Source organism: Oryzias latipes, chromosome 9, assembly GCF_002234675.1.
Source record: "Oryzias latipes chromosome 9, ASM223467v1".
Classification (NCBI taxonomy): domain Eukaryota; kingdom Metazoa; phylum Chordata; class Actinopteri; order Beloniformes; family Adrianichthyidae; genus Oryzias; species Oryzias latipes.
Genome location: NC_019867.2, coordinates 2861559 through 2933128, shown reverse-complemented (window position 1 = coordinate 2933128; position 71570 = coordinate 2861559). Strand labels below are relative to the sequence as shown.

Below are 71570 nucleotides of genomic sequence, written 5' to 3'. Positions count from 1 at the left end.
AGTCTGAACCAGAAAAAGCATCAGCTAATCTCACTCATTCTGCAGCAGCATCAAAAATGGCTTATATCCGTCCATGCTGGAACTCACCATCAGTTTCCCTCGAGCTATGACCTCTGCGGTGCTGTTGGAGGTGTCTGACGCTCCGACTGAGAACGCAAAAATGAGCACAAAGGCCCACATTTCCTGATGGTTTTTTATTTCAATGTTCCTTGCGCTTTTCACGTAAGTTATAACACAATGTCCAGATGCTTATTCCACTTGGCACAGGCTGGTTAAGAAGGACAGAACCATTCCAAAAGGGGGGCTTTAACCACTTCACCAGTTGTCTCGCTGTATTTCTCTAAAATATTGTCCAGCCATTCCAAGAACTCATTTATTTTTTACTCTTGCCAGATGCACACACATCAGACACTACATAATACTACATAGTACTACATAATACTACATACACACCTTGTTAGCCCCCCCCGTGGTTAGAGTTTATGGTCTCCTCCATGTCAGGTGTCAGCTAAAGTCCAGAGAATCCACAGAACATCTGCGTTTTTATCAGTTTTCCCAGGCAGTCCAAGCAGTTTTTAGGTGAATGTGAGCACTGAGACTCAGCCACATGCTCCCTGCTGCTGCCCGCAGGCTAAATTCAGACAGAGCTGACCGGACCTTTGCCATATTTTCCATGGATTCACTGCCATTAGCATCTATTAAAGCTCCTAAACCTTTTAACACAGACACAGTAACAACTGTTTTACTCAAAAAAGTTCATGTTTTTTTACAAGAAAGAAAGTGTTTTCCTGAATTTAAAGTTTAATGAGTTTCCGTAATTGGAATATTGTTATAAAATTTTCTTTTTAAAAAGATGCATCCATCTGTAGGCGGAGCTGATGTGTGTTTTTAGTTCTTCCTTTTCACAGTTGCCGATGCGTTTGACCTTTAACCTAATTGTCATCAGGAAACTTGTTTTAAAGGTGATATAAGTTCAGCCTAAAAACATCCTTTTTGTCCCCCTCTTCTTGCCAAAGATTATAATTCCTATCAAACTCACCACTGAATTTTTGAAAATGTATAATACTGTTTTTCACCATTGGCTTGGCTCATGCCTTGAGACTGAAATGACATTCTCCAAACTAATTTGTTAACATCAGAATGTCATTTCTCATGACTTTCATCCATTTTTTTTTATTTAAATACATGTCCTCCATCGTTAGAAAAATGCTACAAGAACATGATAAAAACAGCAAAAAAAACTTGTTTCTATTGAAGTGTCTTTATTGTTCAAATCCCTGTTCACTAGGTCACCACAAGAGGGTGGTCTTGCTTGCATGCAAATGTTTTTGCTGTTTGGTGGTCCCTTCTACCTTCTAGCCCACAGACAGTTCTGTTTCCAACCAAAATAAAGCGTTCCTGCCTCGACTGCTGCAGCTAAAGCGCCTCACTATCTGCATCTTTTCCAGACTTTCTGGAGCTGTGAGTGCTGCGCCGAACGTGTCCTGTTTGGGATTATGTGTCCAAAGGCTGTAAAACAGTCCACCTTTTTAACAGGCTTTCCTCCCCTGGCAGCTGTCATAAATGCGTGGGCGTGTTCTCCTCTTTCTAGGGTTCAGGTCCTGGTTCTCACAATGAGAGAGAGCCACAGCGGGTCGCGTGGGTCTCAACGTGACGAGGAAAACCATATGTGCTGTTGAATCAACCCAGCTTCCAGCGTGTGCTGTCAGCCCAAAAGAGGAAAACAACGTTTTTTGATAATTAGGCAGTTATGAAGCTGAGATGCAGTCTGACATGGCAACTTTTTCCAGCTGGAGTTTTATTAACCCCCCCTCCCTGTAGCTGAAAAAGATCAAACGCTGAAACACCTCACTTATTTCAGGGAGCTTGTTACACTCTTCCTGTTTCTCCAAAGCACCGGATGCTGCCTGCCAGCCAGCGGGACGTTGGTTTGCGAGGCTGTTTTCCTGTCATGTGCTCTGTCATTTTCAGGGTGTTTGTGACCCGTGTCTGCTTCGATTCAGCGTCTACTCGGCTCTTTGCATCTTGTTTACACAAAAGCAGAGGAAGCAGGTCAGAAGGTTCCAGGTAGCTGCAGACTTTTGCTGTGTGTGAGTCTGTCTGGATCCTCCAGGCAGCTGGTGAGGAGGTCTTCCAGCGGCAGCGCTCCAGCCCGCTCATAAAAAAGAGGCAACATTGAAGTGAGTGAGGGTGGTGGCGACCATGTGGAGGACTTAATGAGGGTTTTTGCCCCAGATCAAGGTACAGCACATCCTGGCTCCTCTTATGTTGTAGGTTGGAAAACACAGAAGTACAAAAAAGCAACAAAAGATGGTGCCTCAGGGTTCTGGTTTGGTCCACTGTTGTTTATCACAACATACATGCTGTGTCTTAATTTTTTTGCTGATAACTTAGGCGTTTTTAATAATTTCTATCTCCAAACCTTGGTCTAGTTTTAATTATTGGCTCCAAAGCAAATTACCAAGACACATTTTAATCTTTAATATTTAATATTTAACAGTATTTAACAGAGCCATTGGGTCATTAGACTCTAACCGGTCTTTTATTAGGAATCTTGGGGTTACTTTAGATTGTAGTTTTATATTTGACAAACAAGTTAGTGCAGTAGTCCAGTCCAGCTTTTATCATTTTAGATTAATCAGTAAAGTGAAGCCATATCTCCCCCATGACACCCTGGAAAGGGTTGTTCATGCATTAATCTTCTCTAGACTGGACTACTGTAACTCCCTTTATTCGGGGATGGACCAGTCTCTCCTCCGCCGTCTTCAGCTGGTCCAGAATTCAGCTGCCCGACTACTAACGGTGTGATCACATCACATTAATACGGCACTCTCTGCACTGGCTGCCTGTTTCTTTTAGAACTGATTTTAAAATCTTACTCTTGGTTTTTAAATGTTTACATGGTCTGGCACCTCCTTATCTTTCTGAGCTCCTGCAGAGCCCTCATCCTCGTAGAGCTCTGCGATCTGTAGACCAGATGCTCTTAGTGGTTCAAAGGACTCGACTTGTGACCAAGGGGGACAAAGCGTTTTCAGTGGCTGCTCCTAAACTCTGGAATCGTCTCCCCCTGTCAGTGAGGTCTGCCAGATCCATGAATGATTCTAAATCTCTGCTAAAAACTCATCTTTTTACCTTGGCTTTTAACACCAGAGAGAATGATAATCAGGCAGCTTCTTTACTGTTTTCCCTTATAGATGATTTTATTGTTATCGTTTTATGGTGCGACTTTGAATTTTACCTATGGTTTTAGTGTATTTATACTTGTGCAGCACTATGGATGTCTGACAGATGTTAAATAAATAAAGATTGATTGATTGAATATCACACCAATGTTTATGGACTTTTTTAATCAGTTCTTGCTTCTTTTTGTGTTATTTTGGGCTACACTTTTAGTAGAGTCACACTTTTACATGATGTGTTTTATATAAACTGGGCTGGGCTTCCTTTGATTCTTTGATTTGTACATTGGATAAAAATCCAGTCCTGGACTTGTTCCCTCTTTTCCAATGTTTTTTTTTTTTCAGTTTTTAAACGTCTTTAGTTTTCTCAGCACCTTTTAATCTAGCCACAGGGGTTGCAAGCCAGTAACTTCTGTGCCGGTCCCAAGCCCGGATAAATAGAGAGGGTTGCGTCAGGAAGGGCATCCGGCGTAAAAAAAATTGCCAAAATAACCATGCGAATCATCCACAACACTTTAGACATACCGGATCGGTCGAGGCCCGGGTTAACAACGACCGCCACCGATGCTGTTAACCTACAGGGTGTCGGTGGAAATTTGACTACTGTTGGTGGAAGAAAGAGGGGAGGCAGAAGGGTCCGTGGCCAGAGAGAGAAGGGAAAAGGCAGGAACATAGGTTTGAGAATAGGGACTCTTAACGTTGGCACAATGACAGGGAAAGGCAGAGAGCTGGCAGACATGATGGAGAGAAGGAAGGTAGATGTACTGTGTGTGCAGGAGACAAGGTGGAAGGGCAGCAAGGCACGTAGTATTGGAGAAGGATACAAACTGTTCTATCATGGTGTTGATAGGAAGAGAAACGGGGTAGGAGTGATTCTGAAGGGGGAGTTTGTAAACAGTGTTCTAGAGGTGAAAAGAGTCTCAGACAGGATGATGAGCCTAAAGTTAGAAATTGAAGGGGTGATGGTGAATGTAGTCAGTGGGTATGCGCCACAGGTTGGCTGTGAGTTAGAAGTGAAGGAGAGATTCTGGAGTGAGTTGGATGAGGTCATAGAGAGTTTTCCCAGAGGAGAGAGAGTTGTTATTGGAGCAGACTTTAATGGGCATGTTGGTGAGGGCAACAGAGGTGATGAGGAGGTGATGGGCAGGTTTGGTGTGAAGGAAAGGAATCTGGAGGGACAGATGGTGGTGGACTTTGCGAAGAGGATGGAAATGGCTGTAGTCAACACTTACTTCCAGAAGAGAGAGGAACATAGAGTGACATACAGAAGTGGAGGTAGGAGTACTCAGGTGGACTACATCCTATGTAGACGAGGTCATTTGAGAGAGGTTAATGACTGCAAAGTGGTGGTAGGAGAGAGTGTAGCCAGACAGCACCGCATGGTGGTGTGTAAGATGACTCTGGAGGTCAGGAAGAAGAAGAGAGGGAAAACAGAAAAGAAGACCAAGTGGTGGAAGCTACAGAATGAAGAAACTTGTGAGGAATTTAGGCAGAAGTTGAGGCAGGTCCTGGGTGGTCAGGATGAGCTTCCAGAGGACTGGGAAACTACAGCAGAGATTATCAGGGAAACAGGTAGGAAGGTGCTAGGTGTGTCATCTGGAAAGAGGAAAGACGGTAAAGAGACTTGGTGGTGGAATGAGGAAGTACAGGAATGCGTCCAGAGGAAGAGGTTGGCTAAAAGGAAGTGGGATGTAGAAAGGACTGAGGAAGGTAGACAGGAGTACAAGGAAGCGCAGCGTAAAGTGAAGAGAGAGGTGGCAAAGGCCAAACAGAAAGCTTACGATGAGCTATATGACAGGTTAGACACAAAGGAAGGAGAGAAGGACTTGTACAGGCTAGCCAGACAGAGAGACAGAGATGGGAAGGACGTGCAACAGATAAGGGTGATTAAGGACAGAGATGGAAAGGTGCTAACAACCCAAGAGAGTGTACAGAAAAGATGGAAGGAGTATTTTGAGGAGCTGATGAACGAGGAAAATGACAGGGAAAGAAGGGAGGAAGATGTGGTTGTTGTGGAGCAGGAAGTAGCAGAGATTGGAAAGGATGAGGTTAGGAAGGCTCTGAAAAGGATGAAGAGCGGAAAGGCCGTTGGTCCTGATGACGTACCTGTGGAGGTATGGAAGTGCTTAGGAGAGACAGCAGTGGAATTTCTAACAAGGTTGTTCAATAGGATTTTAGAGAGTGAGAAGATGCCTGAGGAATGGAGGAGAAGCGTTCGGGTCCCAATCTTTAAGAACAAGGGTGACACGCAGAACTGCAGCAACTATAGAGGAATAAAGTTGATGAGCCACACAATGAAGCTGTGGGAAAGAGTAGTGGAAGCCAGGCTTAGGAAGAAGGTGGAGATTTGTGAGCAGCAGTATGGTTTCATGCCCCGTAAGAGCACCACTGATGCCATTTTTGCTTTGAGAATGTTGATGGAAAAGTACAGAGAAGGTCAGAAGGAGCTGCATTGTGTGTTCGTAGATTTAGAGAAGGCGTATGACAGGGTGCCGAGGGAGGAGCTGTGGTACTGTATGAGGTCGTCTGGAGTGGCAGAAAAGTATGTCAGAGTAGTTCAGGACATGTATGAGAGAAGTATGACGGTGGTGAGATGTGCTGTAGGTCAGACAGAGGAGTTCAAGGTGGAGGTGGGACTACACCAAGGATCAGCTTTGAGTCCTTTTTTGTTTGCTATGCTGATGGACAGGCTGACAGACGAGGTAAGACAGGAATCTCCCTGGACAATGATGTTTGCGGATGACATTGTAATTTGCAGTGAGAGTAGAGAGCAGGTGGAGGAACAGCTAGAGAGGTGGAGGTTTGCTCTGGAAAGAAGAGGTATGAAGGTCAGTCGTAGTAAGACAGAATACATGTGTCTGAACGAGAGGGATCAAGGTAGAAGCGTTAGGTTACAGGGGACTGAGGTGAAGAAGGTGCAGGAGTTTAAGTACTTGGGGTCAACAGTTCAGTGTGATGGGGATTGTGGAAAAGAGGTGAAGAGGCGAGTGCAGGCAGGTTGGAGCGGTTGGAGGAAAGTGTCAGGAGTGTTGTGTGACAGAAGAGTGCCAGCAAGACTCAAAGGAAAGGTGTACAAGACAGTGGTGAGACCAGCTCTGCTCTATGGGTTAGAGACGGTAGCAGTGAGACAGAGACAAGAGGCTGAGATGGAGGTAGAGGAGATGAAGATGTTGAGGTTCTCCTTAGGAGTGACCAGGTTAGACAGGATAAGGAACGAGTACATCAGAGGGACGGCTCATGTTGCCTGTGTCAGCGACAAAGTCAGAGAAGCCAGACTGAGATGGTTTGGACATGTTCAGAGGAGGGATAGTGGATATATTGGTAGAAGGATGTTGGAGATGGAGCTGCCTGGCAGGAGGGCAAGAGGACGGCCAAAGAGGAGATACATGGATGTCTTAACAGAGGACATGAAGTTGGCTAACGTTAGGGTAGAAGATGTTCATGATAGAGTGAGGTGGAAAAGGATGATTCGCTGTGGCGACCCCTGATGGGAAAAGCCGAAAGAGAAAGAAGAAGAGTTTTCTCAGCACCTTTGTTTTTTTGTTTTTTTTTTTGCTATACATTTTGCATTTCAAATATTTCCTTTTTGTTCTATTTTAACTTTTTGTTTACTTAATATTTTGTTTTGGGGTTGATGACAAACAGCCCCATTTGCCTTCAGAAGAGTTTTTAGAGAGCTGGGGGGCTGTTACTCATTTTTTGAGCACATTTATCACAGGTCTTTTCTCTCTCTCTCTTTTTTTTTTTTTAGATATTTTTTAAACATTTCTGACAGCAGAAACTCGAACCTTTCAATTAAAATCATAAAAAAATTCACAAAACATCACAGAGATCTAATCAAACAGTGATGAACTGTCGTCATGGAAACAGTCCTCAGCATCCCTGTTTTTCTGAATCTTCTAATCAGGGACTGTTTTGGTTCCATGAAGTTTCTTCCCAGAGAAATATTGCTCTGGATCATTTTTGAGGCATACTTCGTTGGGTGCTGCTGCCGCCGTGCAGCCATGGATACTTGGATACAGCAGAGAGGAGAGGAGTATGTCATGGTACCTCTGTCAGTCTCCTCCCCCTCCCCTCTCTGCTTGGCTCCTGATGCCTCTCAGCTGCTGCCACTTACCTCATCACCCGCCTGCCTTCATAAGGAGCTCCAGGACCAGTATTCATCGCCAGTTCGTTGCCCCTGATGGTGCATAATTTGGTCGTCACGTTTTTGCTTATTGTCCAAAGCCCGCACCTAAAATCTTGTTCTTACCTGTCTCCAGGAATCCACAGCCACGAGTGGTCGCCTGAGCCTGCATCTATCCTGGAACCAGCTCTGTCTGCTTCACGCGGTCAAGCCACGAGCCTCTGCCATTCCACCTCTCCACCACGAGCCCCTACCGAACCTGCTGTTTGTCGGTATCCACGAACGAAGCCACCAGTGACGCCACGAGCCTACAGGAACCGTTCACCCTCGTCGTGGGACCCCTCGGAGTCTGCTGTCCCTCATACTCACCTAATTCTAGACCTGAACATTAAATCCATTTTTTCTAATCACGCCAGCTCTCACCTGTGTCTCCTTCCGGGTTTCAGCGTCTGGGTCTAAATTGTTCTGTAGTTATGACAGAGGAGCTTATATTCTTCACTGCGTTTTGCTGCACTTGCTTTGCTGGTGCTTAAGTGGTTTCCATTGTTTCATTACTGCTTGTGCATTCCGTGCTCTCTTTTTTTTTAGTCAACTTCTAATGTCCTTTTTTTTGTGGCAATTTTAGGGTAAAATAACTGACTGCCCACTAACATATAGTGTGAAAAATAAAAGATTTAAGATTTGTACTGCATTGCCTTTTCCAAAGAAACATTTTGCTGGCTCTCGTATTCAAGTTGATTGAAAAATGTAAAAATAACAAATTATTTAACATATTTGTAGCAAAAGAAAACATTGAATTGATAACACTGCTAAGAAAAGAGTGTTTTGCAACTGTGACGAAGTTGAATGGCTCAAGGAACGCAGCGAGAATTCTCTTGTGCAATCCTATGGGGTCCAGATGACCCGATCCTTACATTGACGTGTTATCCCTGGTGGATAAAGGTGGAGAGGATGTAATCCATGGACACCAATGAAGATCACAAATCATTGATTTGACGATGACCCCACTCCCATTGTTAAAAGTGCCTAGGATAGCACAAGGGGTACAGAAAGTATGTAGTATAAAAATAGCCTCAGGACAGCAGTGGTACCGAGCATGACTTGCTGGTTGCTGCTGCCTACGCAGATGATCCAGTATATTGTCTTTGTCCTTTCAGACCCCAACAGGTGTACAGAAAATCATCACCACCATGAGTCTGGTCATGAACTTTCTCATTTTACTTGCTGCGTTACCGACACTTATATAAACGGAATTGAATAACATTTTCAACCGAACCACAACACATTATAATATACTCTTCACACATAAAAAAGATGCCAAAGTCTTTGAGTTCAGTCAAGAAATTGGTCATTTCTGCTTTTGGTTACTGGTTTTTCGTACTAACCACAATTAGGGTGTTGACCGATTGTTGGCACTTGTTAAGCAATTGTGTCTAACAATCTGGGTTGAGGTGCTGTGAAAACAAACAGTTGCACTGCTGTTCTTGAGCAAACCTTGGTGATCCCTCATCCACTGTTCTGTGTCTGACCCTGACCTCTGACCTCCCTCAATCAAAAAATAATTTCCCCAACGGAGGTTACATACATATCAGATTGCTAAGCCAACAACAGACGCCACACTCTTGTCGTCTTTCATCGCAGGGCAAAGCCACAACTGTGTTTAGCATTCTCTAGAGCCCGTCAGACAGCTCTTTGCCTGCTCTGCGGGTTGGGTCTGGATGATTGCACGGACAGTGAGCTCAGCGTCTGCAGCCATTCAGTGTAGAAGAGGACAAAAGGATCGACGGAAGGGAAAAGGTGTGGAAAAAGGATTTGGATGAAGGTGGGAATAGGTTTGAGGGCGGTACACGGATTTGTACTGATGCATGTCCACTTGCTGGCCACATCAGAGAAGCCAGGGGGCAAACAGACAGCAAGAACTGCTTCCCTCCCTCTAATCTGTGCTTGGATAATCAGAAACACATGGCTCCCCATAATGACTCCAGTGTTGTTCTGCACCAGAACAAGGCTGTGAGGGTCACATATATGGATATTACTGGCGTGCACATGCTAGAACAAAGGCACAGTCACTGAAATCTCTGCGGAAAAAATTCCCTCCGCTGACTTCACATCCACAAACAGAAGGCAGGCATCTTTTTCCCATGAGGAGGGGCCTGTTCCTGCATTCTCCAGTGATTATCTCTGGATCTGATAAGTATTATACTGATCATGCAAAATGGGAAAATGTTTCAGCACGGATAACAGTTTCCTTTAAGTGAGTAGAGGACGAAGAACTAAAGATTCAGTCTGATAAAAAACAAAAGAAAAAAGTCTGCCGCGAGCTATGGCTCCTCAGACTGCACAGATCACCACAACAGCTGGGGTTTGTGACATAAAAACAGAGGCCATCTGCTTTTTGTCCTTAGCTTGGGGAGACACATTGAGTCTTGTGATCGCTTCCTATTTGAATATGTCTCTTTTAGTCGCCTCAGGATGTAGCGAGTGTGAGGAAAAGGGAATAAAAGAGGGAAAGAAAATAGTTTGTGTCAGCCTGCATAATTATGTGAAAGCTGAAACCTCAAGCCACACTATGATGTCTCGAGTCCCACTTTTCCGCACAGATAACTGATGGATGGGAGGGTGCAGGGAAATGAATGGACAGGAAGAAGAAGAAGGGTGACCAAAAAAAAAGCCACAGAGGAAAACAAAAGAAAGGTTTGAAAGAAGAGAAAGAAAGGAGAATCTGGCAGCTCTGCTTTCCATTAGCCATCCAAATCTTCTCCCCTAATGCACTGCTTCAAATTATGCTGACAGAGGCGGAAAATCCAGGGCAATTTGAAGTTCCAGACAACTGTTTGTGCACCCCTCCATGTGAGAAGGGGGGGGGGGATGAAAGTCTGAATGAAGACAAAAGCTGTGGTTTACCAGTCATTTCCACATTAACAAACCTCACGGCGTGAAATCGGTATGTAAACATTTTCCACAAAAGCCTCGTTTGACCTGAGACGGCAAGATGGATCAGCTGGACATGAAGGTAGCTGAGAAGTCACAAATGCAAACTAAAATAAGCAGTAGTTTCCTGCATCTTTCATCTTCCACAGTGAGCTGTGCATCCATGCTCTTCTGACCTAGTTTCTGCCCGTCTCCATTTTGGGAGGTCTTTTTTTTTCCTTGTTGCTCTTAATTTGACCATTAAAAGCAGCTCTTTCTAGCTCAGAGGTAGCGTAAGGAAGCCCTGTGTCTGTTATAATGTCAGTCTCAAATCACAGAGCATGTAGATGCCTCTGGAAATCTATGAACACCCTACTGGCACTGCTCCCCCATCATTCTGGTTGTTAGCTAACCTCAGCTCGCAGTGGTTTGGGTCCAAGAAAAGCCCCAGCTTTATTTCCAGTAAGTGTCATTTCATAGTTCTGCATTTCCACAGGGCTGAGAAACAGCCTTTTTCATGTAAGGAAAACTGCAATTAGACAGTTGTCTTCGCAGACTGAGTGTCGACAGTGATAGAAACAAAAAAAACAAAAAAACGTTGATGTTCCCCTGTTTGTGTCTGATGCAATGAAATGAGTATTTTAGAAAATCCTGCGGCAATAGAAACACTCATGCCAATCTAAAGAAACAAAACATTAAAAACTGAACCTATTGTTACTCTGAAGTTATGTGGGGAAAAAACACGGAAAGGACTTTTTACACACATGTGGTATCTTGCTTTTTTCTGAATTACTGCCTTGAAACTGTCTTACAAGCTTAATCTTTTTTCCTGAATTTACACTGGATTGAAATTCCTAGTTTTAGTAGCTTTTAAGAGCAACACCACTCCACTTTCTTTCAGCTTTGCATTGCAGAAAATATTTGTGTTTTTCCCTCTCACTCATAAATTTCTTTCTTCCTTTCCTTGCAGAGACTGAATGGCTACCAGATGTGCTTTTTTTTTTAAGTATTGGAAACACAGGGACTGGAACAGGTCTTTTGAGCTCAGGGCTTCTGGCTGACTCAAGGGGTCTCAGTTTTAAAACTAGTGCAGTTTCCACAGACATTTTACACACAGGACACCCCAGCTCCAAGTCATGCTTGGACGTGCAGCTGGGACGCCACCGAGCTGAATCCAACAAACTGGTACACTATAGTGCTCAAACATTTTGTCGTAGTAATCTTTATTGTTTTTATGTCTTGCTCACATAAAAACAAGGGATTTTTCTAAACTAAACCCAAAGAGAGACTTAAAACCAAGTATCAAATCAAACTTTATTTATAAAATAGCGCTTCTCATGCATTTGTGCAGCTCGAAGCGCTTTAACATTAAAAATAGAAAACGCAAGTATCAAAGTTTGTCACAGGCTCTTTTCATTCAAGAACAAATGCTTAGAGGCTGTGCAGAGCAGGGACATGCAAAGACCATTTCTGCTCTGCGACTCTCCCAGAACATGTCATGGATGAAAAGCTAGAGAACACATGTTGGTGTACTCAGCTGAGAATCTTCTCCATCTGTCTGTCCTCAGCTTGCACATGGAGACAGTTGTGACAACATTCCTTTGTAGGACGGCAATAAATCTGACTTCGAGATGTGGCATAAAAGATGGGACAGTTTAGAGGACTCCATCATCCAGCACAGGATATAGAAGAGATGGTAAGAAATTCCTGGCACACGGACCATGAGCAGCAGTTTATTGTCTTTTAAAGGCTGGAGAGCCAAACGCAAAAATCAACAAGCTAAATCTATAAACATTAAGCATTGTCAAAGACTCAAATCCAGTCATCAATCCTCCTATGAAGCATTGTCTGGGACTGCGGGAAGAAGGAAAGTGCTTGGAGAAAACATGAAAACTCCACACAGAAAGGACCCAGTTGGGATTCAAAGCAGGATCTTCTCCCTATGAGGCAAGAGTGCTACTAGCAGATGCAATATGTTTATACCAACTGATTCAATGTCTCCTTTATCATTTTTTTTTGCCATTATTTAAGAATCGGTGAGGAATTTAGTCTTAAATTTTGGTAGTAATGTCTATCTTGGACAACTGTAACACACACACTGCAAAAACAGGCTCCTTAGAAATAGGTCAAATATACCTTTAGTCCATTGGCAGTATGGCTTTAGGGTATAGTACGAAAGTGAGAATCAATGGTCTTACCAAGAATTCTTATTTTAGGAAGGAAATTCTCGTCACTAAGCTATGTTCACACTTCCCTCGGCTACATGCATCCAAGCGGCCACTATCAATTGAAGGGCTATGTAAACGTGCACATTTCAGGCATCTATGTTTAACGTTTTTAAGACCGTTTTCGGGCTCTAGGTACAAAACGCAAGGCCATTAAATGAGCATTGGAAGTTAAACCAAGTTGAACTTTAACCTATCTGGGACTCGGATTTGGTGGTGACGCATGGATGGCATCCCTTTCAATTCAAGGAAGTGCCAACCGTATTGAAAATTGATCACAGAGGAGAATTTCATATATTGGAAAAGAGCTGTGAAAGAAAAAGTCTGGAGCAAGTATCACCAGATTTCCACAGCGTCAACATTTTGCACCAATCCTCTCGGAACTGTAGGTGGTGGGCGATAGAAAAAGAAAAGAAGAAGAAACCCCTCCCTGCTTGTTCAGTGTGAACACTATGGGCTAAATATGATCCTGGTGCGGACACAAATGCAGGACGCAGGAAATTCCAACACAAAATGTCTCTTTTATTCTACACTGAACACAGGAAACAAGGCTAGATTGCTCGTGGCACTCAGGAAAGGAACACAAAACAATCTCGCGATAAGTGGAGGAAACACGCTGATTATAAACAGGTGGAAGGATGAGACAATTAAATACAGGTGCACCCATAAAGATGACACGAGATCCAGGTGGGAGAGAAAAAGTGACTGGAAGGAAAAACCTCGGAGATGGGAGGAGCCGGAAACAGAAGGTCACAACAAAACTTGAAACATAACTGACTCCTGACCCTGACTCCAAATACCCCACAAAATGTGGGTTCAAGAATGCGTGAATGCGCACCACGTCACATAGCTTGAGACATATTTTCTCCAATTAAGATTGTTTTTGCTATTTAAAAACTTTCTTGATACGATTAGTTTTTGTGCAAGACAGAAAATAAGACACTTTTATTGAAACATGGACCTTTTTACTTTCTAAGGGATTCAGTTTTTTTAGTGTAAGCAACACTAAATCTACTTTAAAGAGAAGAATTTCAATTGACCTGTAGTATTTCTGTGATTTAATTGGGTTTTAGTGTGTACTATGTGGCATAAGGCAATAACCTCCACATTTAGTTTACAAGACTATCCCCCTATTTAAATAATTTTAAACAAACTAGAAAGTCTGCATTTCCAGAAGAAAATGCAGGGTTGAATGCTGTACTGCTGAATGAAAGCTGATCGGAACATCGGAAAGACATGGGAAGGCTGGGGAAGGGAGCCACAATATCCCTATTGAAAGGTTTGAAACACCAAAAAATGGTGGATGAAACTTTAGTAAAAGAAAAGAAAATGCACGTTTGACTGGTGTTTTCCTGAAGAAAAATGAAACTGATAATAAAAAAAGTTTTAAATTAAGTAATAATGAAAGTTGACCATACATAAAGTTTAAAAAAAAAGCACTATAACAAAAACATTATTTTGGTATAGGCAAATGAAACCTGGTCTTTTTTTGTAAAGGTTTGTGAAATGATATGAAATGGCTGGGATGACCAAAAACAAAAGACGTAAAACAATTTTTTGTAAAGGATGGTGAACCCAGGTCTTAAACTGGCTACCCTGCAACAGCAGCCCCCTTCTTAAACCACTGTACTATTGCTTGGGTGATACAATAAGGACATATAACCTTTATAATGCAAAAACATAAAGAAGGTTTCACAGATTTAGGTGTCAACCAGGGGTCGGGATTCTTTTTGGCTGAGAGAGCCATGAACACCATACATTTTTAAATGTAATTACATGAGAGCCATACAATATGTTTAAGTGAATGTGTGAATTTTATGTAATTTCAACAATTTTAAAGTACAAAATGTCTGTGTATTATTTCTTAATATCATTGTGATGCTGTTGCTATTAATGATAAGTATTTCTTATGCGACTTCTGGTGCTGCATGGTTTTGCTCATGGTCTTGTAATCTGGTTCAGCCGTAATAAAAGCTAAACTCAAAAGACGATTTTAAAATAAAAGCGCAACTCAAAAAGAGACGATTTCAGAACGGCGAGAAAATAAATCAGCACCAGAGAAATATGATTGCACTTTATGTTATAGCTTTTGGTTGCAAATTATGGGTTTTGGTTCTCAATGTATGCATTTTGATTCACAGATTTGGGGTTTTGATTCCTGGTTTTACAGTTTTAATGCCAAATAGTTTAGGCATTAATTTGACACCATACCTACATGGTGAGTTTAAGGTTCATGCAAGCGTTGAGACGTCCACCCGCTAAACGTGATCGTAGGTTAGTCTTAATGTTCTTTAGATGTGAGAAATACTGCTCACGTGCAGACGTAGAGCCAAACATTGTCAGTACAGCAATACTCACACGCTGCAGTGTGTGGTATGTGAATGATGGCTGGCTTGACCGCAGTTCTCTTGTCACCCACATTACTTCAAGAGAGGACCGGGGGCTGCCGAGCGGTAACGCTGTGCAAACACCCAGCCTTTCATCGCGGGGTGGACGCGATCAGCGGCGTGGGGCTTTTTGCAGCGCATTAAGCAGTGGAAAGCTGCCGGCACCGCGCGATCCGCCGCGGATGCGCTGCGAAAAGCCCCGTGCCTCGGATCGCGTGGTACCGGCGGGCATCGCTTCGCACCGCATGATCCTCTCTTGAAATAATGTGGGTCACTATAAAACTGCAGACAAAGTAGCCATCATTCGGATCTGCGGTGTCAAATTAGCCGTCAGTGTGACAGGAAGCGCGATTCAAGTTTTGATGATCAAGTGGTCTGCGTGTCAGCTTTTTCATTTCTTCCCACTGTTGGCTCGCCAGCTCCACTTGTCGCCGGCGACACAGTCACCGCTGTGTGGTGTTATTATAGAGTGTCATCACAAAACGGAAGAAGAAAATAAATGATGGATCTTGTTAACTAAGCAGGTCTTGACATCTCGTTCGTACAACTGGACCGACAGAACACGCTGACACGCTCCGGTGAAACGCTCCGATGAAACGCTTTGTCTACGACCCAGATGTGGTCATCAAAAGAGCCAGTTGGATCGCGAGGGTTCCCGACCCCTGGTCTAAACGGTGATCATTTGTGGGGGGGGAAAAGGTTTAAATTAAGAAATAATCAAAGTTGACCATAAATAAAGTTAAAAAGAAAAGCAAACTAAAAAAATATATATTTTTGTAAAAGCTGATGAGCCGGGTCTTGAACCGGCGAGCTTCTGCAGGGGGGGGGTTCCTATGTATTTCTATGGGGGAAAAAATCCTGGACAACCTGGAATATCTGGAAAAGTACAAGTATTTGAAAGACCAAAAGTAAAATAGGTGAAGAAGTGTAAAATAAGTTAAACACAAGGATTCCCAATGTATTTTAATGGAGCAGTAATTCTGGAAAATCCTGGAATGTCTTTAAAAGTTGAAGGTTTAAAGGTCCAAAAGTAATAGCAGTAATAAGTTGAAAGAATTGAAAATTTTTTAAGTTGGATGGTAGAAAAATTTGAAGTGTCCGAACGGGGGGTCGAACCGGGAACCTCTTGCGCCATAACTTCCCAATGCATTTTAATAGGGCAAAAATTCCCGGAAAAACTGGAATATCTTAAAAAGTACAAGGATTTGAAAAACCAAAAGTCATAGCTGGAATAAGCTGAAGGAGCTGAACATTTTAAAAGTTGAATGGTTAAAATAGGTTAAAAATTGTAGAAGTAGTTAGGTGCCAAAAAACGGCGGAAGATACAGCATACAACCAATAAAGAGAAACAGGAAAACAAAGGGTTGAATGCTTTACAGCATTCAACCAATTAATGTTTCTTTTCAGGATATCAACAAGCAACCATTGAAACTGTGGTTCTATCTTTGGTATAAATGGTAAATGGCTCGTTTTATATAATGTTTTACTACCTTGCTTTAAGGCCCAAAGTGCTTGGTGTTTGGGTGTGCATTCACCCATACACATTCACACTCTGCTGCCTGACAATGGCACCAACCTACAGCCACCATGATAAAGGTGAATAAAAGATTGCATGGTTATGTACATAAAACAAAAGGGCAGGAAGGTTTTTTTTTTTTTCAGAGAAACACCTTTACTGGAATTATCTGGTGTTTTGCATTTGATAAAACAAAACAACCATTAAAAAGAACATTTTAGCTGTCACTATTCAAATTTGATGAGCCTTACTTCTCTCCAAACGTGCATTCCTAGCTTTCCAGTTAAACACAAACAATCTAGAACCAAACATTTTACTTTCTACAGCTTCATCCTCCTTTGTTACCTTGTGGTCCCACTTTTGCTATATCTCTTTTTTTTCAAAATAGGATACAACTGGAGCGCGTGATTAACTTTTTCGAAACAGAGTTTTCACTGTTTTACCCCAAATGAAAGGAGTTCTTGTCCCCCCACCCCCGAAGGCGCCAAATCAACAGTCCCCTGGTTTCTTCAAGGTCTTTGAAGAACTGCTGTGACCGAATGCCTAATGATTCCTGACACAACCAGAAGACTCAGTAGCAGGAAAGGGTCAAATATCAACCCGCATTCAAATGAATCCCTAGAGATTTCAGAATAAGTGCGTGCCTGTGGTGATACTAAGATGCTTTTACACTTTATTGTTGGATGTTACACTGAAATCTGACACCACGGGGATAAAGCCAAAGCAAGGTTATGACCCTATTAGAACCAAACCTAGAATTGAAGGGTTTCTTGTAAATAAAGGCCAGATTTAAAACCTGGTTTAATTTTGGCTATATGTGTTGCTTGTTTATTCCAAAGAAGTAAATTAAGAGAGTTATGCAACAAACAGAAATCAAGGTTGCAATGCAGAACAAAAGACAAAGCGTTTACCTTACAACTGGTGTGGGTTTGCAGCTTTTAAGGCCCTTCTTTGGAAAAAATAAAGCTGAGTGCCAATCAAAACAGGCATGGGCCAGTCAGACAAACACTGTAGCTTCATAATTATACAATATGAAGGGTTTAGGAATAAGCACTCAGTTCAGCAGTGGTATTATGGTATTATTGTACAATCCTTTCTGTATTAGGATTTTTTTTACACAAGGCAACAAAAACAAATAGAAGGAAAAAGAAAGTTACAGATTTTCTCTTCAGCTGAAATGCCATCTAATTACACACTGCATCATGCAGTTAAGTGTTACACAAACAATAACTTTAACAGAGAACAATTACTGAGCCAATGTAAACCAGTTCAATGACATCAAGGAAAACAAACAAAACCCCCAAAAGGTCACATAAGCACAGCTTACAAAGATAATATGAAGTACACAATGTATACAAGTAAAAAGTAGAAAATATAACCGGAGTAATCTGTTGTACCTTTATAAAAAACACAATACAAATATATTTTCCAAATGTAATCTTTTCAGCTCAACAGATGAACAGAAGAATATGCTCTTTTGTACTTCTGCTCTAAGAGAAATCAACTAGTGACTGATTATTTGTTTCCGGATACATTTTTTAAAATTTTTGAATTTGTCGGTTTCACGGATGAGTTCCTACTAGCTGTTGGTTGGCTATTACCATTAACTGATACTGGTAATAGGATAAGGCACATTTAAACATAAGGTGTGCTACTATATATTCTCAATCTCCTCCACACAACAGAACTTATTTGCATCTTTTCATTTAATCATCATTAATCTGCAATCTCTGATTGATGTGATTCCTGCTTGCCAAAATGACTGTGTTTTCCACAATTTATGGCAGCTATGCTGTTACTTATAGCTGTATTTAGCTCATTCACACTGAATATGATTTGGTCAATGTACAAACATGATCAGAGGTCCTGCAGGCATGATTTGTGCATCGGGGCGGTGCGGCGGCATGACATCAGCGAGTTTTGGGGGTTGCGGTGTAATGTGGGCGGGTACAAAAATCTTTGTTAAAGAAACTTTGGTAAACTTCGGTAAAGAAGACTTATCACATCAACCAATCAGGGACCAACATGGAGCAGAATCTGATACTTCTACCCCTGAATTTTCTTTTTTTCCATCAATATAACAACAAAAACATTGTCTAATTTAATTCGTACTTTTCTATTTTTTCCCTCCTCAGATTAATACCCGACTGAAAGTCATCAAACTGAGTCACAGAGAGACAGAAGTACAGATGCAGCTCCTGCAGTAGATGGTTAACCAGTCTCTAAATGATCTCATGAATGCAGACATGGAGACCACAATGCTTTTGTAGAGCTCTTCAAAACAAAAAACAAAAAATAACCCTGATCTGTCAATATCATCCATGGCTTCCTTGAATTTTGTATGAGGTATACAGTCAATGCTCCCATGTAAAACTCTGACAGTAGCTCCTCCCACATGCATCTGTTGCATCAAGTCCATGATGCAACAGATGCATGAGCGCAATTTTAGACAAACGTCTTGCAACAAATTTGACAAATGAATCGCGTTTGGTGTGAACACAGCTTTACGGTCAATCCAAATGTTGGTTTTGTGTTCAAAAGTTTGCATTCTATATTTAGAAAAGAACAAGCAGTTGTTGATGTCCACATCAAACACATTGCATGTTTTAACATAGTAAAAAGGGAAGATGTGAAAGAACAGCAAAAGCACATTCTAAAAATGAGATGGTAGCCAATTTAAATGTATGCAGATGATGAAATGATTTGTACAAACATATTATTTTAAGCTCTTATTCTTCAAGTAGATCTTGATTGTAAACCTCCATTAAGCATTTTGTTGATCTTGTTAATTTAATAACGAACAAAAAAAAAAGTGGCGCCTCATCATCAAAGAACCAGAATCTTTTTTGCATCGTAGTACCTGCAAAGAGCATGCGAAAACAGCATTTTTGTTGTTGTCTGGCACCTACTTTTAGAAGGTCAGTCATGGAATCAATTCACAAATATGAAGATGGGGAATAGAGGTGAATTGGGAAGTGCCATTGTGGCGCTGTTCACACAGCTGTGTTCAGCTAAGCCACATATTGTATTTGGAGGTTATTACATGCTGGTTACAAAAAAGAGACATAAAGGATTCTTGAAATGCAATAAAACGCTGTATAAAGATTATTATGATACACCTCACCAATGTGACACAATTGCACTCTTGGTTCAAGCAAATCTCGACTGGTCCTGTAGTCACAGCTCACCACGATGAATTGGTTACCTAAATGTTTCAGTACTCAAGAAAACAATTCACTGTGTGCAATCCTACTTCACTACCTGCGGGGGCATTATGGCTGTCTTTGGCTGAGGTGTCTTACTTTCAGGTTTTTCCATGGTACCCTCTTTGCCTTTCTTTCTGGGTGGCTTTTTTATGGGAGTCTTCTTTGGTGTAGGATCCAACAGGTCCCCTTGAGAATCCTGCTTTTCTGGACTCGTAGCTTCTGGGGTCCCACAGTTGTTGGTGACCATCTTCTGGAGGCTGGTGGAGGTGGGAAGTAGGGGCTTGGTCGAGCCCTGCTGGCTGAGTCCACCAGAGGCATTCCTCTTGGCTTTCTGAGGAGGTTTTGGCTTCTCTTGGCTTCCTTTTGGGGAGAGTCCGTTGGTCTTTGTCAACCCTGTTCCTTCGTTCCTGTTGATGCTTTGGGTTTTTTCTTTGAGCTGAGCAGCCACCAGAGCAGCTGCTTCAGAGTTCATGTGAGGATGGATTAGCTTTGGACTCTTGGGTGGCTCCTTAAGGTTTTGCTTTGGATTGTCAGCATTCTTCTTTTCAGGAGAGGAGCTGTGGAAGCTGCTTATCTTTTTGAGGGCATTTTGAACAACTCCGTTGATGTGCTCCATGTGACTGGGACTGCTGTACTCATCCCCAGACTTTCTACTTCGTAGAGGTTTGTGTTTGCCGGTGGATCCATTGGCATCTGTCCCTTTCCCTTCCTGTTTTTGCTCTTGGTCTTGACCCTTCTGTTTCTGCTGATCCTCATTCTTGGCTGACCCATCACTGATACTCCTATGTTTCTCCTTTGACAACACAAATAATTTGCTACCCTCTTGCTGCTTTGTCTGGGGAGATCCAGTAGTATTTCCATGTATCCATGACACTTTGGGCTTCGTAGATGGGTCTGGGGGGCGTGGTTTGGGCTTGCCAGGTGAAGGTGGTGGCTTTCCATTACGCTTGGCCTCTGGTGTGGGAGTGCTTTCTCTGTTCTTGCTGCCACTATCCTCCTCCTTTACCTGTTTGGAGGGTCTGGCGATGTGTGAATAGAGAACTGCACACTCAGAACCGCTGTTGGAACCCTCGCTATCAAAAGATTTTAGAAGGGGCTGCTCGGAGGCATCAGGTTTGGTAATGCTTGTTTCTTTCAGGGAGGTGTACTCCCCTTCATCTTCCACATCTGGGTCATCTTTTGCCTCTTCAGTACTTGGGCTGGGACTCTGCTTCTCCTTACCGTCGTATGTAGATTCTGTTGATAATCAGCAGAGATGGAGAGAAGCACACCATTAGTCAAGAAGACCAAGACAATACCATCTGCTAAAAACGGACCGACCACACCAGGACTAAAAAGTGCAGAGAATTAGACCAGATTTTTTTTTTAAATTTAACATCAGAAGAGGAAATAACAAACGCTCTTTAAACTACTGTAACTGTTTGACCGTTTACGCAACTCTGAAGGGGAGAAAAGCAACTTTGGGCCAATATTTACTACTGTAAAGTGTTGCAACTCCTGAAATTCAATAAATTAAATTAATTGAGAAAACAGTCAAAGGGTTAGAGTAATTCAAAGAAAGTTAACTATGGCTCTGGTGTTGAAGGCATAAAAGGGAGAGAACTAATCAAAACAAAATAATGGCAGACTACTGTAATACTGTTTCTGTTTTGAAAATGTGTTTGACCTTTAATCCTTAAACGCATTCTTTTGTCAACTGTGACTCTTTGATCGTTTATGCAATTGACGTAATTCCAAGAATTTTGAAGCGGAGCAAGGCGCCTTAGAGCAGTAATGCAACACTTTACTTTAGCACATCGGCACAAAGCCAATGGGAAAAGTCGCTCTTCTCCGCAAGAGTTACAGGATTTCAAAGATCATGAGCTATTTAGCTGTTGCTGATGACAACTCTGGTGTTAAAGGGTTAAAAACATGAACAGAAATTATTCTTTTACTAGTATTTTTTTAGAAAATAAAAATGGTGAACTGGAATATGTCTAAATACTGTTTTGTTGATCTCGTCAAATAATGTCAGATCCAAACAGGTTTTAATTTAAAAATCAATTTTTCCAAACGTTAAACAAAGTCAAGCAACTTTGATTTGACCAAATATTTGACTTTTACCCTAATTCATGAGCTTAAAAATAATTGTTTCCTCTCAATAGAGACATGATTTTGAACAGAAACGCACAGATGGAAAGCACGTTTTCCACTCATCTGAACTGAGTAAGTCATTGTGTGGATGTGAGCTCAGTGCTGACTGGACTGGTCAATTTCCTGTATAGTTGCTCTCAAAAAAACATGGAACTGGATGGCATATGATTAAAAGCTAAACGTCTTTATAACGAGATTTACAGAAGTTGCATGAGGCCCTGCACGGTCACACCACAGCACTGGACTAGCAGAAACCTTCATTGGTCTTTTTGCTGCGCACATGTGGGTGAAAATCCCCAACACCAAAGATAAATTGCAGATTTCTCTGCATCATTCCAGATAACCAAAGTGTTTATTTATCCGCGTTATGACCAACCTTCGTGAGGAACACAGTAGACCGGCCCCTCGTCTCCACTCTCGAAGGAAGAGAAGGACTCCTGGGACGACGACCAAGAGGAGGGGGAGGGCTGCTCGGCCACAGAGGGGGGCTCGATGAAGCTGCAGTTAAAGGTGTTCTCTGGGTCGTGGTGGGCTACTGAGAACAGAAAGCAAATGCATGAGCCAAAAGGTCATTCAGAGGCTTTTGTACTGCATTACAAAAACAACAGTCTGCTCTCACTCAAAGCCTCAAAGCAGACTTGGTGGTTTAAATGAGTTCTGTGGAATAAAATCTGTTTTATTGGTTATACATGTCAGCAAACCTACATTTGACATTATGGGTTTTAATAGGCGAAAGTTGATATTTTTGTACAGCTCTGTGGTATTTTTCCATTTTGATGGCTGAAGATAAACCTCCAGAGTTGAACGGCTTGGTCTGAGTTTTTGGGAACCACACCAAAAAAACACGAAACCCCTTAAAGTCATAGGCTTATCGTGTACAGTCCACAGCCAGTTTGTCCTAATCCTGCATTTTTGATAGTGGTTTGGAATGGTCCGTTTTTTGTTTTGGCAAAGTGTGCAAGTGATGTTGATACAACCCCACATGGCTGTTTTAGATTCCTCCTATATTCTGGCTGCAGCATCAATTGAAGCAAATTAAGTTTCAGTTTTGTAGAAGTCAGAATTTCCAGGTTTCTAGCCAGAAGTCTCTACTGGAGGGCCGCCCGAGGTTGGATTTCAAACTCAGAAAATTGAAGCGATGCCATCACCACAAACATGAGACCCTAAAAGGCCTGTAGCTTGCATCAACTGCAAAGATACACCACTAATTTTACTGTTTGACAATTCTGCTTTTTTCAATTTATAGTTATTCATACATGTATGTATGTGTTGCTAGGCTATTTGTTTCTATTGATTACTATAGAAATGGTTGCTATGAAGAAACAGCAGAATGAACAGCCAGTCTGTGCTTTTTCCAACTATAAACAAAAAGTTCGTTGTGAAATCAGTACCTGAGAATAACAAAAGCTACAATTCACACTAACTGGGAATGAGTCATTAAGGTGACCACCGGAACAAAACATCGATGCTAAAGGATTTGTTTGACCAAACCTTGCCAGCAACTTTGAGTAACCTTTGGGGGGTTTTAGGCTAATTGAATTGTCTGCATTACCAGTAGATTTTATTTGCTGTAGGACCCGAGGGTCACATTACTGTATAAAGTGTGTAAAGTCGTAGTAACGTGCACTTGTACGGGGGTGACCCTTCTTGCTGTTGTCTGGGCCTGTGGAGGTCATAGACAGACCTGCATCTTAAGGGGACCGCAGATGTGTCTTCCAGTTCCCTTGAGGCTCGCACATCCATATCCAGGGACGTCATGAAAATGGAACGTACCATTGTTGTGCGAGTGGTAAGTGTGTTGTAGAGCATTTGCAAGGCTAATGGAAGTTCAACGCACCTATGACGTACCAATGATCTTGTCATACAGTGTCTTTACACCACAGTCTAGTCATTAGTAAGAGGCAAAATGTCCTTCATCTTAAAAACAAAGTCAAACCTTGTTTTCTTTTAACACATATTTGTCTCTATGGTGCTTTGTAAATAAAAAAAACTGGTTTATGAGGTTTATGCTTCAACTATACCAGTTGACTACTAGTATTTAACAAAAAGTAGGAAACATGCTTCTGTTATAACAGAAGCATGTTTCCTATTTTTAATGAAAAGTCCCAAGAGGGGAAAAATAGTACATAATTAAAGGCTCAGTCTTTGCTCTCAGCCTAAGGCAGAAGAACGCAGAACATGTAACCTATGCAGAGATGTCAGTCATGCCAGTCAGCAATCCAACGCGTGGGCATTTTGTGTTATTACTCATAAGCAAGCAACAACTGGTCTTGACAGCTTTTCACTGGAAACAGAAGGCGACAACATGATCCCACCCGGCATGCAGACCCACAGACTGTCACAGAGCCATCCAGCCGCAGATCTCCATCCAGTAGGACCAAAGAAAAGGAGAAAGCTGAACTACAGGTGAAGAGGCGTTGGCTTCATTGTCTAAGTTATCTCTAGAAACTCAGACTCTAAATCAGGTTTCTTCCTGGAGAGTCTTTGAAACAAACCATGATCCATAACAAAAGCAGCTCATTTCCAGATGCTTATTATTATGGTTTGAAACGTTCAACTTGGTGAAATGATCTTTTCTTTGCCCCTTCAAGTGCTGTTGCAAATACATTTCCAATTCAGAACCAGTTGGTGGCGTATAAATAAACATGAGAAGAAGCAGGTGGCGCTGCTCTTTAAAAGCAGATCCACGAGGGAACATTTGGACTCGGAGGGTACAAGGAATGTCGGACCGACGTGGATACGCAGGGTGTGGAGTAAACACGCTCACAGTGGAATGTTAAACTACAGCAAACAGCTTTAGCTTTGCCAGGAAGGGGAACGGATGACACTGAGCGGGCATGTGGAGGGGCTGCACGGTGGGACTAAAAACTGTGCTGGGTCCCCTTCTTCCCCTGTTGCCCTTAAAGCCCCCATCAGGTCTGCTCTGCCACATCTGTTGCCACTGACCTCAGAGTGGATAAATCATTGCTCTGACACTAGCTTGGTTAAATTTGACCACTTCCTGTTTCCAGCCCCAGCGGGCCCCTCTGGAATGTGTGTGTGCAAAACTGTGCAGCTCCAGGAGTTTCTCACTCCTGTGGGCAGACCACAGAAAGCCAGGCAGCAAAGAGGCAGATATGGCTAATCAGAAGAACAAAAACAATATCAAAAATAGAACTTTTGAGCTTTCAAAGTTGGCTGACACATTGTCTTGTATTGATAGATTTTCACAATAAGAGCTTTACTGTTTATTTATAATTTCAACTTTACAAATAAGTTACACCTGGGCTGTAATCTCTCATGTGATTTACACTTCAGAGGCAAAGAAATCCCACCTCTGATAATGCAAGACTTGACCTGAGATGTATGTTATTTAAAATAACATGGGCTGGCTCATTTACACTCGTGAAAGACAAGCTGTGTAGAAACCATTCTGACACTAAAGGATTGTCTCTGTGAGCATCCCCCTGCTGCTTTTGACCACAGAAGAAACAGAGGCATTAATTCATTAACTGACCTTTAAAAGATTCTAACTTTGACAAAAGCCACTTCATTTATAATGTATTGATCTAAAAATTCATCAATGATTGCAGGTTTTCTTTCAAGGTTTTTTCAAAAACTTTAGTTACTATAAGTCTCACTCTGATCATCTTTGGATCCATTTTCAAGTGGTCCTTTAATTATAGTTATGCTGTTTTTAGCCAAAATAAAAAATGACCTATGTCGTTCAAGGACATAGTTTCTGCAGAGCGGCAGGTGTTCATAAGAAATTCATCTCTGAGTTATGGGCGGGACTGTTGACGCGGAGCAACCCCGCCCCTCTTTCTCCTTCCCCTTCCGTTGCTGAGAGCTCTCTGTTTACACTCTCTCCTGCTAGCTTACAGCCCCTCACATTCCCAACCTAATATTAGGTTGGGGATGTATATAAGAGCTATCCAGCCGTACAGTTTGGATCCAGATTCAGGCTCAGACGAGGAAAACAAAGATGTTCATGGATCTATTTGTCTGCAAGTGAATCCATCAGAACTGAGTGGAGCAGGGAGTTTGTGTCCCTATGTAACAAATATGATCTTTTTCAAAACAGCATTTTTTTGTCTGCTTCTGATTTACAACAGTTTGAGTTAAGAAATACTCCGAAATGCAATTTTAAGCTTAATTTTCTTCAAATATGTCCTCCATCGTCAGAAAATGCTTCAAGCACACGTTAAAAACACCTAAAATGCTTTAATGAAAACATCTTCCACAGACTTTGTGCATAATCACAGTTGATTTTTGTCACATGAGAAAGTTTTTATAGAGATAATAATTCGGGAAAAGAATCAGATTTGTGAGCTTTGACTTTTTTGTGATGCCAATGTGTCCAATTAGCATAACTCCTCTCCTGTAAAGAAAGCAGCTGAGGTCACGGTGTGCTCTGTCACACTCCACATGCAGCAGCAGAACCCAAAGCTTCACCCAAACACTGCAGCCTTTGATAGAGCGTCACTCTCAAACAGACGGGGCCCCCCCAAACAGCCATTTGCTGTCTTTTAATAACCTCCATCTCAAGAAAATGTTTCTTAGGAGGGAAAAAAGGAGGATGGAAAAAGAAACGAGAAGAAAAAAGTTTAGGGTTGTATTAATACGAACACATGGCGTTCGAGAGCGCCAAGTAAAATAATGGTCTGAAAAACTACAACATTCCTTTCAAATGAAACTGCATACTCTCCTGGCAGCCACTCGTCAACTTTGTTTGATCACCTATGGAGCAAACAGAGGTAGAGAGGGAAATGCTCCCATCGATGTAAAACCTGGAACATGCAGGAGGTGAAATCTGCTCCTGAAGGTCAGGAAATTTATGGCTCATTTCTTAATGAGCCTCTTAAATAAACAGCTTCTTTGCTGTATCACATCCAATCTGTCTTTTGGCAGTGCTGCAGTGGGATATGAAGGAGTGAAAAAAAAGAAGTTTGGGGCTTACCCACTACTTTGGGCAGTTTCTGTCGCTTCAGTGGAATACGGGGAAGTTTTGTGCTGATTCTGCTGAATCGTCCACACAGGATCCGTTTGGCTTTTTCGCTGTTGGTAGAGTTTTCTCGGTTAGCTCTGAAAAACGATGACGCTATGGAAATCCAAATGAATCACTGAAAGAAGTATTTACAGACCCCCCCACCCCCTCTTTTTTTTAGGACTGCTTTTTTCACAGCCGTGATGTGACCAGCACTCAAAAAGAAAAAGAGATTTTCTTTTGGTTGTGACACTCACTTGTGGTCGTCTTTAGGTCGACAGAGGCAGCAGCAGCACAGCAGCGCTAGGAGGGCGACCAGTAAAAAGGAGACCAGGGAGCCGGCTGCGATCACACCCATCCGCTGGTTGGGCTCTGCAAGATAAAGAGTGCCATTTTAGCGCCAGCTCATACAAATCTGTCATATCTTCCTATGGAAACTATGGCATTTGAAGAAATAAGGCAAGCTCACATATGGTCTTTGTTAATGTGAAGGCTCCTAAAACAAATCTAGAGCTTTGTGTTGTGCAAACACTCCCAAACGATTTGAAACCACTTACCCTTTTCAATGTAGATTTCCTACAGACAGCTTCCTCCTCCTAACCTTCTCAATATTTAAAAGCACATCATAAGTCATCTGTGATTTATCAGCACACCTCCTTTTCAGAGTGAAATACACCCCAAAGATAATAGCTTCTTTATTGCATAACTGCGGAGAGCATGAGAACCAGAGGAGAAGCAGACTTTGGTTTTTTGCAGAGGAAAGGGGCTGCAGCGCTCAGCTCTTCGTGCTCTCACATAAATCTGAGGCCGTCAGGGTGTGGCTTTCTGGGTTTTTTTTACCCACAACTTTCTAACTTTTGGATGGGGATTGATGTAACGAGTGACCCATCTTGTTTTAGCGTTCTGCAGACTTCCTCCCTGTTTATTAAAAAAAAAGGAAAAGTAATTTTTACTGCCAGGTTCTTCACACAGAGGGACCTCATCATCTGTTTCATTTTGTTTTGTTTTTATCAGTGTAACCACTTGCTTATGTCACATATTTTATATATTTTACTTTTTCACTGTTTAAACGTTTCACTAGTAATGTTTTTGAATTTACTGTACGACGCCTTGCTCAACTGCGATCACACGAAGGCACCTTATGAGTTAAAGCGATTTGATTAAAAAATCTCAGCTATTTTTGAGCACTAATTAAATTGAATTATGAAAAATATTAAAAAGATGCTTTTTTTGAGTCTTTTTCAATCAAAAAATACATGAAGAGATAAAAATCGGAAAAACAAAACTAAGCTTTTTAAAATCACCTCACTTGTTTGGTTAAAAAACAAAGATATTTGTCACAAAGAATTTCACCTTGAGAAGCGCTTGTAAACTGAGAATTCATGTTTCAGTTATTGATGATGTACTGTTGTAAAAACCCTTAATTTAGTTTCCTAAACTGGCATCAAAATGTCAAAGTTTTTCTCCATTTTTACCCTTTAAAAAAAATAAATAAACATTACATATTTCATCTTGTCTTGGATACAATTTCAAAGTTTTGTGTGACTTTCTATAGTTTGTTTTTTCTTATATTCATGTCACAGCTAAACATATAGTCACATCGATCCACTGCTGAATCCTGAACAGAGCTGAAAACGGTCAAATACTGCTAATGCTCAGATCTTCCTGTGTCTCTGACTGAATCTCTTCTCTTACTAAATTGTTCTTTTTTAGAGAATCTAGACACGCTCACAAAACAAGAGGTTGCAAAATATAAAAGTGGAGGAAGTGACTGATATCTGCCATCAGGTTCCAGGAATTAAAAAATGTCAGAGTTATTCAGCCACAGATTTGATGTAGATTCCAGTTTCACGATAAAAAAAGACTAAAGAACAGGCTTAAAGACCCACTCTGATCATCTTGATCCATATTTCCCATTGGCCTTTTAATTGTGATGATGAATTGTTTTACCCAAAATCAAAAAAAAAGTCTGTCATGTTCTAGGACATAGTTTCTGCAGAGCTGCAGGAGTTTATTAGAAATTCACCTGAGTTGTTTGAGGGACTATTGGCACGGAGCAACCCCGGCCCCCTTCCCCTACGTGTTGCTCATGTTCTAAGAACATGTTAAAAACAAACAAAAAATCCACCAAGAAACAGTAAAACAAGCCTTCAAAACCGTATAAAAAATTCAGACTGGATAGAATGAGGCAACAGAATGTTTTAACCAAAATGTACCGCTACATAATTATTGCATAAGTGTTTTTTTGAAGACCAAGAACTGCTTCAGTCACAGAGGACATTTCAGACGGAGGCAGCACCTCCTGTTTCACTGTGATCCAAAGACACTTAATTTACTATTCACAGAGGCTTTACCTACAGAAAAATCCTGCATTGTCCTGAAAGTGGCAGATGTAGTCCTCTGACTTCATTCAGTTGGGTCTTTATAGTTAGACTTAAAGAAGGAAGTTTCATCATTCAAACAATATCAGGAAACTGAAGACTGTCCAGGGCTCCGCTTTGGTGCAGCTATGAACTTCTGTCTGATTATATTTAAAGAGGGTCAGCGAGTGTTCTGATTCTGAGTATTTTTAGGACTGCTGAAGTCTTTGAAGATTGATTGGACCCAAACTGGTGGTTCAAACAAATGTCCGGCTGCACCTTTTGTACCACTGAACTCCAAATGGAAACGGGGATTTAAGAACAGCTTCAAATACATTCTGCTTCTTTTATTCTCGGGTTTGCGTCTCCTTTTTGAACTTCTGCATCATTTCTTTCTCCCCATCGTCTTCCTTCCTTTCTCCTGCTTTGCTATGACTGAACGGGAACCGAGCCAACAAACGCAGCCGTAAAAAAGACACCAGCCTCAGCCTGGAAATACGATCGAGTTTCCCTCTTTCCCACTGAATGGACATACTTGTTGTCACTCAGTGTGTGCAGCCCACTGCTGCATGATTAATGCAGCTCCAGAATGACCGTCGTTCCACATGAACACCTTGATTCACTTTTTTTTTCTCCAAAAGCAGAAAGAGAAAAACAATCGCTTTCAACAGGAGGGGAAGAGAAAAACGAGGGTTTGTCCCAGAAAAAGCCTAAAGGTTGTCTTACGGAGGTAGCAGGCTCCAGACACGGGGTCACAGTTCTTGTGGTGGCACCAGCAGCTCCGGTTGCAGTTGACTCCATACTGACCAGGTGGGCAGGTCATGTTACAGCTTAAGGAAAGATAACAGACAAAATCGCTAGCTGTTTAACGTTTATCCTGGTGTTTCATCACTTTTTCTTTTTTTACCGAGTTGGTAAATTATCTACTTTTTTCTCCCCTTGACACATTGATAGAACAATCAGTCCAAAAATAATTGATAATATATTTAAAAAGTCGTTTTTTGACTTACTAGATGCCATAAAATCCAGGGTCACACAGGCACTCCCCTGTGACAACATGGCAGATGCCGTTGAAACAGTGACTGCAGTTGTTCTCGCAGTTCTCGCCATAAGTGCCGTTGGGGCAACGCACCTCACACCTGTCAAAGACAGGAGGAACTTCATGAGGACACCCAGTTTTAGGCATCTTAGCTTTGAGTGATTTACTAAAGGAACGTCATTCAGATGCACAAAGTCATGAGTTTGTTTAAATTTGATTCTCTGCGGGTCAACTTCTGTTTGTTATTTCCCAATCTTTTTAATCTAAAGCACTTTTTGTCTTTGTTTGAATGAGTTTTTACAGGATTGATGTTATAATCTCAATGTTGGTAGAACTTGCTTACACTCATCAAATGTTGTAAATGTTCTGCACCACTGTGGTTTCAAGAAAGAAGGTGGTAAAGCGCTATACAATACTTGGCATTTACTCCACACTTATTTATGCCTGCATGTTGTTTAGGTGATTACTATACAACCACGTTTTTGGTCTGTGAGTTCACTGAGCGGTCTATGGTCTTGATATTTTATGCGGGTCACCTGTGTGCCCCAAACAGCTTTGCCCATTTTCCCCCTGCAGACAGTCTGTACCCAGCCGTAAGGGCAATTAAGACTAAGGCTAGACACGGTTTTACAGGCTCAGTTCAATGGACTGATAATGCAAACACACCTTCTTGTGTGTTTGGTCTGCTATACTTTGCAGTAGATGGGAGCAACCAAACCCCCTGAAGCACCACACAGTTACAGTTGCTGGTTCTCTTCCGATTACACCTTTAACAGTGAGACCCCTTCAAACTTGTGTTTTTGGATTTTGTTGAAGACTGATTTGTGTATTTTTTTTTTTTTTGTTTTTGTTGCTAAAATGCACATGGCTCATGTTCAGGTCCAGACCATAGCCTGCAGCTGAGGGATGTAGAGTTTGTGGGGCAGTTTTGGTCCATTTGGAAGTTACACCAGATATCTTCTGGAAACGCTTCCAGCGCTCTCCACTCCGCTGAGCTCATCAGTCTGCCCGAGTGCTTTATTTTTTGTTCTAATCCAGGGAATTCTCCTACATGTTCCTCACTAAACTGGGACGAAGCTTTGCATTTTCTCTGTATTAAACCACACCAGGGTTCACTTGCAAGGACGGATTTCGGGTGCCCAAGTTTGCTTGTTTGATAATAGTTCTGATAAACTTTCACAAAATAGAGTTCTTCACAAAAAACCCAAACATTCCTGGTGTTACATAAATTCTTTTAGCAAAAATGATTTTATCAACCAGTTTAGGAGAGACAAACACTACTGGTAAACCTTAAAGGTCTCAAAACCTGTTTGTTTCTTACCTGTCCCCAATCCAGCCGGGGTTGCAGTGAGAGCACTTGCCATAGATGGCGTCGCAGTGATGTCCGTCTTTACACGTGGGACAAACTTCCTGGCAGTTTTCTCCGAAAAAACCTTTGGAGCAGAGCTGATCACACCTGGTTCCATTCCAGCCGCGGTCACAGGTGATGCAGCGACCTTCTGTCACCTTACAGGGCTGCTGGCCTTTGCAGTGGCCACACCTGGCAACAGCCAAGGAGCACAAAAAAAAGGTTTTTAGTCACATTCAAGACAGAATTCAGCAAGAAAATATTCCCATTAATAACCTTTCACAGAGAGAAGCTATAATTCTAAATCAGCATCCCCTTCAGGGGTCATATACACTTTAGAAATAAAAGAAACAGTTGACAACACAGATGGATGACTTTAGTCATGAATTTTACTGAAGAAAAATAAAAATCTACAAAACAAAAATGAAAGACTACACCCTGAGTTTTGTTTTTTCAAAGAAAGTCACAGAAAACTAATCTGCTTCACTTTGCTTTACAGCCAATTCTTATATCTATGTAATCCTTTTTAAGATTACATAGATCCTTTTCTTTGCTTTGGATCAATCAAAAGCAAAATAGAATTTGCTCCTTAACTTTTGAAGGCAGATCTATTTACCCAGCAAGGAAAAATTACTTTTTGTCAATACCCATTGTAAAAACACTTACCGTTATTTCTAATTGCATGTTACTATAGCTATGTAGAAGAGATTATTTCTCATTCTGGGGAATTCTCACATCTCAAAGTTAACAGGAACAAATCTTTATTGAAATATTGAAAATAATATACAATATACTAGTATATGAATAGAAGTGAAACCAACATTAAGAGGTAAAATTGAGAGTTTGTATCTTAAAACATTTTAATAATTAGCAAAAATGAAAAAATAGCTTTTATAAATATCATCATAATTTTAAAATAAACTTTTCAGATACTTTTTAATTGCAAGTTGTTTTTTATATGACCAGGCGGAGAAATTAGGTTGCAAAGAAGACAAAAAGTGCAGGAGAAAGACGCCCCAACACTAGAATGTAATGCAATGATGTCACTCATGGGCGGGTACCTCAACATCAGAAATCTTCCTGCAGCATCTCGCCCATGACAGTCTGAGGAATTTACATTCCTATGATGCAACACGCTACTCTGATGATAATCGAGTCAATCTGCTGCAGCTGGACGTCCTTTCTCTTTCACAAGCTTAACCCCACATCCTCACTGGGTGGTGTCTCTCTATTTCCTGCCCCCCATCCCACTCTGACAAACGTTAGCTCTGACATCGCAGCTTGAAAATGACATGAAATGCAAATTTGTTTCTAATAAATCGCAAAACTTACTTTTACCGCTGTTTAAAGCATGCTTGTTTACTTTTTGTGTGTTTGTAGATGCAGTTGCCAAACGATTCACGGTTCTCTCTGCACTGCCATCTAAAGTGAAGATGGGTTTCTGCTTTCAGCTTTGGTGGCAGAATGAAGAGCAGGGAGGAAGAGGAGGAGGAGGAAGAGGAGGAGGAGGAGGAGAAAACAGCTTCTACTTTACAGACAAACTAAGAAAAACAAAGCCTGGAAACAATCACGATCCACCCACAATACTCACATCAGTACTCTGATCAATCTTCACGCATAGATTTACTCAAAAGGTTGATCAAACAACAAAACTCTAAAAATCTGTGCGCTTGACTCGGCTTCACTCTAACTGGCTGGAGTCCACAAAAGCCTAAAGGAAGCGTGAAAAATGATAGTGTTGGGATTTTCTACAGGGAAATTTGGTGAGGCAGCCAATCAAAATACAGCTCACATCCTTTCCTCCGCAGCTCTGAAGGACAAACAGCAGCAAAGGTCTAAACCATTGACTGTAAATGAGAACTGGTTTCTACTGGGGCCCTGACTGCAAGGGCAAATGTAACTGTTACCCCAACGGCCAGTGTGACGACCTGACGGGCAAATGGTTTCTACTTCCAGCTCCAACCAAATAAAGTCGATTCAGTCGCCTTTTTTTCCTATTACAGACGCCATCATGGTGGAGCCAGACATCGTCAGTTAGCAGTAGTTGGTCCGAGACGGTCAGAGTCAACAATTCCGTGGCAACCACTCTCCAATCAGGAGTGAGCTTCAAGGAAGGCCACAGCCCTACCACTTGAAAGTGGATTACACAAAATCGGGCTGTGCCCAGGAGGAAATATGCATTTCTTCAGGTGGGTGTGCCCTGAAGCACAGACGTTTATATATAAAATCCATGACTTATTGCTTTACCAGGACTTTTTTAAAGTTTTAAAACTGATGGGTGGCCGGCGATTATTGATGACGTCATGGATTGGCAGTGACGTCCGAATTAGAAGAAACACTATTTTTCTATAACTCTCCAGTTGGAGGGCTAAAAGTCGGTGTAGGGTGAAGCTGTTGGGGTAAAAGGGAAAATACGGATTTGACCGAAGCCTATGGGATTTTGGCTTCTTGGAACCAGCGGGTACTTCCTGTTTGGAATACCAGGAAGGAGGGGGTCCCGCAGTCCAGTTCTCATATACAGCCGATGATCTAAACCAAAAGAAACTTCTCTGGAAGAGCGTTATTTTTGTCTTTTACTCGTTTTTACAGTCCTTCATCCAGCTTTTGCCTCCTTTCTGTTGTTATGGTTACCATTAATACTGTACAGACCCCCCCCCACACACACACACCTTTCCAGACTTCTTTTTGGGAACTGTTTTGCGTTATACAGCCAACAGAAGCTGAAGAGTTTAACCAGAATTGCTTTTTTTTATGTAAGCTCATTCTTCTGAGATAATGTAAAGATCAGCTGCTTTACATAAACAAGACTTTAGGGTTATAAGTCACAGTGCGTAGAACATTTTGTTTCCTGCCACAAAACTCCACTATAATACATGTCTCTGGAAAAGTGCATGTTTTCTGTGCTTGTGGAATAGAACAGTTGTTCTCTTCAAGTTTTTTTTTCTTTTCATACCTGTTTTTGCAGCTTTGGCCGTAGAAGCCAGCAGGACACGGCTCCCTGCAGAATTTCCCTCGGTAGCCCGGGCTGCAGGTGCACGAGCCGTCGTTCTGATTGCACTTGCCGTGGACGCACTGACAATACCGCTCGCACCTTTGACCCCACATCCTGTCCCGGCACTGGCAGCGGCCCGTGAACTGGTCGCACGGGGAGCTGTTGCAGTTGCAGGGAGTGGCGCAGTTTCTCCCCATCCATCCGGGGTGGCACAGGCAGCGGCCTGTCATCACATCGCACACAGAGTTGATGCTGCAGTAGCAGTTGTTGGTGCACTGAGGACCCCAGATGCCCGGGTGGCATGTGCATTTTCCCTTCTCCTGGTCGCACTTGCCCTTTTGGCACAGGCATACGTTCTCACAGTTGGCACCCCAGCGGTTGTGGTTGCAGGTACATTTGCCCGTCAGGTCGTCACACTGGCCGTTGGGGTAACAGTTACATTTACCCTTGCAGTCAGGGCCCCAGAACTGGGTTGGGCACTCTGTTAAAAGACAAGGATATATGGATGAGCAAAGAGAAACAACTGATAAAAATAATGTGAGATACACACACAATCTTTAGATAATGTCATTTTTAAAGACTTACTCCAACAAAAAAAATTGTTTTCAGTGTCTTTAACGCAGTCTTGTAGTATTTTCTTGTAATGGCGGACATAAATATATATATATATATATATATATATATATATATATATATATAATTCAAGATTTAAAACTGCAGTTCAGAGTATTTCTTTATTCAAGTCATGATGGATCAGGATCAGACAAACTCGTGGTCTTAAAAAGCTCTCAGTTGTGACACAACAACCTCTCCAACTCTGAATTCTCCACTCATAGAAAAATAGATGCATTAATGTCTTCATTTTTTCCCATCTGTCCTGTTGTCTAGACAGCTCCAATATTGCTAACCATTTTTGTTCCACCTGTAATTTCTACTTGGGACTGTGAGGGGCTGTAAGCTAGCAGCAGAGGTTAAACAGAGGAATAATGGGATATCAGCAGAGGGTTACTTCCGTGCCAATGGCCCCGCCCACAACCCAGACGCAAATTTCTTATGAGCTCCTGCCGCTATGCAGAAAATATGTTCAAAAAAAATAATTGAAAAAAATGATTGATAAAAATATAGTTGGAGTGAGACTTTCTATTGCAGTTTATTTTAAAGCACTGAGTTGTGCTTCACAAAAATCTTTAAACTAGACAAAAACCATTTGATTTAAAAACATCTAAATGTTACATATAGGTTTACATTATTTTGAATGAGTTTAATGTGGCCTTTTTGAGTAAAATCACTACATTTCTGGTTTGGAAATCAGTTTTTACAGTTTTCTCAAGAAGAGAGTTAAAAATCCTGAAATCAGGAGGTCTAAACCAAACATTCTGGATCCTTAACCAAGGAATGTACTTTGAGCTGAAAAGTACAAGAAGTTAAAAGCAAATCAGTTTCTAGTCTGACAGAAATAAAGCAAACTATTGGATCCTGGCAAAGATTTCAACCCTAATTTTAGACTTTCGTGACATTTTTCCAGATTTAAAGTTGCTTCTCAAGTTTTTTCTTTCATTAGGATCTAGAAATACGGAAATTATGATTACATAATTATGATTTTGATATGATTGCACTTGTTCACTTCACAAGTTGGTTCACGTTTAAGGATGTTGTTTTAAAGTTCAGACTAGCATTCATTGTCGGTATTTTAGAAATAAAAATTTAGGTTGGTGTTCGAACAACAAGCGCTACTTTTAGTTTTTATGAGAATGTATTAAGATGGACTAAGTTTTTCCTAAAAAACCTATTCTAATTTTTGTTCACATTTTGTTCTAAAATGAGTCATTTTCATTTCTTACATAGTTTCTTTCTCACTGTAAGAAAAAGTGATTTGGTACATATAGAATAAACTCAATAAATAAAAACATTTTCCTTAGAACTAGGCAAAAAACCTTATTGGGCTGCATAACACTCAACTTTAAGTATTTTATCAAACTGTGGATTTTTAGCTCGTTTTTTCCTTCATAAAGGATTGTTTCTAGATAGTGATATTGTATTTTATTTTTATTTCTTGTTCATTAAAAATGTCTTGTTTCACGACAGATGATCATTTGCCTACAATCTGATGATTTTCTTTATAAAATTAAGAGTCCCTTTTCCTCTTGTTGCCGTTTGGTTGCAACAACAGAAATTCCCACTGAATTTGAGCGCCAGCTGCCAAAAACGGTTTCATTGAGCGATCTAACCCTGATGTGTTTCACTGAGTCTTCCATTGTTAAAGAGGTTCCCATTATCCACAATTCTGTGCACTCACACTGGCTGTTTACTCTTCACAGTGACTCACATGTTTGTGTGCAAACCACCATTCATCCCAATCAGCTGAGGCTGATTTATAAAATAAAAAAGAAGCATTTTTGTGGATATTTACTCATAGGGCTGAGATGACAGGACATTAAAGAGGATTAACAAGAAGACGAGAATTCATGGTGACAGAAATATGAAGAGAAAACACGAATACCACATTTACACAAACCACAAAAGAAGAGTTAAATGTTGAACAGAACCACACAGATTCTTCCTCTGAACTCAGAGAACGTCAGAGCGTTTTTTTTTAATAGATAATCTGTCAGATTTATGACTTTGAGAGAAAAATCCATCTGAGAGATTCTAATCCATGAACACTGGTCTCAACACCCCAAAAGTGCAATCTTAAGAAAGTAAAAAATTGTCAGATTTTCTTTCTTGCAAAAATAAGTTTTTCAATAGTGAAATAATCTTAGTATAATAAAGCCCGTCCCAGTGACTGATTCTTTTTCTTAACATAAGAAGATCTTTTCTCTTTTTTGCCTATTTAAAGGAAACTTTTCTGAATTTTTGACTTATTTCCATAGCGGCCTGTTTTTGCATTGGACAGAGAAAAGGCTGAACTTCATGGCACAAGTGTTGTTGTTCCCGTTTTTAGTTTGCCTCTTTTTGCTGTGAAGAAAATCACTAAAAAGTAGTCACATTTTCTGTCCTACAGCAAGCGATTTCACTTAAAAAATCTTACATTAAGATTTTAAAACCTAGAAAAAAGGAAGTTCCACACAAGCATTCAAAAAGTAAAGATGAAAATAAGATTAAAAAGCTAACTGTTTGATGGAATGACTTCAATTTGAATGTTATACAACCCAATAAGAAGTATTTTTTGCTAGTTCTAAGCCAGAATCCAGAGCCACATGCAGCTCTTTTCCACCTGTTTGGCTCTTTGACATTGAAAATGAATGCGAATAATTTGAATAGATAATTGATAATATTTGGTTCATTTCATTTAGGTAATTATATTTTGTCATTTCTGCTGAACTTGTTTAATTTGTTTTGGTATAGAGCACTTTAATATATGTTTGATGTGAAAAGAGCTGCATAAATAATGATTGATTTTAATTTTGATTAAATTTCTGTTATGTCAGATAACTGAGAAAAATGATGGTTTAATCCCCTGTTAGAATGGTTAATCATTTAGAATAAGCTTAAAGCACATTTTCTTATCTCCTGCCAAACATCAATGTCTAGCTGCTGTTCAGAGATGAAGTTCTCAGTATTGCATTTGTTTGTTTAAATTCTTTCTTTAAGCAACCAATGTTGTCATGTTGACGGTAAAAAGGGAATAAAAAGATGAAGGCACACTGAAGTCATCCTTCTTGCATGTTACGTTGCAAGCAGGACGAGCTTATTTGACACAGGGCGTATTTTATTTTGAAAGGAACTTGTATTTGCTGCTGTCTAAATAAATCATTTTTGTTTTAAATTTAGAAAAATAAAAGACTTTTATAATACATTTATTGTCAATATTTGAAAGCTGCCCTCAATGGTCTCAAAAGCTTTTCTAAAACATTTTCTAAAAGGCAAAGTGAGAAAACATTGAGTGGCTCTTGCTTGGTTTTGGTCAAATTGGCTCTTTTAGTGTTAAAGGGTGCAGACCCCTGTTCTAATCAAATGGTTGATATTTTTTGAGTTTGTATGTACTGGATTGTGTTCATTTTGATTACAGTTTTTTTTAAAAAAGGTGTAAAAAGTGGAAATGACTCATTTTAGAACAAAATGTAGAAAAAAATAGGAAAATCATGTTAGTACAAGTTGGCACATCTTAATAAATCCTTAAATCTACAACTAGCACCTTTTCTTAGAACATAAATCTAAATAGTTGTTTCCAAGATAAGACAATGAATGCTTTTTTTAACCAAAAATTAAAGTGAAATTTGACTTTTTTTAGTCTTAAATCATGTTTTTCTTTTCCCAAGAGGATGAAGCAAAAGGATTTGGACTCATTTTCATAGCAATTTCCTTATTTCTAGACCCTAGCTATTAATGAGACAAACAACTGCTGATTTTGAGAAAAGCTTGGAAAGGTGAAGAAGAAAGAGAAGTTAAAATAACTTTAAAGATGGTAAAATATCTTTAATTTGTCTTCAAATAAAGTTGGAGGTGGTTAACGGCACGGCTCACCAAAACACCCAGACTTTTAATCATTTAGTATTAAAATCAAGAGACTAAATACTTTTACAAAATAGGTGAAAAATGATTCTCACTGGTGTCACAGCTGGCTCCGAAGTAACCATGACGACAGCGACATTCATTCGGTCTGACGCACACCTCGTTCTCTTTGCAGGTGAAGTTGCCCTCACAGAGAGCTGCATTGCATGAAAAAAAAAAGAACCAAAAGAAAGGAAAATGAATCCAAAGTTGTTGCAGAGCGAGCCGTGAGACTCGCTGTGAGAGACGTGGGCGCCGCTTTACGTACGGGTCAGGCATTCGTCCCCCAGCTGCCCCCATCCACTGCAGCACACCAGCCCGGGTGACCTAAAAACAAAAAAAACAAAAGAGTTTAACGGAAAAAAAAGAAGAAAAGAGGCAGTGTGATAAAGTAAGAGGACATATCCCAGAGGTGACATCAATAACTGTCTCAGACCTCGTTTTAGATCCTTTTTTTCTGCCTCCTGTGACTGACGCTAAAGCCTGCAAACTCTGTCTGATGCAAATGTTCTGCACATTTTCATGTCATCATCTCAGCAGAAATAAATCCAGTCTGCAGGAGATAAAGACACTCAAATCCTTTAACCTCTAGATCTGTGCAATTCATCAGCTTCTCCTCCAGCTCCCCCCTGTCTGTGTGGTACAGACAATATTTTGCAGACAGTGTTGGGCCTGACAGGATGCGTCTCTGCTTCCTCACATGCCTGCGACCTCTTCAGGCCCCTTCCACCAAAAAAAGCACACAGAAAAACTTTGAAGATGGCGGTTCGCTTTCAGTGCCGTCATGTGACACCAGCAGCAGGCCGTTTCATCCTGTCACATGTGTTGAAGATCATAAACTGCTTGTTTTCAAAGGAACTGATCCACAATAACTACTTCCTGTGCTCCAAAAGGCGGATTTACACAAAAAAAAAAAGAAAATAAAAACCTAAAATCAACTGTGCTTAGCTTTCATGGCCACACAAAGAATGCATGACCTGAATTGATCGGGGACTTTTATCATTGTTTAAATGAAGAAGATGAAGATTTCACAAACTATATTTGAAATTTCTAAGAGATGTAAACATAATTTTAAGCTGGAATGTATTTTCAGCATCTTTTGATCCATCTTCAAATCGCTAAATGATAAAAAGATGGTGCATAAAATTAAAAAAAGATCAGTTTTACATTAAAAAAAATGTTTTTACAAAAGTGTCAGATCTGTGCATGTTTTGGTACCAAATTAAAACAACTCGGCATCATATCCGGCCAAAAAAATTCTGATTGGGACATCCTTGAAATCCTTTGGCCATGCACGGCCAAATGATGTGGGCGGGACCGTTGTCACCCATCTGTTTGCCCTCTCTCCCTCTAGCTCACAGCCCCTCACACCCCCAACCTAACACTAGCGTTGAAGCAAAACTGGTGAGGAATATCGGAACCATCCAGCCGCACAGATTAGATTCCAGCTCAGACGAGGAAAACAAAGACGTTCATGTCTGCAAGTGGATGCATCGGAATGAATTGTTTTCAAACTACATTTTTCCGTCTGCTACTGATTCACAATGATTTGAATAAAGAAACACTTGGAAATATTTTAAAAAGTTATATGTATCGTCAGAAAATGTTGCAAGAAAACATCAAAAACTGGATTTTCACTGGAGTGGGTCTTTAAATAGAGAAGCTCAAATAGTTAAATTATCAGCTACTTCCTGCTATTCATATGATCAGTAAAAGGAACAAACCCATTATGGGATAACGGAAAAGAAGCAGGCGAGTGTTGAGGGGAAAGGTCACTGTCATGAATGCTGAGTACAGCAGGAGGGGCAAAATGTCAGACTTTTAGAGCAGCTCCAGCCACGATGGCAGCTTCACAGAGAACAACAGCACTGGAATAGTGATTTTAAGAGCAAACAAAAAAGTCAGACTTAATCAAACCAAGCTAAAAAATAATGTAGGTCTTATATTTACTTTTATTTTACAGGGATGTTGTCCAAAAGTCTTTATTTGACTAAAATATTGTTCTGTTTGCTTCTGTTTCTGTAAGAAAACATGCAAATCAGCCCCTAAGTTGGATCAAATCAACCTCTTTTTTCCCCTTTTTACATTTCTAGAGATAAATTCAATAAAAGTTCATTTCAAAACCATTATTTAGAGCGCCCCCTAGAGGGCATAAAGAAAAAGACGCTCCACAGATGTGAGATGCACATCTGCATGGCTGCGGGCTCCTCCTCTTGTTTTGACTGCAGCAGACAGGCTGCGTTATGCAGGGAAAATAGGTCAACACGGATATAGCACAGACTTTATGACTGACATGTGTAAAAAGCAAATGGTTAAAGCTAAAGGTGGTTTTGGAAAACCTAAAACTTCAACTTTGTGAGACTTTGGGCCTGTTTTTCAGTGAAAAAAACTTAATTGTGAATGCCATGTTTCAACAAAACTTTCTTGAGTTATGAAGTAAAAAAACTCAACTGAAGTGTTTAAAGAATAACAAAAGCATTCAAATGTGCAAAAGCGATGCGTTTTCTCTGCAAAGATTCTTACCCAGGCGCTTTGCACACATTCCTGCCTTTAGGATTCAGGTTTTGGCTCAAAACGGAGCAAAAGAACAGACAAACCACCGCGGCAGGAGCAACAGCGTTCTTTACTTCCATTGTAAGAGCAGCAACATCCTCCTAGACGCCGTTTTTACTCCGCATTTCCCTCCTCCAAACCAAAGCAGCAATCCGGAGACTTTTCCTTCAAACTCCTCTTTCTTTTTTACGCGCGTATTCCAGATAAAGTTTGGACTTTTGAAATCCTTCCTTGGGGTGTTTGAGCCGCAGAAATGGATGAGTAATTCCAGCCGCAGCCAAAAAAAATAAATAAATAAAAGTAATAAAAGCCAAACTTCCAAAGGCAGTCTCAGTATTCCTGATGCTCCTGCTGCGCGCTCCTCAATCCAGGAGAAACTCAGAAAGCACGAGGAAACTGCCCAGGACGAATTAGGAGAAACCACGGATCTCCTTCAGCTCCTCTCGTAAAGTTCCCTCATCTTCTCTAAAAAACAAGTAAGCAGCTCCGCTCGGTTCGGCTCAGCTCGGCTTTGTCCCTCTGGATGAGAAGTGGTTAATCCGTAACTCCGGTCCTCTTGCGCTCTCAGGAGTGGCAGGAGGGAAATTCCTGCTTCCTTACTCCAAAGTTGGCTATGTGCGCGCGCGCAGACTGCGCCACCAAACACACACAGGAGGCCGCTCTGCGTCAGTCACACAATTCAACTTTATTGATTTTGTGTTAAGTACAGATAAACCTTATGATTAAAAACTCCTAATTACGTTTAGCCTACGTTAGACTGACTAAAACGTGAATGAAACCAAAATAATCCCAGATTCAGTCTTTTTTTTACCAAAATATAACTTGTTGCAGTGAAGCTATGACTTATTTACAATTATGTTTTTAATAACAGATGATCCAACAATTGTGTCTGAGATAATATGTGGTTCTAGCTTCACCTAAAACAACAGCGCCCCCCTTTGTCCGAAACAGGAAGTAGCCTAAACATATGGAACCAATCTGACGCAAATCTCAAGAATGCAAAACTGTTTAATCCACGATACTTAATGACATCCAGCCTCATCTTATCCACAGGCGGAGGACATTTATTAAGTAATAAGAAACACACACGTGGGATAAGTGGATGAACAGAAAAGTTTATTCAAGCTTTAGATTATTACGAAAATGTGGATTTATACATGCTTATCTTTTGTGTCCTGCAGGTAAAAATAAAGTAAATTAGAACAAAATAAAATGGATAAAGCTCACTGTATAGCTTGAAGTGCTTTATTATTACATCTCTACTGTGATGAAGGGAATTAGACCCGGTGTGAAATGCCACTTTGAACACGGCAAAATTTGCACTTAAAGACCCGTTTCAAGAAAAAATGTCTTATTTTCTGTCTTGCAAGAAAAATAATCTTATGCACAAAGTTTTTCACTAGCACAATCTCAGTCTGAGAAAATATGGTGACGTGATTTTTTTTTCTTAGGATAGTAAATCTTAGTGAGACCAATTCTCTCACCCCCTTGGCAGATTTGCTTTAAAATCTGCTGCTTCATTTTTGATTTCATTTTACAGGGGCCTGTTTTTGCATCAAATTTTATTTAAATAGGAAACTAAAATGATTTTAAATACATGTTTTTTTAACTAAAAACGGCCTTTCAAAGGGTTATTATGCCACGCTATCTAGAATAAAAAGAACGAACCGAAGAAAGAACCTGCGGTTCTAAAAATTACTCAAGCAGAAACAGAATAAAACACTTAAGGTTGGGTTATTTTAACAAGTGCTGGCTGCTGTCATGGTCAGAAGGAAGGAGGTGATGACAACAACAAGACAATATTGTTAGAGAAATGTTGTGATTTCAGAGCAGGCGGTGGGTTTTCCAGGACAAAAGGTCAGTTCAGGTAGATGAGCTCCAGAATCCGGGGCAGACTGAAGTGTGGGGCAAAAACAGGAGATCAGAACGGGGTAACAGGACGGAGCAAAGAAAAACTTAGAGGTGGGCTCAGAACCACTTTAGGTCAGCAGACGGACTGGCAGGAGCAAGGTGGAGGGACCGGTCGTAAATACTGGAGGAGGGATGAGTGGCAGGTGTGTCAGGATGACCCGCCCTCATATTTAGCATCTGTGGAAAAAATAAAAATAAAAGAATAAGACAAACCAAGACAAGAAAAGCTAAACAGACCAGGGACAGATCAGAACATGACAACTGCAAAAAGTTAGTGATTATTTTACAACAAACCCTCTTAGAGAGAGAAACTTTTGTTCAACATTTTACTTGAATCTTTTTAGCGTTTGTCAGCTTTAAACACAGAACAATATTAAGTTTGAAGGAAATCTTTTGTTTTCATGGTTATTCATGGTCAGGTTTGGACATTCATGTGTGAAATTCATGTGTACTGTTGAGCATGAACAAAAACTGCTGCAAGTCTGACTGTACATCCTAACATGTCTTTAATTTATGAATGTAGGACATCGTTAGCATGGCAAATTAAATGTTCACCGTGTATTCAGTATAAAACAATTCCTTTCCCCCCTTATAAATAATATTTCTTTTCAAATTCCGTGTTTTGTCAGTTCCAAGTCCAAACCAAACAGGAGAAGATTTAGCTCCACATTTCCAACTCAAAGCCACAGCTTTTTTCCGCCACATTTGCTTAATTGTATAGTTGCATTATTATTTTAAGCTTACTTTGCATTCCTAAAATTTGAAGCTTTCTTTATATTTTATTTTACTAATAACTACTTTAATATTTTCTTTATTATATAGTTGTGTACTGTGAATTACATGAAATGGGTTAAACTGCTAAACATTCCATGTCCGACTAGTTAAATATTATATTTAAAGTCAAATGAATTATTCCTGAATATGCAGTGAATTAGTGCAAAAGTACTTTACATTTAGATTTCATATTTGTGTCGTGGCTAAATACACGTTTAGAACAAATTGAAGGTTCTTTGGGTCTTTCTGGTCTTGGGACTTTTATTTGTCTTGTTGTTGCTGTTAACTTCCTCTAGATGTCCTCAGTCAGCTTCAGATTGGCTCCACGGAACCAGCTGTTCACTGTTTTCCTCATCCAAAACCACACAATCCTCCCTCTCAGGCTCTATGGCTGGATTCTGAGGGATAAAAATAGGACTTGTTAGGGAATTTTAGGATCTTCTGACAAGAAGAAAAAATAAACAACTCAGTTCAATTTCATTAACTTTCATTTATAATGGAAACAATGGAAAAACAACAAAATTATGAACTTAAATATGTTTGACTTTGATCTTTGAGTGTTTGATTATTAATTGTTTTAATTGTTAAATTTAACCATTTGTATCATAATTCCAGTAGTCAAACATTGGTCTTTTGTTAGGTCTTCTCTTTCTGTGTAACCCTGTCAAGTTTCGATGCATCCTTTTAAAAATCATTAAATAAAAATATTAAAAAGGTCTCTTGAATAATGAAGCCGTGTATTTGTCTTCCTTTTTATTAAAATTAAATTTGACCTGAATCTCGGTGTTGTGTTTTTATTTTTCTAATGTTGTGAACATGAATTGATCGTCATGTTGGGGACGGAAACTTGCTGTCACGCGCTCCAGGTGACGCTGTCATGAAGGTGTGACCTCTTCCTCCTCCTCCTCCTCCTCCACCTTGTTTTGCACCGCCTCGCCCTGCTGGAAGGGCAACCGACCCAACCGACCTGCCGCGGACTTCTCCCCGGCTGACAGGCGCCTTATCCCGGCCTGATGTTCGCTGCCAGAGCCGCGGCGGCGCCGTGGGGCGCGCGCCTGCCCGGCGGCCGCAGACTGCGCTCCTCCGTCCCGCCGTCCCGGAGCGCACAGAGCGGCCCGGCACGGCCCCGTTCTCCCGGGACGGCTGGAAGAACCCGCTCTACCTCCGGGATCTCTGTGGACTTCACCGAGACCAGAGAAGCCTATAAGAGCAAAGAGTCTTTGGAGCTCCTCAGAAGTTTGGTTGTTCTGAAACTCTGTTCCTACGACTTCCTGGTGGAAAAGAATAAAGAAGTAAGTTAACATACACATGTAATAACACTGTAAATACGTCATTATGAGGATCATGGGAGATCAGAGGGTTGCACTGTCCCCCAATGAGCTCAAATTACAACTTTTTCTGTGTTGCATAAGTTTCAGCTGCTGCTGTTGTGTGTACACCATGCAGCTTTCAGACTTGCTGCATCACATGACGCTCAATGCTGCTCTTCCTCTTTTCTGTTGAGATCATGGATCTGGGTGAGACGGTTCTGGGCCAGAAGGCCTTCCACCAGCTCCTGAAAATGACTTTCTACGGCCAGTTTGTTGCCGGGGAGGACCAGAACGCCATCAAGCCCCTGATTGAGAAGAACCTGGCCTTCGGCGTGGGCTCCGTGCTGGACTACAGCGTTGAAGAAGACATCGGAAGCATCAAACATGAGCAGAAAGAGACAAAGTATGGAGCGTCTCGTATCATGAAAGCTGTTGTTTAGGAATCATTGAACCATTCAATTAAATTTTATATATATAGCCCAATATTACAACGATAGTCGTCTCAATGGACTTCATACCGATAATTGTATAAAAAACATGAAACCCTTTAATCCAAATCATAATTTGTGGTCGACGATACGATTCATAATCAATATAATCAATGCATTTCATTTTGGAAAGATTTTCTCATGGCCTTACCCTGGTTTGATTAACAACTTGCCTCAGACAGATCGGTCTGGTTGGATCTATTCATCGATGAATCGTCACCCTTTTTTGTCGAATCCTCTCTAGTGTGTGGTTGGAGAGGTTTCTGATTGGCCGGCTGTCTTGTCACGTGCTCCAGCTGAAGGCAGCAGACATCTGATCTGCTCACTGCTGCAGACTTGGACTCAGAACAGTCATTCTGAAAGCAGTCTCCAAGCAGCAGCGGTATTGTTGCTTGCAGCTGTGGATGCTCATGCCATTCCAGTAATTAGAGCACCTCACCGTCCGATGGCGACGCTCTGGCCGATGCAGGAGTGACTTCAAAGTCAAGCTGCTGCATGAAAGAGAATATTTACATTTTTCCAAAACTGTAATTTAGAGAAAACATGCAGTAGAAAATAAAGCTTTTGGAGGGGTTATCAGCGTGTCCTGACGTCTGCCAGTCATGTCAGATTGTGCCAGAGAGCGTCCTCTCATATTATTTTTATACACTCTCACGCTCTGTAAGCTGATACCCCCCAGCTCTCAGGAACGTTTTCTGCTGACCCGTGTTTTACTTCGACTCCATGTCTTTTTAACACTAGAACGTCCGTAGAGCAGCCATTTGGCTTTTCTACCTGCAATGTCCAGGAGACAGCCAAGTGGCTGGATTAGTTAAAATTTGCCTGCCCAAACTGCAGCCTTCTACATAGTTTGCACATGAACAGTACAGCCAGTAGGCTGTTCTTGTTTGGCACGCAAAAAGGACAAGCCAAGTGGCTAAACAAGTTTTCACTATTTCCCCTCACCTCTGTCACTTCTAGTAAGAGGTCACCACAGTTTGGTTTTTCTTTTTTGGCTGAGATTCATCGTTCATGCACAAGAGACCCTTCTTTACCGACATAATACTGAAATGTTCAAGCAAAGAAATCCTGTGGTCAAAGTGATATCTTCAACCCACTACTTGTCTGCACATACTTGGTACTGCCCCACAATCTCCTTTCTGCATTTGCCACAGGTATACTTGTAGCAATCAACAAAGCACACTCTGGCATTCCTGTTCTTCTACTGACCATTCACCTGACACATTGCCCGTTTCCCTTTGTCTCCAAACTTGGTTGTCCTTTTTCGCCTTCTCAGCTCCCGCATGTACCTGTGCGAGGTTTTTTACTGATTCTGGAAGCTCCCGGCTAATCTTGCCTGGGTTGAAAGACCCCCAAACATTGGAGATTGCAGGAAACCTTTCCACCGCAACTCGTTCCATGCGCGTGCCCTTGTCATCAAAGTGTAAATGCCGCACGATATCTTTGAAGTTGTTTCTGACCATAAGTTTGGAGATCAGTGGATTTCCCATTTTCACCGACCATCTTGCATCTTGTGTTTTGCATGGATGGAAGTTTTATTCCCCCCTCACAAGGAGGATGCAATCAATCCCATTAGTTCAGGGAGGGCCATGAACCAGCTGTCATCTTCTGTCTGACGTCCATGCTGAACAGGACAGTTCCGAATAGTCAGAAGCATGTCCAGAGTGAGGAAACACAGGAAACTCTAAGCGAGTCGACACCGTACTTCTGACCAAAGCAGTTGGCTCTTCCTCAGCAGTGTAACATTCAATTGGGCTGTGATGGAGAGGCCTCCCAACCTTTTCTTCATGCCACATTGTGCCATCTTTGTCCTTTTCTATTGGCACAGTGTGTCTCCCCTCTGTAGTCCTCTCTTTTCTGATAGCAGTAAAATTTCCTCATCTGTGATCTGATTTCTGAGGTCTGAGCAATGAAAACCTTCAGCAATGTAAAGATATACGATGTTTTACCTGTTTAATTTAAATTGTATTGTTTTTAGTTGAATTCTAGTTGAAACTATAAATCCCAACATATGTCACATAGGTCTCCTTTGCCCCCCCCCCCCAAATGAAAGGTGGTTAATTGTAGGTTGTCTAATTAGTCATTTTGAGCCACCCAGCCATTTGGCTGTGCTGTAAACGCTGCAGGGGGAGTGAAAAATCCTGGACATTCTAGCGTTAAAGCTGTTGGTAAGTTCTGACACAGCTTTGAAACACTCTGTCATGAGAATGCTGTTGTCCAAAGAATTCACCCTAAACAACTCCATAAGAGGAGGGAGAATCCCTAAAAGAAAATCTAAATATCGAGCAGGGGGTCTAAACTTGCTCTAAAGGGCCTGTATCCTGCTGGCCTTAAGCCTTTCAGAGTAAACTCTATACATATATGTGATCATATTTTACTTTTGGTACATTTTTTATGAAATAGTTATTTTTGCAGCTCATTTTCCAAACCGGAAGTAAGACGACTCGATCTCTGAGGCTCCGCCTTTCACGCCTTGTGGGTGCCGCCCATTTTATGACATCATGGGGTGGCTGTGGTGCAGCGGTAGGGCGGTTGACCCATGATCGTAAGATTGCAGGTTCGATTCCCGCCTTGCACGCCCATGTGTCGAAGTGTCCTTGGGCTAGGCACTGAACCCCACCTTGCCTCTGGTGGGAGGTTGGCGCCAGTGTTCGGCAGCGGAGCCGCCGCCAGTGTTTGAATGTGTGTGTGAATGTGTGTGTGCATGGGTGAATGGGACTGTGACTGTAAAGCGCTTTGGGCCTTCGTAAGAAGGTAGAAAGCGCTATATAAGTATACGCCATTTACCATTTACCATTGCACCATCCTAGAGCCAGCCTCGGCAGCGTGTCTGCATTTCTCCCACGCAAACAAACAGCATTCAAACTTTTGCAAAGACCGATATTGTGCATATCAAATGAAAGCGTTTAGCCGCTAGCTCCATGGAGAAAGTGGGCGTGTCTCATAGCTTGGGGGCGGGACTCTTCCTGGAAGGGGCATTTCTCACTTGTCTATGTCTAAACGTGAGGGACCCACTCAATGTCGTGGATTGGTAGGGGTTGGTACTCAGAGAGAACAGATCAAAATACCCATTTGGGTGTGTTTTATATGAGGAATTACCATTATAATACACTTAAAAGCTCAAAAAGTCAATTATGGATGATAAAGTAGGGCGAATAGCATTGCAGCTAATTCTTCCTCTTAGAGTCACACTGATCAACTTTTGGTCCATCTTGCAAACGTTCCCATTGTTCTTTTTTTAATTATGATTCTGTCAGAAATTCCCCCTCTAAATGTAGGCGGGACCATCGGGATGGAGCAACCCCGCCCCTACATCCCGTCATCTAGTTACACGCTCTCCTGAATAAAGATTTGAACAAAAAAAACTCAGAAATGCAATTTTTAAGCTTAATTTTCCTAATATATGTCCTCCATCATGAGAAAAAGGCCACCAGAAGATACCGAAAACACCATTTTTATTGGCGTGGGCCTTTAAATGATTACAGGGTTACAAGATTTAAATTAGTCCTTGAATCTGTGATGTCCAGCTTACTTGTTAAGTTGTTTGTTTGGTTACACGAGCTCCCTGGTGCGTAATGATGAGGGCAGAGGAGGTCAAGTGTGGAATGAAGCTTCGGGCCTCCCCAGAAGGTCAGCAGCAGACAGCCGGACGCTTCAGCATACAAAATACACGGTCGCTAAAGAAAGTAGCTGCTACCGCCAGGAGGCCAAAACCTAAAAAAAAAAAAAAAGTCTCTGATGCAACCAACTTTGCTAATGTTGCCAGCAAATTACCTCCATCTCTGCTTCTATTTTAGCTCATGTGCATCTGCTGCGGGGAAACACAGCCTAGGTAAGCCGTCTTGTCTTGTTCCCATTTGTGGACGCAGCACATGATGCAATTGCGAGACACAGGCATGCAAATTTGTTTTCATCCACAGGCGAGGACCACAGAGAGAAGGAATCCGAAGAACTATTTGTCAGCGGGCAGGGGGGATGGAATGGAGCGCGCACATATTCTCACCCAGATGAAGCCAAGTGTGACCAGCATATGGAAACCTTTATCAAATGCATCAAAGCATCCGGTGAGATGGAAGCAGTGAAGGACCTCTCTTCCGCGGTTTCCTGTTCTGTTTTTGACTTCACACAAATGACATTTATCAACTCATTTTACAGCCTGTTGAAATGTTGTGTTTATAAACAATATTTGGTTGTTTATTTTGAAAATTAAATATGTGGAAATCCCTTTAAATGTACATCATAATGCAATAATGCCCTTCCTTTAGGTGGCAGTTCGATTGAGGGCTTCTCCGCCATTAAAATGACGGCGTTAGGGCGACCTCAGCTTCTGGTGAGCCCATCTTGCGCGGCACATCACGTGTGGCACTCAATGTGAAAAATTGACCAAGTTTTACTTTTTTTAAGCTTCATTTCTCAGAGGTTCTGATGAAATGGCAGCGGTTTTTCACCTTCCTGGCAACCCAGCAGGGACAAGATGGCTTGGAGGCTGTGGAGCAGAGGCTGGAGCTGACACAGCTGCAGGTAGACCCTTCTGCTTCTGTCTTGAAGATCTTTATTTGCAATAGATGTGTTCTCCAGTTTTCTAACAAACACCCCACTGTGTGAAATCATTTCTGCATATGCTTTTACAGATGTTTTAATTCAAAGACTTTAGACACCTTCAGCTATGACAGCATGGATGCTAACGGAAATAATATGCTTTTATTTTGTTAAGTATGGTGGCCCTGAAGTGCAAATCACATCAATAAAAGAAAAAAATACGTTTAAAAAAGGAGCATTGCATTATTTTTTTTATGGTCCGTGTGAATAGTCGATTCTGATTGGCTGCTGGGTGTGCATTAAAAAGTAATAACGCACAATGATAACTTTTTCTCTGAACTGCGGAACTTTTTCTCTGAACTGATGCTCTATTTAAGCGGAACGATCAGCATAAATATATCGCTTTATATCGCCAAATATTGACTGCAGCGGCGTCACCGTGACAAGGTGCCACACCACGTAACAAATAGTCTCCTTTTTGTGAAAAAAGTGATCCAAATTGGAAAAAAAGTACTAAAGTACTAAAAACTGGTTAATATTTATGTATTTTGTAAGTGACCATGGTATAAGCGGGTCAATGGCCTTCCAAGTGTGCATCATCACTTTTTAACGCACTTCGCAGAAGCAACGGTTCAGGTTTCCACGGTGTGCGTTTTAAAGTGATAATGCAAACTACGAAAGCCATTAACCCTTACTTGAAACAAAAGTAGCCTACTTTTCAGAAGTCAAAATAAAAATGTTACAAAATTGAAAACAACATAAACTGGAAAAGTTAGGAATTATGGGACATCACTAATTGGATGACGATATTTGAATTCTGAAGAAGAGGGAAAGCAGATGGATGTTTAACCTAACCTGTGCTGAAGAGTTGATAGAACAATCAGCTGACTTAGTGGGCGTGGCCAGAAGTTTAGAGCAATATCTTTTGGCCACAAATATCTTCCAGCGAAGTCCCATAATTCCAACCTTTTCCGGTGTCTTATTTTCTTTTTTTAACTTTTCAGTTTGACTTGGAAATTATTTTTGTTTTCCACACCGTTTCCTTTTGTTTCATTTATCTAGAATTACTTTTTGATTTCTAAAATGTAATTTATTTAAATATGATTTATTTTCACTTTTTTAACTGCCGTTGTGATCTTTACTATGTTTTTGTGTTGTGTGATTTGTTGGTGGGATTTACACTTCAGGGCCACCGTAGTTCAGAAAGTAAAACACCTGAAATGGAAATGTTTAATTTGATCATTCTCAGACTAAAAAAGGCTTCTGATCAGCTCAACAGAAGTAAAATAATAAAACCTAAAATAGTAAATCACCCAAAAAAAAGTTTAAAAATATTCCAGGCAGAATGATCAACTATAATCCAGGTCAGATTAGATTGTTATTCATTTAAAGTGTATAATAATGCATGAAAAGATTCTAGTTTAATCAAAATCTGGTTTAAACGTTAAGCTAGTGCTGCGTGTTTTCATCAAACCCTTATGTCTACAAACATAAATATTCATCCAAGCTGTTCGAAATCATTGAGACTAAGGGGCTCTCAGTTCAGTTTTTTAGCTTCACATTTAGATCTTGTTTCCCTGTTTTCTTCCCACAGTGGGAAAAAAAAAAAAATGAAGACAATAGCATCCTGAACATTTTAGATTTCCCAGCCGAGTCTCAGCAGAGCGAGTGCTCTGTGTGAAATTCACTTTTCCAAATCCAATTTGAGGATTGATAAAATATAAAACGAATAATGAGGACAATCAAACTTTAATAGAAAAATACATGTCCACTGAGTAAAAAGGACTGCATGAAAGCAGTCTTTAACGCCGATTCTGGAGGTTCTTTGCACTTGTATTTCACCGATGCATTTAAATGAAATAAAAACAGACTGTTGCCATCGGCATAATCATTTTTATTTGATAGTTCCCGAACTGCTGATAATATGTATGCCTTTTCATTACCCTGGGAGCTGAAAAGCTGCTCCGTTTGTTTTGGGGATCATCTTTTTCTCTTTGTTTTTGGGACATCTGAACCAAATTAGGAAGAAAAAAAATAAAAAATAAAAGGCTTTTATGTGCTGTGTGGAATCAGCTTCTCATTTTAACATTTCTTATTAAACGAAGTCGGTGCCATCAAGTGGTTTTATTATTTATCAAGGTCAGCTCTTCAAATTTAATTAAGATGTCTTGGATCTTTTCTTCATTTCTTCCCACATTTGTGCAGTTATTGAACATATCAATGTCTTGTGTTTGATGAATCACTGCCGCTGTTTGGCCAAAAGAGAGAGCTTTGATCTCACTGAATAAAAATAATTGCCTTAATTCTGTACGGATGTAGGACTCTTTTTGACCTGAGAGAATAAAGGAATTTTTATTTAGAGGAAAAGAGCTTCATTTTTTGATGTCTAATAAAAAGACAACCTTCAATTTGATTTCCGCATGTTGCTCCCTCTGTTGTATCTGGAATGGCATATTGACTCAATCTCGCAGTCCTGAATAGGGATTCCTGGTTGTGAAGACTGCAGCTCTTTCATTTTGCGTATAACTTTTATTTAATGTTGTATGAAATACAGCCAGCTGGGTTTAAACGCAGAGGAGGAAATCAGTCCGTGCATCCATTTGCATCATTTGATCAAGACGGAGCACAAACGTGAACAAAGCCAGGACTACTCCTGCAGTTTGTTTTTACGGATTAAACACAGACCTAATCTGATCAAAAATGTGTTTGTAACATGTTCTAGCAGTATTTTTCTGATGATGGAGGACATATTTTAGGAGAAATAAGTCCAGTATTGCATTTCTGAGTATTTCTTTATTCAAATTGCTGTGAATCAGGAGCAGAAGAAAAAATGCAGTTTGAAAAACATTGTATCTGCCACGTAGAAGCTATCCTGCGTGGGGCACAAGCTTCCGGCTCCTCTCCATTCTGATGCATCCACCTGCAGACAAATAGATATACTGTATGTACGTCTTTGTTTTCCTCATCTGTGGTGGAATCTGGATTCAAACTGTGTGGCTGGATAGCTCTGATATTGGTCGTCATTCCAGTTGCACCGTGAATGGTAGGTTGGGGGTGTGAGGGGCTGTAAACCAGAGGGAGTAGTGAGTAAACAGATGGGTGACGGGGTTAAGGTCCCGCCCACAACTCAGCCACAAGTTTCTAACCAACTCCTACCGCTCTGCAGAAACTATGTCCTAGAAAACAACAGTTTTTTAGGGTTTTGTCTCCAAAGAGCATGATCATAATTAAAGGCCTACTGGGAATGAAAATAGATTTAAAAAAATAATTAGAGTCAGTCTTTAAAGTGCTGCGATTTAGGATGTGTTAAGCTGCAGGACTCAGCTTAACTCTTGTATCTCATGTACAAAGACAACACAGGAAAATAAAATAATATATATAACATAAGAAACATATGTGCAGAAGTTCAGGTATTTAATTCAATAAGTAGAGATTTCAGGACTATACTGTAAGTAAATATGGATTTGTGTTACAGAAAATGTGCATTAAACATAATCCTTGGTGGTTAGGCCCTGGGCTGATGACGTCTGATAAATTGGGACCATAGATGTGTAAACCCCAAAGCCTAGATGCTGATGGTGGTTAAGGACCAGACCATTCCAAACCCCCGCTCCAGGTGGAAAACGGGTTGGAGGAGGGACGATTTTGAATGCAGAAAGAAACATCCATTCATGCATTTAAACGCAAAAATAGGACTGTGATTGGCTCAAAGACAATCCAGCGTAACCAGGGAGGGGGTTGTGTCCGGGGCGTCTGGAGATTTTACCAGATTGCTTCCTAACCCTGAACCGGTACAGGTTCTTGATGGAACCAATAATTCTCCCTTCAGACCTGATGGTTTTCTGCAGTCTGTTGGCAGATCCAAACCAGATAGTGGTGGTTGTGGTTGGGACAGGCTGGAATAATTTAGAGTAGAAGATAAGCAGCAGTTTTTGAGGCAGGTGGAACTTTTTTCGCTGACGGAGGAAGGACGACCTCTGCTGGGCTGTAGAGTTCATGTGGGACTTCAGGTCCAGAGAGATGATGGAATCCAAAATCTTTAGGAGTCCACTCACTCGCATGTTGTTTTACCAATCCAACATTGTCTTTTTTTAACTCAAGAACTGTTGTGTACATACATGTTATAAAAAAAAACAGTTTTGTTTTTATGTCATTACAGGATTTTTTGACCAAGGTTGGGGCCAAAGGGGACTTTTACGGTTGGTTTACTGGAAAACAAGAATCCGCAGGGTAAGAGAGAGTAGATCACTTTTGATTTGAAATTTATATTCAGAGTTTTCTTCGTGTGTTATTTCATGTTTTTGAAAGTGTGGGCTCATGAGGGGTGAGGGGAATTCTGTGTATTTTAGAATTTCCTTTTTCATTGTTTTAAGCCTGTAAAGTACTTTGCGTTACTGTTGCAAAGTGCTTTATAAATAAAGTTTGATTTGATTGGATAAATACAGGACAGATAGTATAGAATAGAATGTAAAACTTGTAATTAGAAAAAGATCATTTAACACAATATGTTTTTTAAATTGCTATTTAACAAAAATCTCTTGCCCTAAAGTGCCCTAAAGACATATTTGTTTTCTTTTTAACATTGTTTCCCTTATTCTCTCAATAGATACATCAACATACTTGACTGGAAAAGCCTTATAGATGACAGAGAAAAAGCATCTGATCTGCTTGTTGTTCCAAATGTTGAGGTCAGTATTTTCATCCAAAAAAATGGATGCTTCTAACGTAAAACCAACACCTTGGTTTATTTATTAATATTGTAAAAAGTAAAATGTTTCACTTAAAAAAAAATCTGAACTTCTGTTTCGAGAAGAAACTGTTGATTCTTTTTGTCTAGGGAATTCGTTTCATTCATATATTTATACATTTGTGTATTTGAAAATAAATCAGTGTATGCATTTTGGATTTATTTAGTGTAAATAACAGTGTTCATCTTATACCATGAGGCTGGTGCTAAACTTGTTTTTATATCTTTTTTTGCAAAACAAGGCTGGTAGATATCTATCTATCTATCTATCTATCTATCTATCTATCTATCTATCTATCTATCTATCTATCTATCTATCTATCTATCTATCTATCTATCTATCTATCTATCTATCTATCTATCTATCTATCTATCTATCTATCTATCTATCTATCTATCTATCTATCTATCTATCTATCTATCTATCTATCTATCTATCTATCTATCTATCTATCTATCTATCTATCTATCTATCTATCTATCTATCTATCTATCTATCTAGACATGAATATAACATAAAAATAAGACACACCCCTTTTAGTTTGACCCAACCTCTCACACAGATCTGTTACCCACACAAAGCAGCAACATTTAAACTTTTGGATTGAAACTCATCTGAAATTAAGACAAATGAAAGGAAGAAGTTCCCCAAATTAGGAGCATGTTAGTTTGAAAGTGTCAAACTCCATCTCTTTCATTTATCCATGACTGAACACAAGCAGGGGTGTGGCCTTCTGATTGACAGTAGATGTTCAACTCTCAATCTCAAATTGATTAATTGGGCGAGGATCCTTGTGCTGCTTTTGGGATTGCAAGCCAGTGGATCATAGAAAAACGTTTTTTTTTCCATGTCTTGGTGTGAACTTTGCAGTCTGAGCTGCTCAGCTGCCCATAAGGTTTCAAAGTTGATCCCAGAACTAAATGAATCGTCCTTGACATTTTCTTCTTCAGTGTCTCATGGTTCGGTGTTCCCCTTGTTTTTCCAGCTCGGTGAATTGGAGCCACTTTTTAAGACGTTTACGGCGGATGAGGAGAAAGAGCTGAAGAGGATAATGCAGCGCCTCGACGTCCTGGCAAAGGTAGCCTTAGTTCAACAGCTGACAGCGGAAAACAAATCTTCTCGTCAGGCAGCGTTACTTCCATTATTCTCAACATAAATGTGGCTTTTTTTCATTTGCATAAAATCATGTTTAACTGCTTTTCTCCAGTGTGACCACAGCTTTTACTGTGACTGTAATAACAGGTGCTGGAATATTATTAGCAGCCTATGAAAATGCTCCAACATTTAAAAAAAAAGAAGAGTGTTTTATTGATTTAGTTGTGAATAACTTTTTTATTGGACCCACAGAAAAACACATTTGTATTTTTTTTCTTGAATGCTTATTCCAATATGTGTGTGGTTAAACAGACTTTTAAATATATAGACCTTTTAAAGACCCACTCCATTGTAAATGGTGTTTTTGTGGTTTTTAACATGTTCTTGTGGGATTTTTCTGATGAAGGAAGACCTATATATATAGAGAGAGAGAGAGAGAGAGAGACAGAGAGAGAGAGAGAGAAAGAGAGCGAGAGAGAGAGAGAGGATTTTTTGACATTGGTCAGTGGCTGCCCGGCCACATTTGAAGGTCCCATGGCGGCAGCCAGGTGGCCTTCATGCCACCAGTCAATTGGTTGATTGGAGGGTCTTCATAGTCCAAGGTCACCAAAATCGTCTGACTGGACGATTTCAGACTGCCAGTCTCCAGCCACCTCCATGCTGCCAACCCACTACCACCGTCCAATTGTTAGAAATCGTGCTGAAACAGCGCAGGCGCTCAACGGTGGCAATCCCGGCCACCATGGGTCCAAATGGGAAGGCAGCATTGATGCTGCACAAAACTCATTGTGGTGCCATCAATGCCATGATGAGTTTTGTGCAGCATCAGTGCTTTTTCCCCATCTGGACTCTGAGACCTGCGTATTGACAAATCGGGGTTGATGCTGAGAAGACTATGAAGGAGACAGAACATTGTGCTTTCGTGTTTAAAAAATAATACATTTGTAAATTAACAAGGTTATAATGTGAGCTCAATATCAGAGTTGCGAATGACTAGTGGTGCAGAATGGCCCGCTTTTCACATACCTCCAGCCACCGGGGAAGCATGGACGGCTGCCACCCGAAGAAATCTACACATAATTAGAGTTATTCGGCTGCCCCCGCCCTTAGGCCGCCCAGCTGTCACCCAGCTTTCACCCAATTTACTAATGGCGTCACCCCCGCCTGACTGACTGACGCGGTCTGCATTCATGCCCACATCAATGATTTTCAGAAAAAGAAAAGCGGGCGGCGGCAGCTAATTTGGGAGATTCTGCCGATGCCTCCTCAGTGGCAGTTGCATATTAAAACTGCATTTCTGAGTGTTTCTTCATTCACACTGTTGAGAATCAGAAGCAGACAAAAAAAAAGCCATTTGTGACGTAGAAACAACTTAGAGGTGAACTTCAAAGGAACTCCTGCTGCTCTTCAGAAACTATGTCCTAGAAAACTAATGTTTTCTTAAGAATTTCTTACACAAGGAACACTTAGAAAACGGATCAAAAGATGATCTGTGTGCAACGTTTGGATTTATTGATAGTTGATACTGGTAGAATTTTATTGCTGCTCTGTTGCATTTTCATGGTGTCGACCTTTAGCATGCCTGCTCCGTCACAATCTCCTGCATCAATATAAACATCTCCTCAGGGAGATTAAAAGATGATCTATTCGAAGGTAATCTGATTAGATGAAAATTAACTTTCTTGTCCCAGCATGCTTTGGAGAACGGAGTTCGGTTGATGGTGGATGCGGAGCAGACCTATTTCCAGCCTGCCATCAGTAAGCTCACCGTGGACCTGCAGAGGCTCCAAAATAGAGAGAAGCCGGTCATTTTCAACACATACCAGTGCTACTTAAAGGTCAGTGGATCCAGCCTTCTAAAGGACGTTTTTGTTAAAGAAAATCACACATTTTCCTTCAAAACACAGTGACTAATTTGATCATTATCTCATGTCAGAAAAGGAGTCATTAGGACAAAATCGGAAGTCATGACCAGGCCCTAAAATCATTTTACACCAGGTCAGGATTTATTTCCACACATTAACCTTAAATGCAGAAGTTAATGTGTGGAAAATTGAGAAAGCTCTGGCATTCAACAGCTCAAAGAAGCAGTAAGTTGGAAGTAATATCTTTCTGTCTGAGGACATTAATCCTTCATGTTGTGATGAAGGAAATTTGACCCCTCCTTTCCTGAAAACATTGCTTCCATTATTAGTGGCTATTCAATTACCCAGTGTATTTAAATCAGGTTGACCCTGAGCGTCTGGGCCTCTAGGATCACTTTTCTCCATTCTTTTGCAGATGATCTTTTTCTGACAGCTTTTTTTTGTGCCTTCTTACTTTATGGTTAAAGAAAAGTCATTTTGTTTTTGGACTGATGTCTGTGTCCCTGTGGTCCCTGCAGACTTTTTTTCTCCTTTTTCTTGGACAGATTTATGTTAGGAGAGGTGACAAAGCACATTGTACCAACAATATTTGTGTTTTGATGCTTTTGCTTCTGGTCTTGTGAAACCTGATGAAAGGGAGTCTAAAAATGGAAATACAAGTGTTGCAACACATATGTTTTTTTCCCTTTTTGTGTTTGTTTCTTTGCAGGAGGCCTATGACAGCGTGACCGCGGATGTTCAGCTATCGAGGCGTGAGGGTTGGCACTTTGCTGCCAAGCTGGTGCGTGGGGCGTACATGGATCAGGAGCGGGAGAGGGCGGCGGAGATTGGATATGACGACCCCATCAACCCTGATTATGAGTCTACCAGCAGGATGTACCACAGGTAGCAAACACAGCTGATATGTTTGTGTTTTACCAAAGTTCTAGGTGAAATGTTAGATTTCATTGTTTTAAAAGTGTTCGCTTCCATCCTCTCTTGACAAAGCAGATAACAGTGATCTGCGTTGCAGCAAAGGGGTCCTAATAATGCCAGATAAACGTATATGTAACAAAAGTTCAGGATTTATATTTTCTGAAAATCATCTAGATATTTAGCTGCAGATAAGACTTTGTGCCAGGAAATACACACATCTAAAATTCTTTGAAAGGTAACAAATATTAGTACGTTCCAACCAGCTGGCTGATGGTGGAGGTTGTTTTCTAAAAGAAAGCAACCAGAATCGTGAGAACTTGATCTTTTCCACACACTTTCCAATGACAGAGCCCCGGACAATCCTGTGCTGTAAAGCATCTGGCACGTCAGGTTCAGCTTCACTCCAGTTCCTAGAGAACGCTCGGTGCAAATCAGGACTTTTAGGATAAAATCCAGTGAGCTTTATTTTTTTAAATAAAATTATGAACATAATGCAAACAGAGCTGATGAGTTTTAACTGTAAGCTGGTATGACAGAATCGTAGAATGGATATGCTTCGGTTTCAGGCATCAGTTTTTTGTAATACCACATACATCATATTCCCCATGTATTAAACCTCAGTCCCAATTAACTCTATGGGTGTGTACGGTCGGTCTGTGGGCAAAAATGAGCAAACCTGCATGCAGCACGCAGGTGAGCCGCTCAAAATATCAGGGATGTAGACCGACCACTCTGTTAACCCGGAGAGAGAAAAATGTTCATGCAGATTGTTTTTTCTACAAGCATGCTGCAGGCGACGGGTCATAGTAAACACTTGTGTAACACACAGGGGTAAGTAAGGGTGGAGTAGGGGAGATGCAGGCGTGTCATACAGATTTTTCTTTTGTTCAACCCCACAAAACTCTGCAAAATGCTTGAGGAGTTTGTTAGTGCTGTTCACATGATGAGTGCGCACTCCTTGTGTGCAACCTGCCTGTAAGAAATGAGGAAACCACAGAAGTACGAATAAACCATGCAAAGAACACAGAAATCAAAATAGAACATGACCTGTGTGTGATTGTTGCAATTCCTTTTTTATGCAATTCACTAGTGATTTGTGCGTCAATTATGTATTTGAATGGGATGTGTTCGCCGTATATGCAATATAAACGGGATGCATCTGTGGTACATACCGTGAAAAGTCTGTTAGACTTACTTGGCATGGCCGTGGAAAGCTACAGATATGTGTATGCGTATCGCAAAAATCATGGACAATGGCCATAAGATTTATGTAATTATTGCGAATAAACTACATAAAAAATGCATAAACTGCATAATTTTCAACCAACAAAAAATTTGAACAATTCAAAACCCACTTGTGTTAAGATCCCTTGGCTGAAACCCTTGACGGACATCTGCGCACATCCACAAATGCAAGAAAGAAGAATTTCACAATGCATGACAAACGACAAAAATTTGGAAGAAATGTGGAAAGTGGGCAAAATGACGACTTGTCGTATTTCGGGCAGATACTCGCTGGAGTGTTTTACAGGTAACTACCCTAGGGCGGTTCAGTCAATTAACACACCTGCTCAGCGTCCTATTTTCGCCCCTCCCTCCTCCCCGGCTTCCACCTGTGGGCTCCGTAAAGGGGGGTTTTGTTACCCGAAAGTTTTATGGAAATTTCTCATGGAATTGAACGGAGCCTTATGCCAAACGAAAAGATGTGAATGCCAACTTAAAGAATGTGGAAAATTAAGTATGTCAAATAAATATTTCTTACTGCAAGAGTTGTCTGACTGAAATGCACATAAAGGCTGTGTGACATGGCCATAAGAAGCCAGTACTCACACCCTACTTATGTATAGTGTTTCGCGTAGGGACACCGTATGACAGCATCACCCGTCCATCATAACTTACATTAGCATACAAATAGTCTGCAATACTCTTGCCAGATGCACAACAACGGTACCTTCCTTTTTTTAAGTTCCTTTGAGGTGGCTGTAAGTGCCTCGAGGGAACTGGAAGACACACCAGCACTCCTCTTCCGTACGACCCACCACGGACCCTGAGAACCCAAAAACCCACGGCACCCGTATGGGTCAACCCCCAAATTAAATGACTGTAACCAAGGCTTCAGTAATAACTTGGCATTTAAGGAAAATGTGTTAAACAGGAGGACGTCTAAATCTACTTCCTGTTTGCTGCATGTTTGTGTTAGGTGCCTGGATTACGTGTTGAAAGAGATTGCACTAAACCGAAGAGCCAGTGTTATGGTTGCTTCCCACAATGAAGACACAGTGAAACACACCCTAAGAAGGTAGGATTTTAATCCCCTCCCAACCAAGCAGACAACACTGGATCTTTACAGCGCCAACACTGTCTCTGTTTCTCTCTTTCAGGATGAACCAGTTAGGTCTTTTACCCAGAGACAATGTGGTGTACTTCGGTCAGCTTCTGGGCATGTGTGATCAGATCAGCTTCCCACTGGGTGAGGCAAAAGTACACTCTGAAGCTCTACTGTACCATCGCTGTGACTGGACACCAATCTTTGCTGCCCTGCATAGGGCGGATTTGACAGTTATAGTCCCTTCTCTGCAGGATGTGTGCTCGCCGTCCTCCCCCTTTAGCTCTCAGCCATATCTCATGAGACCTTTCGGCTACACAGGCGTGCACACGCAGAGGCGAGCGTGCAGGCTGAGATGCGACTTACGAACTGAGACACCTCCGTATTGACCTGTTGTCCTAACGAAGCATTGCTGTCTTTGACTCGTCGTTCTCACTTTATTTGTCAGTCAGAGACAGACTGGGGTGTCAGTGTGCGACTGGGGCTTCTGGCAGCGTGTTGGTCATTTGAATTGAAAATAAAAAAATTTTTGTGGCTTCGTTAGAATAGAAAGCTGTGGAGAATTGGAAAGAGAAATCTGGTGGTATATTTTGAAACTTAGTGCCACAAACTTTCTTATTTTTTGTTTCTGGTAATGGTGGATGGGGTAAAGTCCCACTCTGATCATCTTCTGATCTATTTTTAAAGTGTTCCCAGTGGTCTTTTCATTAGGTTCATGCCGTTTTCATGGACATTGTTTTCTAGAAAACTGTGTAAATTAGTTCATTAAAATACAGAAATTTGTCTCTAAGTGGTGGGGCCCCTCTTCCCATTATCCATCTGTTGACGTCCTTTCCTGCTAGCTTACAGCCCCTCACACCCCCAATCTAATATAAACCGTGCAACAAAAATGGTGAGGAATATGGGGACTATCCAGCCGTACAGCTTTGAAGAGGAAAACAAAGACGTATGTGGCTCCGTTTGTCTGCAAGTGGATGCTCAGATTGGAGCAAAGCTGTAGTAACTTGTACATCACATTTACAAGCTTTTTGACAACTGCAATTTTGCTGAGAATTCACGACGATTTGAATAAAGAACACTCAGAAAGACAGTTTTAAGCTTAATTTTCTTTATAAACATTGCCTCCATTATCAGAAAAATGCCACTAAAAACACGATTTTCATCGACGTGGTCTTTAAATACTACTCGTGTTTTTGGACTCATGAGAACGGTGTTATTTACTGCCTGACGAGAAACTTTTTAGAACCAAATGCAGCAAACTGAGCACATATTAATCTTTTAGTAACAAAAAAAAAACAACAACTCCTGTGGTGATACATTATCCTACGATTGTGTCAACCATCCCGTAACCTTTTTTGTCTTCCCTCCTGAATGAATGTAGGGCAGGCTGGCTTCGCCGTCTATAAGTACGTGCCATACGGGCCGGTGAGTGAGGTGATGCCTTACCTGTCTCGGCGAGCCCAGGAGAACCGAGGCTTCATGAAAGGCGCCCAGAAGGAGCGAGGGCTGCTGTGGAAGGAGCTGAAACGCAGACTGGCCTCTGGGGAGCTTCTCCACAGACCGCTGTACTGAGAAGGCAGAAGAAGAGGCTGAGAGTGTCGTTATTTTGTCTCTGGTTCTCTGTGCTTGATAGCTCCTGGTGCAGCTGTCTGTTCGTTTCTGCACACGTCCTGTTTGAGTCAATCCTCGAGGATTCCTGCTGATGGACTCCGTTTCTCACTCTATCGGCCTTCATTGTGTTATTTTCCTCCCCACCCGGTGATCCTACCCTTCCTTCACCCCATCCAGTTTTCCCCTCCATATATATTTTTTTTCCTTTTTATCCCCCACTGCATCCATAAGTATGCTTCATTCTTGTCATCTCGCTGTCCGTGGAGCTCTGGCATCTATCAAGAAGGCATTTTTACGGCTCCAAAAGGACTCCCTAAAATGTCAGCAAGCCTGGGCTGGGCAGCCTCCTTTATGATCCTATTTATCTTCAATGGGCAAAACAAACCTGAAAATAATGGGCTTGATTTAAATTTTCAGCAAAGAGGGGGATTCTCTGAGCAGTTGGGTGTTCTGGTGATTTTCTTTTTTTTTGTCCGTGTCTGCCACACACCACCTGCAGAACCCATCTGTACGGCATGTGTGTGTGTGGGTTTTAAAATATTGCTCATTTGTGAAGCTGTGAGAGCGTAAGCCTCGCTGCACACACATTTTCCTCAAAGAGCGCACAGCTCTCCGTTATTGTGTTTACCAGAAGAAGCTATATTGTTGGTCAGTGAGGTGTTGCGAGTGAAAATACGGCGTTCAGTAGTCAGTGAGCAAATCTCATTTTAATAGAGGAACATGCAGGCCTGGCAGATTCTTTTTTTACATTTAATAAATAATATGTAAAGCATTAAAAACAGTGGTTTGGAAATCAGCACGTATGTAAATATATTTGATGCTTTTTTTGGGGTCTATTAAAATAATAAATAAATATGAATAAAACAAGGAAATACTTTTAATTCTACAAAGACTTTGATTGTACTGTTATGGATGCTCTGCAACAGGAGGTGGGCTAAAAATAAGAAAAGAACAGTAATCTTATGGAACTAGAAAGTAGTAAAAGGATGTGTCCATGCAGCAAGTAAAAACATTTAAAAAAAAATATATCAAAATCTATAAACAAGGAGTTCCACACAAGCATAAGAAAGGAAAACATAGGTTACCAAAAGCTAAATAATACATAAAAAGTCTTTTTGCTAGTTCTAAAAATGGTTTTTATTTTTTGAGGTTTTATTTACCTAATTGTCCTTCATTTTGATTGCAGCAACAAAAATATAGTGTGATACGTGTAAATACATCCTTTGGAAGAGAAAGTGAACAGAATCTTAGTAAAAGTTGATCCATCTTAATAAATCCTCATCACATGTAAACCTAGCACTTTTTCTTAGAACATAAATTCTGGTTTTCAAGATGACAAGAAATGCCAGTCTAACATTTGTATAACCTCAAATTTATATTCTTAAAATTAAATCAAAAGCTAAAGTGTAATTTGATTTTTTTGAGGCTTAAATCAAGTTTTGGAGCAAAAGGATTTCAATAAGGGGAGATCTGATAAGTGTCTGAATAGTCTGTAGTCTTTGGCGGTTGGGCTGATGGTGGTTAAAGCCAGATCATGCCAAATCAAAGGGTCAGGAGGAGAACGAAGGGGAGGTTGGCCGGCAAAATGTCTGGCATGTGGAAAAAACCACTTTAGTGAATTTAAAGGCAGGAATTTGATTGTGATTGGCTGTGAGGAAAGTGACTGCTTTAGCTATTGGCTAAGAGTGAAGATTAATTGACGAGTGACATGTGGACTGCAGAATCAACAATCTGCAATGAAGAAGAGTTCAATCTTATTAAAATTACACCAACGCTTCACTTTGACTAATTTTATAAATGATGTCCTTGTTTCTTGATCCTAGCTTCTAATCAGACAAAAGACTGTGCTGATTTTGAGAAAAGCCTGGAAAGGTGTGGAGCAAAGAGAAGTTCTTACCTGGTACCTTATCTTGAGTGTCTAAAATATCAAAATATTTGTCATGTGTGAGCTATAGACACTTAGCTTCCTTCTGGTTTAACTAGGACACATAGGCTACACGATTATTGACACACAATTAGTATTTGAGTCATTGTGTAACCAAGCTCCTCGATAATTATGGCTGTGTCACTTTGTATGCGCAGTTAGTGCTCTGTAGGCCATCATTTAATTACCCATGATGCTGCACTCGATACAGATCACAGAAATTGGGCGCGTTAATCATTACTCAAAGAAACTTTCTGGGCTTTGAGTTTTCTGTCGCAACGTGCCAGAGCTGTCACTGCTGCTCCTTTCTATCAGTTTAATTAAGAATCAAGCCAACTTTTGATTTATTTTTTGCCTTCGGGAAACACGAAGCTGCTCAAACCCTGTCAAAGGGGATTTGCAGCCGGCTTCAGTGAGAGCGCAAGAGATTCAGCACCCTGGAAGTTTGTCAATCCAGACCGAGTTTTAAAACAATCAGCATAAGCCAGTTCAGCCTGTAGAAACCCAACTCCTAAACCGGTTTCTTGGGTGTGTCTGTTTGCATGAAAGGACAGTACAGCCCCTCTAAAGCCAACAATAATCTGAGTGTTGTTTTTGAGATGCCAAACCCTGACTAAAAATTTTGTGTCTGCTTTCCAGCTGCTACCGAGCCTGTGCCAAAACACGAACCCAAAGTAGAGTATTGTAGCTTTGAGCTGCCCAGGAGTATCATGTATTTTTATCTCTTCAAAGCTAACAGAGATTGCAGAAATCAGTGTCCATCCACATCCATTCGAACAGCTGCAGCCAGTGAGGAGATAATGTCAAAGCTTAAACTTCACTGGGCTCGAGCTAAAAGAAAGCAATTTTCTAAAATACAGTTGAGCGTTTTTCATAAAATCTCGTCTTTTAATTATGATTGTGTTGTTTTTAGCCAAAGTCAAGAAACCGGCCGTTTTTTTTAGGACACAGTTTCTGCAGAGTGGCAGGAGTTTATTAGAAATTTGCTGCCGAGCGGACCATGGTGTGGTGCAACTCCGCTCCCCTTTCCCATCATTCATCTGCTTACATTCTCTCTCCCTTACACCCAACCTAACATTAGCGGTTCAACAAAAATGGCGTGCAACAGTGGAGCCATCCAGCTTTACCGTTTTAGGCCAGATACCAGCTCGGATGAGAAAAACAAAGACGTACATGGATCTTTTTGTTTACAGGTGTATGAATCAGAATAGAGTGCAGCAGGGAGCTTGTGGCCCCGCCCAGCATATTTTCTACGTCACAAATACAATCTTTTTCAAACTGCATTTTTTCGTTGGTTCCAGATTCACAACGATTCGAATAAAAAAAATACAGTTTTGAGCTCAATTTTTTCTTTATATAATTGTCTTCTATAATGAGAAGAATGCCACAGAAACATGTTCAAAACACCATTTTAATCAGTGTGTCTTTACGTTAAGTGCGTGATATACACAATGATATACACAATTCTTAAGTTTCTTCGTCATTCGACGTGTGCAGATGTTTTTACGTGACTTCGGTTTTAAGCTGTTCAGAATTTGCGGGCAGTTGAGAATTACGCTGTTTACGATCTGTTTAGATTATTTGCAATTTTTACGTAAATCGTACACAACAGTGCGTGAAATTTGCGAGGCGCACACGCAGATTTGTGGCTTTCCACGACCGTTACATGTATGTCTAATGGACTTTTCCGTCATGTACCACGGTGTATAACTTCTATACATATCATGTTCGAATGTTGTAATTGACACACAAATCACTAATAAATTAAGTGCATTTAAACAGCGTAATAATAACGAATGGTTCATGTTTTACATTGATTTACCTGTTCTTCCCGTGATTTATTTGTACTTCTTCCAAGGTTTTTCTGTGATACATCTGTGAAAATTTCACGTAAAGATAACTTTTTCACACATATTCACGTGTGACCAATTTTCATCCGTGCAAAATGTACGCAGTGCCTGTGTGACACGGCCTTCACCTCATTCTATTGTTACTTATATATTGGACTTTATTTTGAAAAGTACTTTACTTTGCACTGGCTTTAGAGAAGATAAAATGATAGAATGAACTCTAAACCATTGATGAAACTCCTTTTACTCGCATAATCTTAATGTTAAAACAACGTTTTACCCAAAAACTTAGAGTAAGACCTTTCTTTACCATAACCAACAGAACAATCCTCTGTCCTGCTTCTTTCAAGCCTTCAGTTCGTTTGTGCACACATGACTGCACAGGGTGACGACAGCAGAAAGCACACAGAGGACACGTCCACAAACAGGCGGCGTTCTCCGCATCGCACCATAATCAGAAAATCACTTCTGCGCGGTCAGTCAGAATAACAAGCTCAGCGTAAGTCTGTGAAAATCCAGCGTGACATCTTGTCAATATTTTATGACAACATCTGAGGCGAACATGGCTCAAATGTCAAACGAGGAGGACGGTTGTTAACTTTCTGCCAGACACTGACATTTCCCACCAAAATAATTGGCAACACAAAATCTCAAATAACAGCAAAAAATAATGATAATAATAATCTCAGCAAATTAAGAACAGCTTTAGTTTGTCCTAACTATACTGCAGAAGTAAAATGTCATGTTTCTAAAGTTTTTATAAAATCCAGAGAGCCAAGCCAATTAAAAATTTGGGAAATATGCTATTTTGTCCCATTTGTGTGATCTTTTTGGGATGAATATAAGGCTAAAAATATTCTACCTCGGGCAAAAAAACCAGGAAATTCCACATTCCTCCATCTGATTAAAACATTGTTATATATGCAATTAATGTGGAAGGAATAAATATTTAAAGATTATCTTAAATATGTGATTTTGAACTACCAAACATGGTGGAATAAATGAGTAAAGTGTGGATTTTCCATGCTCATTTAAAAAAAAAGTGGATTTCAATCAATTTTATTTAGCATAAATACTTTAAGCTTTGTTTATGATGCTCTTCTACAACCCAGGAAACTTCTTCAGGCTCTAAATTACAGACAGACCTCGTGAAATTGTCATTGTCATATATAGTTTGTCGTCTGAACCAAATGTGTTTGGTCTCTCCTTTCATCTCCGATGAAGAATTTCTCGTCTTTTTATAGGAGACAGCTGTGAAAGAAATGTGTGTTTTTCATCTTAATCATTAAGCAATGAATCACAGGGCTGGCAGTCAACCTCGCAGGCCAGACCCACACTGAAGGAATCTCCTCGTCGCCTGGAGCTCCGATGCAAACAAGTGAGTAAACAAATGATTCCTGAAGAGAAGAGACGAGTTGTGCCATGAGTAATCTCCACATAAAGAACCGTATGACAAAAATGGAAGAATTTTTTTTTTTTTGTTTTCTGTCATGTTTAGTGTCAAAGTGAAAAACATTTTTGTTTCAAACATCAAAGTGAGACATCATTCCATCTTCAGTGATTAAAGCTCCGCAGAACTTGTTTGCAACTTTTCTCATCACTGAAAACTAAAAATTACGGAGCCCTTGTCCTGACATTAAGATGTAAAAATATATCTTGTTCCCACAGATTAATATCTTGTTCCCACAGGTTATTATGTCGCACGAAATACTATTCCGTTCCCACAAGATACTATTGCGTTCCCTCAAAATACTATTCCGTTCCCTCGAAATGATTAACTCGTGCGAACGCAATGATTAATCCGTTCGAACGCAATAATTATTCACGTCATAAGTCATTCAGGCAGATATGCTCTCTGTACGCCGGCAAAACTAAGCCGCTTTCAGCGGTAACTTCTGTATCTCTGTGACCCATATTCGTTCAAAAAAGGAACATGAAAAACAAAAATGATCACTTTATTACTGTCTCAATGAATATAAGAAAAATATCAAAAGATTTATGATAACTAGGCTGCTTTGTCATACGATAGCCCCTGCTAGGCTACTACTAGCTCCGCCGCAGAGCTCTTTGATGTATGCCGGCATTTGGGCAACTGGCTGGTCTGTTGTCAGACAGCTGATATTGTAGTTTAGGGTCGAATAGGAATAATAATATTCAGGACTTGTCTTTTATTAACTTTAGCAGTCAGTTGCTTTACATTCGAAGGCTATAAGGATGCATGCTAACTGACTAGCCGATCATTGATCCTGTTATTAATTTACGTCATAGATTTACAGCAGATACCTTCACATTTCTGTCTGTGCGTGTCTCATTACATTGGATTGAAGACACAGAGGATGTTTAGAGAACAGATTTATTTATTTTAAAAAGCACAAAAGCATCCATCTTATTCACGTTCATTCACATGGTGATCTGGTACGCCCTCAGTCATCTTGCTGCAAAAGCCGCTTCCTGCCGCTACTTCCGTGTCTCTGTGAGCATTCAATAGGGGTAAAAATAAAAGCAAGAATGGTCGATCTGTTATTTTCTCGATGAAAATTTGAAAAATATCATATTAAGCTGGCTGCTTCGCCTAAAGCACTTACCTTTAGCTCGTAATATGGGTCACAGAGACACGGAAGTTACCGCTGAAAGCGGCTTAGTTTTGCCGGCGTACAGAGAGCATATCTGCCTGAATGACTTATGACGTGAATAATTATTGCGTTCGAACGGATTAATTATTGCGTTCGAACGACATAATTATTGCGTTCGCACGAGTTAATCATTTCGAGGGAACGGAATAGTATTTCGTGCGAACGACATAATAACCTGTGGGAACAAGATATATTTTTATATCTTAATGTCAGGACACGGGCTCCGTAAAAAATAAATCCGTTTGTGGATTTTCTGTTTTCATGATTGTCTGGCTTCCTCTTTCTGAAATCTCAACTGGAAGAGAGAAAAACTGGAACAGTTAAAAAAGCACAATGGCTGTACCTGCATTGTGCCCCTCTGAAAGCACAGCTTATCCCCTAAAACTCGACAATTTGCTTTAAGCCAATGAGCGCCACTCACATGTGATACATCATTAAACCAATTTCACCATCTCTGTTTGAGAAGCACTCTGCTGGCTTTGAAAGAGCAGAGCATGGTGCTGCATGAATGAGTGGGGGGAAAATGAAAACAGAGCTGAGCAAGAGTTAAAAAGCATTATTTAATGTGAGGTCCATATTTGATTTACAGAGCAAAGTGCAAAGGACCTCAGTCATGCTGAGTGAGCAGTTATAAACCTGAATATTGCTGAATTCAGTGATCATAGGATGAATTTTATTATCCATCAGCTGGGGAGGTCAGAGTAAAGCCATGTAAAAAGTACATGGAAGTTCAATAAAGTACAGCTGGATAGTCTGATATATTAAAAACATATTTTGTACAGCTGCACATTAATAACCAGGAGAAATATTCAAAAACTAAAAAAAATACCCTATGCATGCATCCGACTCTCGCTCACAGCAGCATGAAAGAAAGATGTGCAGAATCTTTCCGTCATACGGCTAAGGTGGAGCAATATGCCACACTAACGGGGGGAATTAGATTCAAAGAAGTTCTGTTCCCATCAGAACCAAGGCTGCTGAGCAGCCAGAGTCCAGGAACGAACGCTGAAGCTGGAACAGATCTCCATCACAGAGATGAACGTCTGCATCAGCCGCTGCAGACCGGATCTGCAGACCGGATCTGCAGACCGGATCTGAATTGAATTGAACCGTTTACAGGGGCCCAGAAAAACTTTATCTGATTATGACAAAAGTTTGCATACGCCACACTTTCGGTTGGAACAAATCATTTGGACATGCACAGAACTCTCTAAAGTACCGGAAACGACCGTAGAAGAAGACGTATTCAGTTCCGTAGTGAACAAACAAGCTGCAGCATAGAGAGAGATGATCTTCTAAACGGGATTTTATTATTGTTATATTATTATTAAGTGCCTGTTCACACTTAATATTTCTCCGTTAGCTCACAAACCATCTAAAAGCCGCTTTTCTGCTCTGAGACACGGTTCTCCTGAGTCCAGCACTCATGCTCATATTTATCTGTAACAGCACTTGAATGCAGCAATTCCTTCTGTTTTCTTCCCTTTTCTTCCATTTTTATTTCTGTTTCTTGATAGCAATTCCCAACCTTTTACCCCCAAAGCACATCGCTCAATGAATTATCCAGCACGTTTGGCGTGATGTCAAAATGGTCACTCCAGGCGTCTCCAATTGTTTCTAAATTCAGCTTCTCGGAAACAGGCCTGCTAAGCTCCATGTCAATTTCCCGTCTGATTCCTGGTAATACATTTCAAGTTTCACTTACTCTACACTCTAAAAATCATAATAATAATAATAAAAGGAACAGTAAATGGAAAAACATCAAAGTTATTGTTTGTACAAGAGAACCATAATTCAATCCAATTTTATTTGTACAGCCCAAATTCACAGCAACAGTCGTCTTGATGGGCTTCGTATATAAATATAATTATTATCATAATAACTCTCTCTGATCATTGCCTTCGGGTTTTTTCCCCCTCAGACAGCAGTCAACATTACATTTGCCCTTTGGTTTTACCAAGAATCATGGACGGCCCAAACATTGATGCTGCTTAGCCTTCCCTTGTTCGGCTCTTGTAAAGCATTAAACAAATCCATACACAGAGGTTAAAGGTCAGATATAGAATGAGTAATGAGTTTTTTTGACTCTGCAAACAAGTCTCAAGAAATAATGACTTGATTAGCTCATTTCAAGCATTAATTGTAGT

The 71570-nt window shown here is 40.7% G+C and overlaps 3 protein-coding genes and 1 long non-coding RNA gene across 4 annotated transcripts in view; 1 reads left to right on the top strand and 3 right to left on the bottom strand.

Annotated features, from left to right (window-relative positions):
* Positions 1–243, bottom strand: part of fep15 (fep15 selenoprotein) — a 1127-nt gene extending 884 nt beyond the window's left edge. The window contains 1 exon segment of the mRNA NM_001195444.1: positions 88–243. Within this exon segment, the coding sequence (NP_001182373.1) occupies positions 88–180 (93 nt within the window). The 5' untranslated portion in view covers positions 181–243.
* Positions 244–16724: 16481 nt separating this feature from the next.
* On the bottom strand, positions 16725–42121 carry scarf2 (scavenger receptor class F member 2). The gene is made up of 11 exons (XM_023958212.1): positions 41405–42121; positions 39150–39208; positions 38938–39039; positions 34349–34868; positions 31369–31587; positions 30019–30147; positions 29735–29838; positions 26906–27020; positions 26622–26719; positions 22059–22217; positions 16725–20785 (listed from the first exon to the last, which is right to left on the bottom strand). Exons 1-11 carry the CDS (start codon positions 41512–41514, stop codon positions 19593–19595), a joined length of 2808 nt encoding a protein of 935 aa, XP_023813980.1. The 5' UTR covers positions 41515–42121; the 3' UTR covers positions 16725–19592.
* Positions 42122–42529: 408 nt separating this feature from the next.
* Positions 42530–45134, bottom strand: LOC105354676. The gene is made up of 2 exons (XR_909244.2): positions 44297–45134; positions 42530–43522 (listed from the first exon to the last, which is right to left on the bottom strand). It is a non-coding gene; the product is annotated as an uncharacterized LOC105354676 (long non-coding RNA).
* Positions 45031–63902, top strand: LOC101175323 (proline dehydrogenase 1, mitochondrial). The gene is made up of 14 exons (XM_023958211.1): positions 45031–45411; positions 45624–45832; positions 49715–49749; positions 49838–49981; positions 50183–50247; positions 50322–50438; positions 54616–54686; positions 55063–55144; positions 56190–56282; positions 57991–58137; positions 58874–59049; positions 61280–61378; positions 61461–61549; positions 62787–63902. The coding sequence occupies exons 1-14, from the start codon at positions 45133–45135 to the stop codon at positions 62975–62977; spliced, it is 1797 nt and encodes a 598-aa protein (XP_023813979.1). The 5' UTR covers positions 45031–45132; the 3' UTR covers positions 62978–63902.
* Positions 63903–71570: the final 7668 nt, after the last annotated feature.

Coding starts and splice junctions, on each gene's coding strand:
- LOC101175323 (XM_023958211.1), top strand. CDS start 45,133: ATGTTCGCTGCCAGAGCCGCGGCGGCGCCGTGGGGCGCGCGCCTGCCC. Junction 45,412..45,623: donor TGGTGGAAAAGAATAAAGAA/GTAAGTTAACAT, acceptor TTTTCTGTTGAG/ATCATGGATCTGGGTGAGAC. Junction 54,687..55,062: donor GGAAAACAAGAATCCGCAGG/GTAAGAGAGAGT, acceptor TTCTCTCAATAG/ATACATCAACATACTTGACT.
- scarf2 (XM_023958212.1), bottom strand. CDS start 41,514: ATGGAAGTAAAGAACGCTGTTGCTCCTGCCGCGGTGGTTTGTCTGTTC. Junction 29,839..30,018: donor CCTGGATTTTATGGCATCTA/GTAAGTCAAAAA, acceptor TCTTTCCTTAAG/CTGTAACATGACCTGCCCAC. Junction 26,720..26,905: donor CGACCTAAAGACGACCACAA/GTGAGTGTCACA, acceptor CTCTACCAACAG/CGAAAAAGCCAAACGGATCC.